General features: G+C 35.4%; 2 protein-coding genes across 3 annotated transcripts; one reads left to right on the top strand and one right to left on the bottom strand.

Moving 5' to 3' along the window:
* Nucleotides 1-26,994: 26,994 nt before the first annotated feature.
* On the bottom strand, nt 26,995-27,387 carry LOC148950846 (uncharacterized). Its single transcript, XM_089090927.1, has one exon. The coding sequence runs from the start codon at nt 27,385-27,387 to the stop codon at nt 26,995-26,997; it is 393 nt and encodes a 130-aa protein (XP_088947053.1).
* Nucleotides 27,388-45,047: 17,660 nt separating this feature from the next.
* LOC148950845 (uncharacterized) lies at nt 45,048-65,967 on the top strand. 2 transcript variants are annotated; one of them, XM_089090042.1, is made up of 4 exons: nt 45,048-45,081; nt 55,073-56,054; nt 62,705-62,949; nt 64,921-65,967. In XM_089090042.1, the coding sequence occupies exons 1-4, from the start codon at nt 45,067-45,069 to the stop codon at nt 65,776-65,778; spliced, it is 2,100 nt and encodes a 699-aa protein (XP_088946168.1). In that variant the 5' UTR covers nt 45,048-45,066; the 3' UTR covers nt 65,779-65,967. The 2 variants fall into 2 exon arrangements, with proteins under 2 accessions (XP_088946168.1, XP_088946167.1); XM_089090041.1 differs by lacking the exon at nt 45,048-45,081 and having other exon boundaries at nt 54,978-56,054.
* Nucleotides 65,968-72,089: the final 6,122 nt, after the last annotated feature.

Raw genomic sequence — 72,089 nt, 5'->3', positions numbered from 1 at the left:
AAATTATAGCTAAAAATATAATACAATTATAGACGATAAAAAAATCAAATCTTAACTAAACATATACTAAGATAGATCTTATGCATATCATATTCTCAATGTCCATAAGCTAAAAACAATATACTAGAAGCTAAAAATTAACAAAAATAGAACTGTAAATAAAAGTATTATATATACCTAAAAGATAAAACTACATACTCGTAATAAAAACTAAATTAAACTACAACTATAAATAGAACTCTAAGCTACGACTCTAAGTTAAAACACAAAACTCTTAACTAAAAATAAACTAAACTATAACTCTAACTTACACGCAAAGTTAAAACATCAAACTATTAACAAAGATTAAACTAAACTAGAACTCTATCAAAAAAACTATGTCACTACTCTAAGCTAAAAATCGAACCTCTTAACTAAGACTTAGCCAAAATAAAACTTTAATTAAAACTCTGAGGTATGACTATAAGATAAAATTCTAAATTCTTAACTTAAAGTAAACTAAACTTCAACTCTAACTAAAATTCTAAGCTAAGACTCTAAGCTAAAAACTCTAAACTCTTAACTAAAACTAAACTAAAATAGAACTCTAACAAAAACTCTAAGCAAAGACTCTAAGCTAAAACTCGAAACTCTTAACTAAAACCTAACCAAACCATTGCTTGGTGTTGGAGTATTCAAAAAAGCAGTATATTATAGTGTTTTGTGAAAAGGATGGGTGCTTCAAGTTTTATAATGGGTTTAGGACGGTCACTAAGAAAAGAACTTGTTCTGAAATGCTTTTTGAAAGGTATTGCTTGGTGTTGGAACATTCAAAAAGCTGTAAAGTTGTGGGTGTAAAGGATGGGTACTTCAATTTGTAAAATGGGTTTAGGAGGGACATTAAGAAAAGAACTTGTTCTGAAATGCTCTTGAAAAGTATTGCTTGGTGTTGGCGCATTCAAAAAGCTGTAAAGTAAAGTTGTGTGTGAAAAGGATGGGTACTTCAATTTGTAAAATGGGTTTAGGAAGGTCACTAGAAAATAACTTGTTGTGAATTGCCTTTTGAAATGTATTGCTTGTTGTTGAAACATTCAAAAAGCTGTAAAGTAAAGTTGTGGGTGTAAAGGATGGGTACTTCAAATTGTAAAATGGGTTTAGGAGGGACATTAAGAAAAGAACTTGTTCTGAAATGCTCTTGAAAAGTATTGCTTGGTGTTGGCGCATTCAAAAAGCTGTAAAGTAAAGTTCTGTGTGAAAAGGATGGGTACTTCAATTTGTAAAATGGGTTTAGGATGGACATTAAGAAAGAAACTTTCTCTGAAATGGTCTTTTGAAAAGTATTGCCTGGTGTTGGGGCATTCAAAAAGCTGTAAAGTAAAGTTGTGGGTGAAAAGGATGGGAACTTCAACTTGTAAAATGGATTTAGGAAGGACATTAAGAAAATAACTTGTTCTGAAATGTTCTTTGAAAAGTATTGCTTGGTTTTGAGGTATCCAAAAAGCTGTAAAGTAAAGTTGTGGGTGAAAAGGATGGGTACTTCAATTTGAAAAGTATTGCTTGGTGTTGGCGCATTCAAAAAGCTGTAAAGTAAACTTGTGTGTGAAAAGGATGGGTACTTCAATTTGTAAAATGGGTTTAGGACGGTCACTAAGAAAAGAACTTGTTCTGAAATGCCTTTGAAAAGTATTGCTTGTTTAAAAGGCACATTTAAAAGGCTGTAAAGTAAAGTTGTGTGTGAAAAGGATGGGTACTTCAATTTGTAAAATGGGTTTAGGAGGGATATTAAGAAAAGAACTTGTTCTGAAATGCTCTTGAAAAGTATTGCTTGGTGTTGGCGCATTCAAAAAGCTGTAAAGTAAAGTTGTGCGTGAAAAGGATGGGTACTTCAATTTGTAAAATGGGTTTAGGATTGACATTAAGAAAGAAACTTTCTCTGAAATGGTGTTTTGAAAAGTATTGCCTGGTGTTGGGGTATCCAAAAAGCTGTAAAGTAAAGTTGTGGGTGAAAAGGATGGGTACTTCAATTTGTAAAATGGGTTTAGGACGGTCACTAAGAAAAGAACTTGTTCTGAAATGCCTTTGAAAAGTATTGCTTGGTGTTGGAACATTCAAAATGCTGCAAAGTAAAGTTGTGGGTGAAAAGGATGGGTACTTCAATTTGTAAAATGGGTTTAGGAGGGAAATTAAGAAAATAACTTGTTCTGAAATGCTCTTGAAAAGTATTGCTTGGTGTTGGCGCATTCAAAAAGCTGTAAAGTAAACTTGTGTGTGAAAAGGATGGGTACTTCAATTTATAAAATGGGTTTAGGACGGACATTAAGAAAAGAACTGGTTTTGAAATGCCTTTGAAAAGTATTGCTTGGTGTTGGAGCATTCCATAAGCTGTAAAGTAAAGTTGTGGGTGAAAAGGATGGGTAATTCAATTTGTAAAATGGGTTTAGGGCTGTCACTAAGAAAAGAACTTGTTTTGAAATGCCCTTTGAAAAGTATTGCTTGGTGTTGGAACATTCAAAAAGCTGTAAAGTAAATTTGTGGGTGTAAAGGATGGGTACTTCAATTTGTAAAATGGGTTTAGGAGGGATATTAAGAAAAGAAATTGTTCTGAAATGCTCTTGAAAAGTATTTCTTCGTGTTGGCGCATCCAAAAAGCTGTAAAGTAATGTTTTGCGTGAAAAGGATGGGTACTTCAATTTGTAAAATATGTTTAGGACGGTCATTAAGAAAAGAACTTGTTCTGAAATGCCTTTGGAAAGTATTGCTTGGTGCTGGACCATTCAAAAAGCTGTAAAGTAAATTTGTGAGTGTAAAGGATGTGTATTTCAATTTGTAAAATGGGTTTAGGAGGGATATTAAGAAAAGAACTTGTTCTGAAATGCTCTTGAAAAGTATTGCTTGGTGTTGGCGCATTCAAAAAGCTGTAAAGTAAAGTTGTGCGTGAAAAGGATGGGTACTTTAATTTGTAAAATGGGTTTAGGATTGACATTAAGAAAGTAACTTGCTCTGAAATGGTCTTTTGAAAAGTATTGCTTGGTGTTGGGGCATTCAAAAAGCTGTAAAGTAAAGTTGTGGGTGAAAAGGATGGGAACTTCAACTTGTAAAATGGGTTTAGGAAGGACATTAAGCAAATAACTTGTTCGGAAATGGTCTTTGAAAAGTATTTCTTGGTGTTGAGGTATCCAAAAAGCTGTAAAGTAAAGTTGTGGGTGAAAAGGATAGGAACTTCAACTTGTAAAATGGGTTTAGGAAGGACATTAAGAAAAGAAGTTGCTCTGAAATGTCTTTTGAAAAGTATTGCTTGGGGTTGGAGCATTCAAAAGACTGTAAAGTAAAGTTGTGGGTGAGAAGGATGGGTACTTCAACTTGTAAAATGGGTTTAGGAGGGACATTCAGAAAGTAACTTGCTCTGAAAAGATATAATAATGCCTTAAAAAAGTATTAAAAAATGGTGGCTCAGGGGACCCTTTGGGGTGCCGGGGTCCCTTGGGGGCCGGGGGATTCCTTTGGGGTTGGGATGGGGGATCGGAACCCTTTGGGGTTGGGGTAGAGGACCTCACGACACTGTTCAAATACAACTTGTTTACTATAACGACCACAGAGTTTCACCCTCAAATTCTCTTCTAAAACCTTTTCTAAAATCATCTTTTAAAATGTCTCTAACTGTTTCGCCGAAATAATTCCCTAAAATGTCTAAAATGGTTTCGCCCAAATAACCCCTAAACGTAATTTCAGCGTGTTCCTTTTGTTTTTGGCATCCCTGTGCTTTCACATTTGAAATTACTAAGAAACCCTTTCGCGCGCTAATCACTTCATCGCTAAGATCAAAACATTCGCCCGGAAATAATTCTCTTGGTAGAACTCCAGACATTAATAGACATTCGCTCGGAAACAATTCTCTTTGGAAACAACAAATTAATTCCCCTTTCGTGAATCAATAATTCCCCTTAGAAACAACAAATTAATTGCCTTTCATCATAAATCAATCAATCCTGATATTATCCGTCAAACTTTCAAAAAATTCGCCCTGGAAACAATTCTACTTGTTGAACTCCTAAGATATTAATTAAAATTGCCCTGAAAACAATTCTCTTGGAAATCGTTTAGACTAAATAATCCAGAAAACAACAATCAAAGTGAGAAAATACTGTTTTTTCATTCTCACGGACAAAAACCACAAAAAATACATAAATTGCTGTTGACATCCATAAAATACATCAAATAAATTGACCAATACTCATAACCGTCAAAGAAACATCCATAAAAGTGAGAAAATTCCTGTTTTTTCAAGTGAGAAAAATTCCGTTTTTTTATTCTCAGTGAGAAAACTATCTCCCTAGGGACTCTATGCCCATATATGGTGTAGGGTCAGGACTGGCACCCCCCTTTCTACTTTTGTTTCTATTCTATGGCTACTGACTGTCGGGTGTACTTCTCACGAGTTGTATAATAAAAAGGTTTTTTATTTCTAAGCCTACTTTTTGCTTTCTTAAAAGGGGGGGGAGACTTATTTAAAAGCTAAACACGATTTAAATATTAATAGAATGAAAAATGATTCTGTTTTCTGTGGTTGTTGTTGACGGTTTCTAGAAGATGGCACTAATTTGTTTTCTTCTGTAGAAGAGAGTCCTAATTTATACTAAATTTTCTGTTTTAGAATTTTCCAGCTCTTTTATCCCCGATGAAAAGGGCAAGGACCAATCAGCTTGGAAAATCTGGCCATATGCTAAGAAAATCCTCAGCCCAGGCCATTAACTCGTCGGTGGCTTCCTCTGGGGGTTTGCGTCCTCCCACAATGAATTGTGCCATGAGCCGTTCAATCTCGGCCTAGTAAAAGTAAAAATTTAGGTATAAATGAAGCTAACACAGATGGGGGGATTATACCCCCAAAAAACTACTGAGTAAACACTTTAAAGTTTGAAAGGGTGAAAAGTCAAAAAGTATGTAACTTGGAGAAGCAAGAGTACGCACTTAAAAGAATAAAAGATCTTAGAAAGAAGAAAAACCTTTTAATATCTCTGAGAGGTAAAAAATAGCTTTTTTAACCTAAAAAGTTGAAAAAACAGCCTTATTTTAGTTATTTCTGAGGGATCTGAGTCTATTAAACTGAGGGGGTAGGGGGGTAGGGAACCTGAAACTTCAATATTCTATCGAAAAGTTAAAATATAAAAAGATTACGCACTTAAAAGAATAGAAGAATCCGTTCAAGGACTGAAATAGGCAGGAAAATGCATTTAGTAGACAGAGAATATAAAGTGATAAGAAAATAGTGAAAAACATAGGCTTATTTTACTTATTTCCGAGGGAGATGAATCTTTAAGACAAATGGGATGTAAATAAGCTGAAAAGAGAAATGTAGACACTTAAAAGAGTCAAAAATAGGAAAACTTATTTAGATATTTCTATAACTTGGTCCAGAGACATAGAAAAAATATTGAAAAGACAGAAAAACCTTTTGATGTCACTGAGAGGTAAAATATAACATTATTATGTTGAAACAAAATATACTCACCTCTTCAGATTCTGCCAACACTGGGTCTTGGGTGCTTGATGGTCTCAGCAACGCATGATGGAGGGTGGAGGGACCAGCGACGTCACGAGCTTGTGCAGATGGGGCAGCGATGTCACGGGCTTGGGGGATTGGAACAGCGGAGCTTGCCAGCACGTGAGCAGTCGTCCAATCTCTCTTCAATTTCCTTATAGTCTGCACAGGAGCTTGCGTTGGGGGTTTGCCTAGGGGCTGTCTGGAAGGGCTAGGCATCGCAAGAGGGTGAGCGAAGGGTTCCGTAGGCTGTACACCTCTTGAAGGTGTACACCTCTGTACACCCTGGGATGTCATGACAGTGTATAGATGACCCTGTGGGCTCTGCAGCTTGCTGGGTGGGAGCAGCGTCACGGCCTTGTATAGGGGTGTCATGGTCTTATACAGATTGGACTACGGGTTGCGCATGCAGCGCTGGTCTGAAAGGGGGAGCATGTTTGATAACCGATACCTTTGAAGGGGTCATATCATTGGTCCTTGCCCTTTTCGTCGGGGATGAAAGGGCTGGAAAATTCTAAAAAAGAAAATTTATTGTAAATTAGGACTCTCTTCTACAGAAGATAACAAATTAGTGCCCCCTTCTAGAAACCCTCTACAACAACCACAGAAAACAGAATCTTTTTTCATGATATTAATATTTAAATTCTGTTAAGCTTTTAAATAAGTCCCCCCCCCCTTTCAAGAAAGCGAAAAATACGCTTAGAAATGAAACATTCTTATTATACAACTTGTGAGAAGTACACCCGACAGTCAGTAGCCATAGAACAGAAAGAAATGTTCCTATTTTTACCATTTAGAAAACAAAAATGATTTAATACGTGCCAAGAGAGGAAAAGCGTTTAAAATAAAAAAAAAGCTGTATTTAAGGCTTTAAAAGCTAGCATTATTCCTCTAGGGCCAGAAAATGTATCAATTCGAAATTTAGATCATTTAAATAGCTTTAAATACTAGATTTTATGTCTATACTTAGGATGGAAATAAGTGTTTTTGTTACGCACCGTATGCCCCTGTTAGAGCCCCTCCTTATACGCAATTTCCAGGGCCTAAAATATCATATAAAAATGCCTCTATCTTTCATTAATTTGCAGAAAATAGAGCCTCTTTCAGACAACCTAGAATTATGTAAATGGATCACCTCCTGTAAGCTTCATTGACGGCATTCCTTTCCGAGTGTTATTATTTTACAATGCACTGTTTTAAGAGGGTTAAATGAATAACAGTCTTATTCAGATGTTTTTGTTAATTTAGACAAAGCATGAAAGATTTTGACACATTTGATTATGCCAAGGCTTTAAACGCGTGAATGGGAGAAAGGGACTGTAGAAAGGCACTTTTTTTAGTAAAAGAATAATTCTTTATGAAAGAATTTATTGGTAATTAATGAAGGGGGGATGGGTTTGTACACGGTAAAAAGAGGGTATTTTATGCTTTAAAATAAGCATAAACAAAGCAAGGTGGAAGATTTTCTTGGTGAGGGAGGGGGGATTATACTACAGAGAAAGGCACTTGCTTCATTGTAGGAATTATCCATTATTTCAGATACTTGTAGAGTCTTCAACTAGTTATATGAGACTGATGAGAAATTGTTTCCATCCTGTATATTTATAGAGCTCCTCGCACACCCGGGAATCTTCAATGGAAAGCTCTCTATGGCTTTTAATAGAAAAGCAAGATGGGGGAGTTTTGCTAGCTGGGAGGCATGTTTGGGCGTCATTTCACATAAGCGTCTAGAAAGGCATCGTGGGGGAGTTTTACCACCCGGGGAGACATTTTCAGACACGATTTCGTACAAACATCTAGAAAAGCAGCGTGGGGGAGTGTCACCACCTTGGGAGGCATGTTTGGACATGCCAAATCTAGCCAGGGCGGAAATCATGCCAAAGGTGGAAATCTTGCCTAGAAATAGGGCTCCGGTAGAAATCCAATGCAATGTTTCCTATGAGTGCCGTTTCGTCAGAGGGCATATCCTAGAAATTCTATGGGAAAAGGGAGGGCATGTCCTGGGAAAAGGGAGGGCATTTCCTTAAGACTAGTAAGGCCTCACTACGGATAATAATAGATATATCAAAAGAACTAACTTATTGAGCTGATTCCGAATATATAAGTCTCATTGAGTTTATTAATACCCATTAAAGGCTACGAACCTGAGAAGATTTGCCTTATTTTCGAGAAAAAATGAAACATCGCCTAAAAGTCATAGAATCTTAATGAAAATCACACAATTATATTCAGCGTATCCAAAAAAACTTAAAATAGAGGTTTCAAGATCTTAGCTGAAAAAAGTGGATTTTCTTATTCTTTGCCAAAAGAAAGATCATGGACTCTGTGTTTATTTGTTTTTTATTTTTATTTTACAGGGATGATCGTATCTACCCAGTGGTCCCTGAATATCAGGAAAAGGCTCATTCAAACGGGAATTAAAAGTTTTAGTTCCGTTTTTAAGTGACCAAAAATATTTGATGACAACTGTGCCTCCTCCCATGCCCCTTTGTTTCTCAAAATTGTCCGATATAAATTTTTAGATAGCCATTCTGCTCAGCGTAGTTGAAAGACCGAATAACTATGCCTTTAGATATTACACGACCCCCACAGTCCCTGGGGAAAGGTCTAAGTTATAAAATTTGCCCATTGTTTACGTATAGCATTTGCTATTTGGAAGTATGAATACATTTTTCGGTTGGGGGGGAGAATTTTCTGTTTGGGGTATTTTCCAAGGGAAAAATTTGCCATGGGGAGGGACGTTCCTATGGGGTGATTTTCTCAGGGGAAAGTTTACACCAGAGGAATTTCCCAGAATTCTTACACAAAATTCTTCTTACGTGTTGCTTTCTCTTTGCCGACTCAATTTTACGCTTGGAGATGTTAAAGGTGTCTTCGGTAAACTTTTACCAGGATTGAATTGTCTAGAGGATATACTCGTGGGGATGACGGATTTTTTCGTGTAGGTGGAGCCAGATTTCCAGGCACTATTTAAAAAAACAATCAGAAATTACAACCACTCCAGAAATTAGGAGGGGGTTGGCCTCTTGTCAACACCTTGTTGTTTACGCTAAAGTTTGAATTTTGTCCCAATTCTTTAAGAATGACTCCAGAAACACAAAGTTAGTATATAGTTCCTACTATTATAATATGGAAAAAATTAGGGAGCACTGTGTACATGGTAGAACTTGTTAGCCAAAACAGAAGTAGAGTTGACCACAAAGATGAAACATTGAAAGCACTGTCACTTTTGAATTCTTAAATTGTCCTTGCTGAAGAGCACGAAAGAATTGTGTCTGCCCAGGTGGTTCCCCCACTTGCTAGGGAAACCGAATTTCAACAAGAGAAGGCCAGAAGCGATCTTGACGAATATAGGAACTCCATTTTTGACGAAAAAGAACATGATATTCGCGTAACCACTGCAGAAGTGAATCCGTTAGTTTTCTGGTCTGCCTTAAGAAAAAGTAAAGATGCCAAGGGGGAAAGAAAATTACAGTGATTTTTATGATGATGTTTTGTGGCCTGTCCAGTCTTCTGCAGCAGCTGAAAGATAAATTATGCTACTTGATTTTATCAAGACCAAATTACGAAACGGTCTTCTAATACAAACGACTAGTTGTTTGATGCATGTGAAGCAACGTCGCTAGAACGCTCTGGAACGTCGCTGGAATCCTGGCTTATATATTTTGAAAGGCGCAAGAAATACTCGGATTGGTAAAAAGCTAGCAAAGGAATAGAGAATTTTGACTCTCATGCTGAACATACCTTTCTAGAGGAATACTCGTTAGAAGATTAGCCTTAAGCCCCCACCAGTTATTTTTTATTATTTACACGTTTTTATGAGTTTTTTACTCGTATTAAATGATTCTTTTTTGTTTTCATTATAATTTATGTTAATTGGCCACTTAAAAAAAAGAGGTTTACAAAGCGTCTTTTGGTCAATACCCCAAAAGATAAGAAATATAGCCTCTAGTTTCTGAGATTTCAAGATGGACATATTTTATACGAAATATGGACATATTTTGGCTACATACTTTTGGATGCTCAGGGGACATATTCGTGACCGAAAAAGTTGGTAACCCTGGTGTTGTTATAAATTAGTTTATATTGTCTTAGATTACGCTATCTTGAAAAGGATTATTGTGTAGTCGCTTAGTCAAAGGTTCGTGCAAATTTGGAAAAAAGTGTGAAAGTTGGTCAACAGGGACAGTTTGATGTGCTTTTTCGAATGAAATTGAGACACAAGTGATCCGAACACTTTTAAGAGGGGGAAACAGGGGGTAAAAGTCACCCAAAAGGGGGAAAAGCAAAATAAATCTTTTTCCCTATTTTAGCTTTATATTCGGTGTGTATACTCGGTATTAGACAGGAATTGAAGCAAAGTGATGAAAAGGGTGCTTGGATTGTCCCACCATCAAAGGGAGGGATGGAGGGGGGGGGTTAAATTCATGTAACAGGGGGGAGACGCGAAATATTTGTTTTGTCCCTTTCAAATTGGTATTCGGTTTGTTTCTTCAATCTTATATAGTCACTGATTTAATGCCATGGTGAAAGTGCAGAGGATGTCCTGGGAGGGGAGGAACAGGGGTAAATATTTCCCCCTGGGGAAATGCTGAGGAAAGGAAATTTCTTATCTTCTGTCTCTAAGTTTGTTCTTGCCATTTCGGGAGGCATTCTCAAGATCGAGTGGTATAGTATTACATCCTAAATCATGGATAGGGGAAAGAGGGAAAACTGGGGGGGGGGCATTAAAGGAAAATGCCAAACTGAGTTTCTTTTCAACTTTGGCTGCGGCAGTTATGATGACTCTACTGGGAGTAGGTGGGAAACACTAGACAAGGGAAACCGGGGATGACAGCTGTGACGCGCAAAACTACGATTGCCTCCCCCCCCTCGTTTTTCCTCCTTTAAGAATCAAATGCACTACTATAACTTTCTTTTAAAGATATAACCTTAATCACTGAAGGAAGAAATAAAAAGAGGTAAGAGTAAGAAAAAAAAAGAAAAGTTGTACGCAGTTGGTGCCCTGGTTCAGCAGCCTATTCGTTGCTGGCCTCAGAAATGTAGCAGGCCCCATTAGAGGCACACAGATCAGTGCAAAGTAATCAAGCCTTCATGCAGTTGCATGGTGACTTGTAGGCTTTCTTGCAGCCACATTTGACCAGTTCTTCACACGCCTTGGAACCCATGGGTAGCGTCGTCCGGACAGGATGCCACTCATTATTTACGAGCTTCCATCCAAATTCAGAGGGGGAAGGTGTAGTCTGAATGGGGTTGGCTTCTCTTTCCCAAATACGGTCAACCTGAAAGTGTGCACGTCTAGTGGGTTGAAAAAGGGCATTGGATTTTTATGGGATACATCCAATCGTCCGTCCCATGGCCACCAGCACTTTTCTTGCTTTGTTGAGGCCCCGGACATCGCTTGTCTGTTCTTAGCCTACAACTCCAAATCTCTCTAGAAGCCCGTACGTGCACGGTCTCGTAGCAGTTGACGCAAACCACAAATCAAAGAACGCGTCAGTTGCATCGGGATAACTACTCCAGTTATCAAAGGCTTTCTTCTTTCCAATGCCAGAAAAGGAAGATACTGTATCGCAGCCTGTAAACGCGTGGAAACCAGGCAACACTTTTGACTTTTGGGGGCCAAGCGTATGAGGAATTTCGTGAGCTGGGATGATTCTGCGCTGCAGCGTTACACCAAAGTCTACCCAGAGATCAATAAGTGGGACGTATGAGCAAGCGGCCACACCTAGCACAAGCACATCTATATCTACGGTTCGTATCATAACTTGTTGGTGACCAGACAGATAGCAGTGACGAACGTGGAGGATAATTCATGTATCTGCCTCTTCATGATCGCAAGGGACCAAATCATCTCGAGCAGCTGACACCGAAGGCACAAAATCTGAATCCTTTCTGCTGTAAACTTCTTTTCCAAACAAATTACCAAGCGGTCTGCTAACAGGAAGAACAGTTGCTCTTTGTTTTCTTCGGTACAGAGGAAAGCAGCCCAGTTCCGAGGGATAGTAGTCGATTCTTTTAGGCTGACTCGCTGTCCGAAACCTCTCCTTTCTCCTTTCTTCAAGCTGCTTTTGATGTAACTCTCCCATACAACATTGATGCGACTGACCGTCTCTAGCTGGCTATGAATGTAGGGTAAAAAACAGTGTCCGCTTAATCTTTGAAAAATTTGCAGGAGCCGGGTGCAAGCATATGAACCGAGGCTGATCCATCGAATAGTTTTGCACTGACTCGAAGAATAGTAGTTGGTATGTCCAGCAATGCTTCTAAACAAGTTTTAAGGTCAGATTTTGCAGTTTTTCTAAGGGATCCACTGTTGGACAATGCAGTAGGAGTGGGCTGGTTTTCGTGCTTAAAACACTCGTCCATGTCGCCGTCACGAGACTGGCAGGCAATGTACAATCTACCAAACAAATAACAATCGTTTTTCAGACTAGAAATCTCTTGTTTCGCCTTTGGCGGTGTCTTGTCTATCACACTTGTGAATAGTGGCAGATTATTTTTCTTAATAACATCTGTGACTGGCGTGGAGCATGTTGTCAGTCGCTCTTCGGTAAACTTCTTATATTGGTCGAGTCCTATTTTTTGTGCGTTCCAGGCACCGTGTACTACGTTACCGGGCATGATCTTCTTTGTTTCAACGGTAAGAAGGTCGTTTTCTGATTCAGCAAATGGAGTACCCCTTCTTTCAATGACTTGAAGAAAGTCCTGAACATGGCACATGAATTTCATCTGTAATTTTGGTGTGTCCTCAGGATGCTTCAAGTTTTCTTCAGAAGAAGGGTTTGTGAAACTTTCTTCATACTCCTCAACGGCCCTTTGAATGTGATCCATCGAAGCATGGCATCTGGGTTTTCAGTGAGTCGAATCAAACCGGCTGTTCCTTTCATTTTCTTGTTGATCTGTTCATGCGCTTGATCCATTGCCACGGAAGAAAAAGTATGTTTTATCTTTCGAACTGTGAAGTTTCCTTTCATAAACTCACAAAATACAGCTGGGTTCTGGATACTGAGGGCAATCATGTCTCGAACGTGCACCGACAGCCATCTGACGTTGTTCGTGTGGTCCAGAGTGAGCATCCACGTCAGAATCTTTCGCAGAGCATCGACATAAGGCATAAAATTTGACTGGCGGATGGATCGTACGAACATCAACAAAATCAGTTCAATATCAAGTACATTTGACCAGTATTTAAACTGAGCGCTGAATTATTTTCTTGAGTCATACCATTCATCAAAATGTAGCACCTCATTGTCGCTCTCTTCATTCTCAGCAGCATACTCATCATATGCTTGGCGCCTAAGGATATGAAGGACTGAAGCAGTTACTTAGTGAGCGTAACAGGACCTAGTAACATGCGACCCTTTAAGAATGGCATCTGCCCTTCCTGTCGTTTTGAAATCAGCTTGGACGTGAAGCTTGTCCCGTTGAGATCCTTTCATCCAGTCTCCTAGCACTTTCAGGATATCCATTTCTATGTGCAGGCCGCCGAAAGCGACGGTAGATGAATCTTCCGGATGTATTTCTGGAAAGTTCCACTGTATCAGTTTGGCCAGCGCATAGAAGTGGCTGATGAGCTGTCAAAACTGTAGTCTGACCTGGGTTCAGATACGCGACAAATGTCTTAGCCAAATTCATAGTGTGAAGTATCATCGCTACTGAATGCGCTTGATCCTAAAAATAGGTAACAGTGCAATCGTGCTTTTTGGCTTGTCCGCCGTCGGTTGCCAAAGCCCTTCGTGTCCATTTTTACCCCTTTAACCCCCCCCCCCCGTAAGTTACCATGGCACTCCAAGAACTTTCCATTACTTTCTTCTTCTTCTCTTTCTAATACCCGAGAATAAAAACCGAATGTCGAGTTAAAAATGGCAAAAACAAACATTTCCCATATTCCCCTGCTGGTTAAAGTTCACCCCAGCCCCCACCCCTAGGGTGTTGGAACAATCCAAGCCCTTTTTCCATGACTTCCCTTCAGTTTCTCGCCAAATATCAAGCTGAAATAGGCAAAATGATTTTTTTTTCACATTTTCCCCTTTGGATGACTTTTACCCCCTGTTGGTAGTCGGATGATTGTGTCCCAGTCTCATTCAAAAGATCACATCAAACTGCATATGTGGACCAAGTTTCATACTTTTTTCAAAATTTGCACAAACCATCATATTTCGTGGATTAATCGACTAGAATATTATGCTTGGACACTTTTGCATCCTAATTACGCTTCATCTGGCAGCACTTCGAATAAATTCATGGGAATAACACCCTAATGTGTGCTGATTGATAAGGATCACGGTTTCGATCTTCAATCAATTCAACAGTTCAAAAATCATATTACTGCTATATTCTCAGTTGATTATAATTCATTAAAACATTAACTCAATATATGTCTTTTTTGTCCAATTAAGTTGTACAAATGGTTAATACAAATTATTTTCTATATTTCCCATTAATAATAATTTGATAACTGCAGGTAATTTTGCTCTATTTTGAATAATTTTTCTTGATTATTAATTTTCAAATACAGCTCAAAACCCCTAAATCAAGAGTGAATTTTTCAATTTATTGCTTTAAATCTTAGGCATTTGAAATGTTTCCAAATGGCTCTTTTTTGATAAGCCGATCAAATAGGAGAACAGCTGATGATTAAACATTTCTTTATTAGGTAAAACATAAGAAGATGTCAGAGTAATTTGAAACGTCTCAAAATTAACTGAAACTATTTATATGCTATTTTCAGCTAGTATGAAACATCCAAAAGTATAATGTGATAGCCCCAGATGACTTATTTATTTACGAATTTGACTTGAAAACGCAGCCATATTTTTTTTCATTGTTGAAAACTGGCAAGTTGAGATTTTTTTTTGTTCCTGAATAAACGATCTAGATGGGTCAAGAGGTTGAAAAAAATTCGTTTAAGTATTGAATTTGGCAAAAGCCATGTCCTTAATAAAACCCACGGCTTAAATATGGATTCTGGCTAAAAAAAAAAGTAGCAATGAAGAAAACGCAGCTTTTTTTCTGCAGGATTCTCTGTTTGGCGAAACAATTAATTATTCCCAGCATGAGGTAACCAAGCCAAAATTCTGAAGATGTGCGTTTTAAATTACTATATGGACTACATACTCCACTACATACTCAGAATGAAAATATTGAAAGAATGATCGATCTATTATCAAAAAGTTTCATTGTTGTTGCGGCAAAACTAGAAAACTTGAAGAGGAACTTTCGAGGTAGTAGTGGTGGTAGTTGTAGTAGTATTGGTAGCATGCATATATTGCCATTTTGATCATCTCCCGATCATTTCCTGAACTGTCCAAATTAATATACTCAGTTATTCCTGTGTTACTGTAGTAAAGTAACTTTAGCTGGGTTGTATTCTGACCCTTGGAGGTTAGGTTGGACAATTGTTCTGATATTACAACCTTTTGACAATCTGTATACACATACCGTGTTTTGATTTAGTTCAACACTCCCCTCAACTTTCTCTTTACGACTCACCTGAACGTCCTTCGTCTTCTTTGAAAGTAAATTTTAAACATGCATACCTTTTTCAATAACATATAGTATATGTAAACAATGAACAAATTGCCTGAAATACAACCTTTTGTCTAGAGGTCTATGGGGAGGTTGACATTCCCAAAGAAATATTTACTGGACCTTTCAACAAAGTTGAACAAAATAGCTTTCTTAAAATTTCGATTGGGTCTGTTTTTATGAATGACAGGCTTGGGGGGAGGGGGCTGCTTGCCCTCCATTCACTTTTGACTCTTAATAAGGGAACAAAAAATTCTGACTTCCGATCAAATGAGGTCCATCCGATACAAAGTTTACACGACCACCCGTTTCATCAGAGCCTAAATCATTTTGATTCTTAAAAAGGGCACTAAAACATCTGATTTCGAAGCCAATGAGCCTTCTCTGGATTTTACATGACCACCCTTTTATATGCCCCCGGGGCATAGCATACAACCCTTACGCTGAGGGCTGTGGGGGGGGTGTCATCCTCAAAGACACAATTTCCAGACCTTTCAACAAGGGTGAACAAATTGGCTATCTCAAAGTTTTCATTAATTGTATTTTGGAAATTGATGGGCTGGGGGAACTTCTTGCGCTCCAATCACTTTTGACTATTAAACAGGGCACTAGCCCTTTCAATTTCCAATCGGATGAGACTTTTTCCAAGTTTTTACAACAACAAAGGGTCATATCAAAACTTCTATCAGCTGCATTTCGGGCAAATACGAGGTGGGGGGGGGAGTTTCCGCTTTCTAATCACTCTGGATCTTAAAAAGGACACTAGAACTTCTTATTACCAATCCAATGAGCCCCCTCCAAAGTTTATATGACCACCCTTTCTATAAAAACCTCATATGCCCCCAGGGTATAACTTATAACCATTAACCTTGGGGCTTTGGAGGGGGGGGGGTGTGTCATCCTCACAGACATAATGGTCAGACTTTTTAACTACGCTGAAAAAATGGTTATATCAAAATGTTGATCGAATATGTTTGGGGAAATGGTGGGCATGGGAGAGGGGTTGGTTGTCCTCCAATCACTTTCAACTATTGAAAAGAGCACTAGCCCTTTCAACTTCTATGGAGTGTGCCCTTTTCAAATTTTCTTCGATACGAAGTGCCCTGGTCAAAAAAAAAAAAAAAAAAAAAAAAAAAAAAAAAAAATTCATTGTGCCCACATCGCTCTTTACTTAGGCAGCGCTGTTGCACTGCCTATGATAGGGAATTATATGTAAGGGAGAGACGAGGGAAGGAAGGAGGTAGAAATTAATGTATAGTCCCCAGGGGTGTAACCACGACTTTTGTTGGGGAGGGGTATTTTCTTGCGTGGGGGGGGGGGAACAAAAATCTTTAAAAACGTAATAAAATTTAATATTGATATTTTATCCCACTTGATTTCTGGGAATATTTCTGGTCTTTTCTATAACTATAGATGGAAGTAAAGAGGAAAATTAAACCTCAAAATGAGCAGAATTTATTCCGTATAGGAGAGAGACTATCACTTCCTCATCCCCACTTCCAGCTCATGGTCGCAGAAACTTTGGAGGGTGCTCATTACATGTAGAAATTGAGAGTTCGATTCCTTTTTTTGTAAGTCAAAAGTGAATGGAGACCAACTAGTCAAGGGAGGGGATGTATTTTCTGTGGAGGATATTTTCTGAGGGGCTAAACAATGGCTCCCGTATTTTAAATCACAGACGAAGCAATATGACTCCAAAAATGTTCCAAGGGTGGTAGTCACTAAGAACATAAATAAAAATTACAATATTAACTGCTGTTAGGCTTATAAAACAAGTCAAATTAAATACCATTAGCCACATTAATTGTAGTCTGTTCTTTGAAATGTTCTAGGAGCTTGCCCCCTCCCCCTCCAGCGGAAAATGCCCCCAAGAAGTAGTGCAGCTATAAAAGTTACAAGAAAACAGTCCCCCCGCCATACAAGCACACAATACTCCCTTTCGGTGTTAATCTAAGATATCGGGCAGATAGAAATCACCATGCCTTAAAAATTCATATCTTTGGTTGTTTTTTTCTTATGTTGTAATCAGAATCAGCCTACCATGAAAATTCGTGCTGTTCACGAAACCATGGTTTTGGTGTTAAATATTATGTTTCTGTTAAATGTCATGGCTGTTTTCATGGTATGGTGATTCATTTCCTGGTATGAAGTTACAAAATTTTGTCTGTTAAACAATATTTTTAGGCGTGGTTGTTTTATGTTTAACCGTGAATACGGGTATAAAAACTCTGACGATGAGTTATGTTCTCAGTTCAAAATTAGCATTTGAAATACAACCATGCATTCTAACAAAAGGAATATTGATGGGAGCTACACGCAAGAAGTAAGTTATTATTTTATATTCTTAATGGTTAAAAAAATTAATTCTAATATAATTTGTCTGGTGGTTTATATAGTGCCCAAAATAGTTAGCGAATTGTTAAATATTTTTGAACCTGGATCTCCAGAGGTCGGTAAAGAGCAATATCAAAACAAAAAATTATGTAAACACTGCATTTAAATGGCTTGCAAGCTTAATACATGAGGTAAATCATACCTATTTTTATTCTGATCCAGAATTTCCCACCCCCACTATCCCAAAGCCCTCCACCTCCCCCCTCCAACCCCCACTCCCCCTCCATTCAAACCCCCCCACCCTCCAACCCCCCCCCCACCCCAACCTTTTTTTATGACAGTTTTTTTAACTTTTTTTACATTTCTTAGAATGTCATGAAATATACTTAAAACATAAGAAATTCACATTCAATATTTTCCAACTTCAAAATGAGAATGATATAGATAAGTGTGTCGTGACTTTTACTATTAGAAAAATGATGTTTGTAGTGACCAATTTTTTTTTACATCTCTTAGAATGACATGAAACATACTTAAAACATAAAAAAATCACATTTAATATTTTCTAAATTCAAAATGAGAATGATATAGAAATGTTAGTCGTGACTTTCACTATTAGAAAAATATTGTTTGCAGTAGCTTTTTTTTTTAACTAATTTTTTTTTGGACCAAAATTATTCAACTTTTTTTTATAGTTTAAAGTCTTAGCTTAGAGTTTTAGTTAGAGTTATAGTTTAGTTTAGTTATAGTTTAGTTTAGAGTTGTATTTTAGTTAATAGTTTTAGTTTAGAGTTTAGAGTTTCAGTTTAGAATCTTAGCTTAGAGTTTTAGTTATAGTTATAGTTTAGTCTAGTTTTAGTTCAGAATTTAGTTTTAGTTTAGAGTCATAGCTTAGAGTTTTAGTTAGAGTTATAGTTTAGTTTAGTTTTAGTTCAGAATTTAGTTTTAGTTTAGAGTCTTAGCTTAGAGTTTTAGTTGGAGTTATAGTTTAGTTTAGTTTTAGTTTGGAGCTTTAGTTTAGATCTCTTGTTTAGTTTTAGTAAAGAGTGTTAGGTTAGAGTTTATAGTTTTAGTTTAGAGTTATAGTTTATTTTAATTTTTTTTAAGAGTTATAGATTAGGGTTTTAGCCTAGAGTCTTAGCTTAGAGTTTTTATTTACGCATATAGTTTAGTTTATTTTCAGTTATTATTTTTAGTTTAGAGTTATAGTTTAGTTTAGTTTTAGTTAAGAGTTTTAGCTTAGAATTGTAGCCTCGAGTCTTAGCTTAGAGGTTTTAGTTTCACCTATAGTTTAGTCTAGTTTCAGTTAAGAGTTTTAGTTTAGAGTTATAGTTTATTTTTGTTTTAGTTAAGAGTTTTAGCTTGGAGTTTTAGCCTAGAGTCTTAGCTTAGAGTTTTAGTTACACTTATAGTTTAGTTTAGTTTCAGTTAACAGTTTTAGTTTAGAGTAATAGTTTGTTTTAGTTTTAGTTAAGAGTTTTAGCTTAGAGTTTTACCCTAGAGTCTTGGCTTAGAGTTTTTAGTTACACTTATAGTTTAATTTAGTTTCAGTTAAGAGCTTTAGTTTAGAGTTAAAGTTTAGTTTAGTTTTACTTAAGAGTTTTACTTTAGAGTTTTAGTTAGAGTTTCAGTTAGAGTTATAATCTAGTTTAGTTTTAGTCAATAGTTTTAATTTAGAATTATAGTTTACCTTTAGTTAAGAGTTTTAGTTTAGAGTTAAGAGCTTTAGCTTAGAGTCTTATCTTAGAGTTTTAGTTAGAGTTTATAGTTTAGTTTAGTTAAGAGTTGTAGTTTAGTTTTATTTAAGAGTTTTAGTTTAGAGTTTTAGTTTAGAGTCTTAGCTTAGAGTTTCAGTTACAGTTATAATCTAATTTAGTTTTAGTCAATAGTTTTAGTTTAGACTTATAGTTTAGTTTTAGTTAAGAGTTTTAGTTTAGAGTTTAGAGCATTAGCATAGAGTCATAGCTTAGAGTTTTAGTTTGAGTAACAGTTTAGTTTAGTTTCAGTTAAGAGTATTAGTTTAGAGTTGTAGTTTAGTTTTAGTTAAGAGTTTTAGTTTAGAGTTTTACTTTAGAGACTTAGTTTAGAGTTTTAGTTAGAGTTATAGTTTAGTTTAGTTTTAGTTTAGTTTAGAGTTTTTGTTTAGTTTTAGATAATAGTTTTAGTTTATAGTTTATAGATTTATTTTAGAATCTTGGATTAGAGTTTTAGTTATAGTTATAGTTTAGTTTAGTTATAGTTTAGTTTAGTTTCAGTTAAGAGTTTTAGCATAGAGTCTTAGCTTAGAGTTTTTAGTTACACTTATAGTTTAGTTTAGTTTCAGTTAGGAGTTTTAGTTTCAAGTTATAGTTTAGTTTAGTTTTAGTTAAGAGTTTTAGCTTAGAGTTTTTAGTTACACTTATAGTTTACTTTAGTTTCAGTTAAGAGTTTTAGTTTAGAGTTATAGTTTAGTTTAGTTTTAGTTAAGAGTTTTAGCCTGGAGTCTTAGCTTAGAGTTTTAGCCTAGAGTTTTTAGTTACACTTATAGTTTAGTTTAGTTTCAGTTAAGAGTTTTAGTTTAGAGTTATAGTTTAGTTTAGTTTTAGTTAAGAGTTTTAGTTCAGAGTTATCGTTTGGTTTAGTTTTAGTTACGAGTTTTAGCTTAGAGTTTTACCCTAGAGTCTTAGCTTAGAGTTTCTAGTTACACTTATAGTTTAGTTTAGTTTCATTTAAGAGTTTTAGTTTCGAGTTAGAGTTTAGTTTAGTTTTATTAAAGAATTTTTTTTTTAGAGTTTTAGTTTAGAGTTTTAGTTAGAGTTTCAGTTAGAGTTATAATCTAGTTTAGTTTTAGTCAATAGTTTTAGTTTAGACTTATAGTTTAGTTTTAGTTTCAGTTAAGAGTATTAGTTTAGAGTTATAGTTTGGTTTAGTTTTAGTTAGTTTTAGTATTAGCTTAGAGTCGTAGCTTAGAGTTTTAGTTAGAGTTATAGTTTAGTTTAGTTTCAGTTAAGAGTTTTAGTTTAGAGTTTTAGTTTAGTTTTAGTTGAGATTTTTTGTTTAGAGTTTTACTTTAGAGTCTTAGCTTAGAGTTTTAGTTAGAGTTATAGTTTAGTTTAGTTTTAGTTTAGTTTAGAGTTGTAGTTTAGTTTTAGTTAAGAGTTTTAGTTTAGAGTTTAGAGTTTTAGTTTAGAGTCATAGCTTAGAGTTTTAGTTGGAGTTATAGTTTAGTTTAGATATAGTTTAGTTTAGAGTTGTAGTTTAGTTAAGAGTTTTAGTTTAGAGTTTAGAGTTTCAGTGAGTCTTAGCTTGGAGTTTTAGTTTAGAGTCTTAGCTTGGAGTTTTAGTTTAGTTTAGTTTTAGTTAAGATTTTTAGTTTAGAGTTTAGGGTTTTAGTTTAGAGTCTTAGCTTAGAGTTTTAGTTATAGTTTAGTTTCAGTTAAGAGATTTAGTTCAAAGTCTTAGCTTAGAATTTTAGTTAGAGTTATAGTTTAGTTTAGTTTTAGTTAGTAGCTTTAGTTTAGATCTCTAGTTTAGTTTTACTTAAGTGTTTTTGTTTACAGTTTTTAGTTTTAGTTTAGAGTTTTAATTTAGGGTTTTAGTTAGAGTTATAGTTTAGTTTAGTTTCAGTTAAGAGTTTTAGTTTATATTTTGGAGTTTTAGTGTCGAGTCTTAGCTTAGACTTTAAGTTAGAGTTATAGTATAGTTTAGGTTTAATTCAGAGTTTTAGTTTAGAGTCTTAGCATAGAGTTTTAGTTAGAGTTATAGTTTAGTTTAGTTTTATTTAAGAATTTTAGTTTAGAGTTGTTGTTTTAGTTTTATATAAGAGTTTTATCTTCGAGTTTAGAGTTTTAGTTATAGTTATAGTTTAGTTTAGTTTTAGTTTAGAGTCTAGAGTTTTAATTTAGAGTGTTAGCTTAGAGTTTTAGTTAGAATTATAGTTTAGTTTAGTTTTAGTTAAGAGTTTTAGTTTAGACTTGTAGTTTAGTTTTAGTTAAAAAGTTTTAGTTTAAAGTTGTAGTTTAGTCTTAGTTCAGAGTTTTAGTTCAGAGGTTAGAGTTTTAGCTTAGAGTCTTAGCTTAGAGATTTAGTTACACTTATAGTTTAGTTTACTTTCAGTTAAGACTTTAGTTTAGAGCTGTAGTTTAGTTTTAGTTAACATTTTTAGTTTAGAGTTTAGAGTTTTAGTATATGGTTTTAGCTTAGAGTTTTAGTTAGAGTTATAGTTTAGTTTAGTTTTAGTTAGAGTTGTAGTTTAGTTAAAAGTTCTAGATTAGAGTTTTAGTTAGAGCTATAGTTTAGTTTTAATTAAGAGTTTTAGTTTAGAGTTTAGAGTATTAGCTTAGAGTCTTAGCTTAGAGTTTTAGTTAGAGTTATAGTTTTGTTTAGTTTTAGTTAACAGTTTTAGTTTAGAGTTGTTGTTTAGTGTTAGATAAGAGTTTTAGTTTAGAATTTAGAGTTTTAGTTAGGAGTCTTAGATAAGAGTTTTATTTAGACATATAGTTTTGTTTAGGTTAAGATTTTTAGTTCAGGGTTTTAGCTTAGAGTTTTAGTTTAGAGTTTTAGCTTAGAGTTTTAGTTAGAGTTTTAGTTTAGACTTATAGTTTAGTTAAGAGTTTTAGTTTAGAGTTTTAGTTTAGAGTTATAGTTTGGTTTAGTTTTAGTTACGAGTTTTAGCTTAGAGTTTTACCATAGAGTCTTGGCTTAGAGTTTTTAGTTACACTTATAGTTTAGGTTTGTTTCAGTTAAGAGTTTTAGTTTAGAGTTAGAGTTTAGTTTAGTTTTACTTAAGAATTTTAGTTTAGAGTTTTAGTTAGAGTTTCAGTTAGAGTTATAATCTAGTTTAGTTTTATTCAATAGTTTTAGTTTAGAATTATAGTTTAGTTTTAGTTAAGAGTTTTAGTTTAGAGTTTAGAGCCTTAGCTTAGAGTCTTATCTTAGAGTTTTAGTTAGAGTTTATAGTTTAGTTTAGTTAAGAGTTGTAGTTTAGTTTTAGTTAAGAGTTTTAGTTTAGAATTTTAGTTTAGAGTCTAAGCTTAGAGTTTCAGTTAGAGTTACAATCTAGTTTAGTTTTAGTCAATAGTTTTAGTTTAGACTTATAGTTTAGTTTTAGTTAAGAGTTATAGTTTAGCGTTTAGAGTATTAGCTTAGAGTCATAGCTTAGAGTTTTAGTTAGAGTTATAGTTTAGTTTAGTTTCAGTTAAGAATTTTGGTTTAGAGTTGTAGTTTAGTTGTAGTTGAGAGTTTTTGTTTAGAGTTTTACTTTAGAGTCTTAGCTTAGAGTTTTAGTTAGAGTTATAGTTTAGATTCTAGATTTCTAGTTTAGAGTGTTAGCTTAAAGTTTTAGTTAGAGTTATAGTTTAGTTTTCGTTAAGAGTTTCAATTTAGACTTGTACTTTAGTTTTTGTTAAGAGTTTTAGTTTAGAATTGTAGTTTAGTTTTAATTCAGAGTTTTAGTTTATAGTCTTAGCTTAGAGTTTTAGTTAGAGTTATAGTTTTAGTTTAGTTTCAGTTAATAATTTTAGTTTATAGTTGTTGTTTAGTTTTAGATAAGAGTTTTAGTTTAGAGTTTGAAGTGTTAGTTAGAGTTATAGTTTAGTTTAGTTTTAGTTTAGAGTGTAGAGTTTTAGTTTAGAGTGTTAGCTTAGAGTTTTAATTTAGACTTGTTGTTTAGTTTAGTTAAGAGTTTTTGTTTAGAGTTGTAGTTTAGTTTTAGTTAAGAGTTTTAGTTTAGCATTTTAGATTAGAGTTTAGAGTCTTAGCTTAGAGTTTAGAGTTTTACTTTAGCGTCTTAACTTAGAGTGGGTTTTATTCATTTTTAAGGTTAATTTAGGCTAGGTTGCGCACGCATGCGTAACTCTGAACTAAAACTAAACTACAACTCTAAACTAAAACTCTTCACTAAAACTAAACTAAACTATAACTCAAACTAAAACTCTAAGCAAAGACTCTAAAGTAAGACTCAAAACTAAAATTCTTAACTAAAACTAAACTACAACTCTAAACTAAAACTCTTAACTAAAACAAAACCAAACTATAACTCTAACTAAAACCCTAAGCTAAGACTGTAAACTAAAAAACTAAAGTCTAAACTAAAACTCTTAACTAAAACTAAACTATAAGTCTAAACTAAAACTAAACTAGATTATAACTCTAACTGAAACTCTAGGCTAAAACTCTAAACTAAAACTCTTAACTAAAACTAAACTACAACTCTTAAATAAACTAAACTATAAACTCTAACTAAAACTCTAAGATAAGACTCTGAGCTAAAGCTCTAAACTCTAAACTAAAACTCTTAACAAAACTAAACTATAATTCTCAACTAAAACTTTTGACTAAAACTAAACTAGATTATAACTCTAACTGAAACTCTAACTTAAACTCTAAACTAAAACTCTAAACTAAAACTCTTAAGTAAAACTAAACTAAACTCTAACTCTAAACTAAAACTCTTAACTGAAACTAAACTAAACTATAAGTGTAACTAAAAACTCTAAGCCAAGAATATAGGGTAAAATTCTAAGCTAAAACTCTTAACTAAAACTAAACCAAACTATAACTCTAAACTAAAACTCTTAAATGAAACTAAACTAAACTATAAGCGTAACTAAAACCTCTAAGCTAAGACTCGTGGCTAAAACTCCAAGCTAAAACTCTTAACTAAAACTAAACTAAACTATAACTCTAAACTAAAACTCTTAACTGAAACTAAACTAAACTATAAGTGTAAACTAAAAACTCTAAGCAAAGACTCTAGGCTAAAACTCCAAGCTAAAACTCTTGACTAAAACTAAAACTATAACTCTAAACTAAAATTCTTAACTGAAACTAAACTAAACTATAAGTGTAACTAAAAACTCTAAGCCAAGACTCTAAGCTAAAACTCTTAACTAAAACTAAAATAAACAATAACTATACTAAGCTATAACTCTAACTAAAACTCTAAGCTAAGACTCTAAACTAAAACTCTAAACTCTAAACTAAAACTCTTAAATAAAAATAAACTACAACTCTAAACTAAAATAAAACTAAACTAAACTATAACTTTAACTAAATCTCTAATATAAGACTCTAAACTAAAACTTTAAACTAAAACTCTTAACTAAAACTAAACTACAACTCTAAACTAAAACTCTTAACTAAAAATAAACTCTCTATGACTCTAAGCTAATACTCTAAACTCTAAACTAAAACAAAACTATAAGTCTAAACTAAAACTATTGACTAAAACTAAATTAGATTATAACTCTAACTGAAACTCTAAGCTAAGACTATAAAATAAAAGTCTTAACTAAAACGAAACTAGGACTCTAAACTCAAACTCCTAACTAAAACTAAACTAGAATACAACTCTAACTAAAACTCTAAGCTAAGACTCTAAACTAAAACTCTAAACTCTACACTAAAACTCTTAACTAAAAATATACTACAACTCTAAACTAAACTAAAAATAAACTAAACTATAACTTTAACTAAATCTCTAAGCTAAGACTCTAAAGTAAAACTCTAAACTAAAACTCTTAACTAAAACTAAACTACAACTCTAAACTAAAACTCTTAACTAAAAATAAACTCTCTATGACTCTAAGCTAATACTCTAAACTCTAAACTAAAACAAAACTATAAGTCTAAACTAAAACTATTGACTAAAACTAAATTAGATTATAACTCTAACTGATACTCTAAGCTAAGACTCTAAACTAAAACTCTTAACTAAAACTAAAGCAAACTATAACTCTAAACTAAAACTCGTAACTGAAACGAAACTATAAGTGTAACTAAAACCTCTAAGCTAAGACTCTAGGCTAAAACTCCAAGCTAAAACTCTTAACTAAAACTAAACTAAACTATAAATCTAAACTAAAACTCTTAACTGAAACTAAACTATAAGTGTAACTAAAATCTCTAAGCTAAGACTCGAGGCTACAACTCTAAGCTAAAACTCTTAACTAAAACTAAACTATAACTCTAAACTAAAACTAATGACTGAAACTAAACTAAACTATATGCGTAACTAAAAACTCTAAGCTAAGACTCTAGGCTAAAACTCTAAGCTAAAACTCTTAACTAAAACTAAAATAAACTATAACTCTAACTAAAACTCTAACCTAACACTCTTAACTAAATCTAAACTAGAGATCTAAACTAAAGCTCCTAACTAAAACTAAACTAAACCATAACTCTAACTAAAAATCTAAGCTATGACTCTAGACTAAATCTAAATTCTGAACTAAAACTAAACTAAACTATAACTATAACTAAAACTCCAAGCTAAGACTCTAAACTAAAACTCAAAACTCTAAACTAAAACTCTTAACCAAAACTAAATTATGACTCTAACTAAAACTCCAAGCTATGACTCTAAACTAAAACTCTAAGCTAAGACTCTAAACTGAAACTCTAAATTCTAAACTAAAACTCTTAACTAAACTACAACTCTAAACTAAACTATAACTTAACTAAACTATAACTCTAACTAAAACTCTAAGCTAAGACTCTAAACTATAAAAAAAAGTTGAAAAAAAATTTCATGTTAAAAAAAATAAAAAAAAAGTTGAATAATTTTGAAGTCCAAAAAAAAATTAGTGAAAAAAAAGTGCTACTACAAACGATATTTTTCTAATAGTAAAAGTCACGACTAACATTTCTATATCATTCTCATTTTGAATTTAGAACATATTAAATGTGATTTTCTTATGTTTTAAGTATGTTACATGTCATTCTAATATATATAAAAAAAAATTTGAAAAAAAATATAAAAAAAAAATGGTCGCTACAAACATTATTTTTCTAATAGTAAAAGTCGCGACACACATATTTATATCATTCCCATTTTGAAGTTGGAAAATATTAAATGTGATTTCTTTATGTTTTAAGTATGTTTCATGTCATTCTAAGAGATGTAAAAAAAAGTTAAAAAAAATTGAAGTTGGAAAATATTGAATGTGAATTTCTTATGTTTTAAGTATATTTCATGACATTCTAAGAGATGTAAAAAAAGTAAAAAAAAAACTGTCAGAAAAAAAAGGTGGAAGGGGAGGGAGGGAGGTGGGTGAGGGTTGGGTTTGGGGGGGGATGGAGGGCTTTGGCATAGTGGGGGTGGGGAACTTTGGATCAGAATAAAAAATAGGTATGATTTACCTCATCTAATAAGCTTGTAAGCCACTTAAATGCAGTGTTTACATACTTTTTTGTTACTTTAAATAGATATTCCTAGTGTATTGATTGATTTACAAGTGGAAAATATATAATCTTTTTCGGGTAATATGGATTTTGGTGTCCCCAAAAACTATAGTGTTGGAGTAAATATATCAAATCTAATTATCTTTATTACTAAGATATAAATAAATAAAGACTATTTGCTTATTATTGATTCTAATTTATGGAGAAACTTGCCAGAAAAAATTGTAGTAATTGTTTTCATACATTTCTGGAACCTCAATTTCTTGTCGACTATTTTTTTTCCTCTTCAGTATATTATGTTTCAAATAAAGTATTTATGATGGATTTTTTTTTACTTATATACAACTACAGCTTCTAAAGCATATATTCTTTATTTTCATTTATTTTCTTGGAGCTTAATGTCTTGTGACTTTATTTCTTTGTAGCCAATTTTTTTTTTTTTTCACTTTGACTTATCGCTCTTGCTCAACAGGGTCGCCAGCGTAGAGGGAACTGGCTGACAGCGTTTTCAGTCTTCTCCAAGAAGCCCTGTCCAGGGCTAAGGATGGGGCCTCATTAGAGTCGATGTTGCGGTTGAAGAGGCGTTGATTTATAACATCAGCCCATCTGGTGCGCGGCCTCCCTCGAGGACGTTTCCAGGCAATCAAGGGATTGAAGTCTGAAATGATCCTTGCAGGGGTAGTTGGCAGAAGGCGGAGTAAGTGGCCGTACAATCTTAGAGAATGAGCTTCTACATGGGAGGAGAGGTTCACCAACTTGATGGTCCTCAGGATCTCAGTATTGCGGGTCTTGTCATACCATTTGAAGCCTTCAACTCGACGCAAGGTGTATAGTTTGGATGGCATCAACCTTTCTTAGCTGTTTCTGGGTTATCGACCATGTCTCAGAAGAGTACAGCATGATGCTTGAGACTGTGGAGTTGTAGATACGGGCTTTAGTAAGGCGACTAATTTGCGGTTTGTGGAAGACGGCTCTCAGGAGCCGTCTGAATACAGAGTTTGCCTTGGCTGATCTGGCTGAGATTTCAGCGTCAAGTGTGCCATTTGATTATATAATTGATCCGAGGAAGGGAAGCTGCCTTACCACATAGAGAGCAGGGCTTTTTATAGCAACAATTATGGGTTAAGTCAATATGGTCTTTTCTATACGTTTGATCTCCGTTTTCCTCCAGTGCATTTTCAACCTAACTGCGAAAGAAGTGGACGAGAATATCGCGAGTACAGGCTTAAGTTGGTCGATATTTTCAGTGAGGACGGCTACATTGTCGGCAAAGTCAACATCAGACAAAGTCCTCCTGGCATAACTTATGCCGAAAGGGTGGACACAGTGTGTCTTGTTCAAAATGTGGTCGATGACGCAGTTAAACAGCTCAGGTGCAGCAGCGCATCCGTGCCGTACACCATTTTTTATTGGGAAGGAAGAAGAAAGCTTCCCGTTAACAAGGATGGCGCTTTCTGTGCTGCGGTAGAGTTCTTTAAAGAGGCTGACTATCTTTGTTGGTAGGCCCGCAGCCTTCAGAATTAGCCAAAAGGACTGCCTGTCAACAGTGTCAAAGGCAGAACGAAAGTCAATGAAAGCTATGTAAGCTTTCTTGTTGAAATCCAGCGTCTTCTCAACGATCTGTCTGACAGTATGAATCTGTTCAGTTGTCAATCTTCCTGGCATGAATCCGGCTTGTTGGGGGTGGTGCAAAGCATGTAAGAAACTTATTGCACGTTTCAACAGGAGTATTGCAAACAGCTTTCCAGGAACAGAGAGTAGGGTGATACCACGGTAGCTGCTGCAATCCGTCTTGCTGCCCTTGCGCTTAAACACTGGCACGATGATTCCTTTCGTCCAGTCTGACGGTATAACTTAAGTGAACCAGATTACGCTGAACACTATCTGCAGCCAAAGTATTATTGCAGGGCCGCCCGTAGTAAGTAGCTCTGAAGCGATGCCACAGGTACCAGCTGCTTTATTGTTTTTTAGCCTCCTCGCTGCCGATTTAATCTCCTCAGGAGAAAATTCGGTGAGGTCGGGGGCAGGGGTAGCTTCTGTAGCTGCCGGCAATAAGCACTTGGTCAATGCGGTCGGGTCGATCTGAGTTTAGCAGCTTACTAAAGTGTTTCTCCCAGAGACCAACACATTGAGAATGACCGTATAGTTTCTCCATTAACTGCTTTCAGGCTTGTGGACGTCATGGCATGTTGGCCAGTCAGCTCGCGGAGGATCTTGAAAGTTGCGCCTATGTCTTTCTTTTGGGCAGCTTGCTCGAGCTTAGTGGCTTTACCCGCAATGAAGTCTTTCTTGTCCCTGTGGAGCAAGGAGTTGCGTAGTTTGTTGAGCTGTCTGTAGAGGATCATATCTCCTCGTAATCTCGCTCACCGTCTCTGCTCAATTATTTAAAACGTCTGGTTGCAAATCCACTTTTTTTTCTTTCACGGCTTTGAGCCCACAGCTTCGGTAGCTGCTCTGAGAACCTTGTCTTTAAAAGTTGTCCATGCTGACTCGCTATCTGAACACAGCTGGAGAGCCTCGAAGCGGTTAGAGACTTCAACCATATACCGCTTCCGAACCGAGGGATTTTACTTCAGTCAAGAGGTGTCTATCTTCTTGGTGGATGAGGAGTTGTTCTTATTGGCCCTCAGCCGGAGTTTTATCCTTGCAGAGACGAGACGATGGTCGGCATTGCCGAGCTCGGCAGATGAAAGCCAGCCTCGTCGAACAATGATGTAGTCAAACATCTTTTTGGTCCTGCCATCATTGCTGTACCATATGTACTTTGCAATGTCTTTTCTCACAAACCAGGTATTTGTGACTGCTAGAGTGTGGGTGATGCAGCAACTGAACAGCCGCTCACCATTATCATTCCGAGCGTCAACTTTCACAGGTCCAACAGCAGCTTCGTACAGACCAGAGCTGTTAGCCACACCAGCGTTAAAATCTCTAGGACTAGGAGGTTATTATGTGGAGGTACGGAGGAAAGCTCGGAAGACAGTACCGCATAGAAGTCGGCCTTATCTTCATCTTGGGCCTCGTTTGTCGGTACATAGAAGGTAAGAACAGGTATCTTCCCGTGCTTGCCTTCGGTTCTTGCTCTCAGTAGACGGGATAAGATAGGCATAAATGACAATTAGGCTTTCCGAGCGAAATTGTTGAGAACAAGGCCAACTCCCTCTCTTCTTTGGGGTCCGCCAGACCAAAGCAGTGTCCGTCCTTCTCCAATATCTTGTTCGCCGCTTCCCGTAAGGTGAGTTTCTGTTATTCCTGCGATCGGCACTTTGTATCTTCTTACTTCATTTTCTAAAAGAAGCTTACAACCAGGCTGGTTCAGTGTAAGGACATTCCAAGTGGCAACATTAATGCCACTTTAGTCAACAATGCTCACAAGAGTATGTCCTTGGGCAGGCATGGGTCCAATTGGGATAGTAGGTTGTGCATCAGAGGCTGTATATTTAGGTCCCTTTGTAGCAAGTAATCTCCGGAGAAGGGTTGCTAGCCCCCCTGTCCCTAGGTGCATTTAGTTCTCTGGTAGCTAGCCGGATATCCAGAGGATCGTGAAGTCAGCTCTGCATGCGTAATGAATGCATGGGAACAGTCTTCGGACGAGCACCATTACCTCCAACCATTACCTCCAATTTTTTTGCCACTTCGAATTTTTGTTTTTTCAAGATTGAGCTTCGCAGCGATTTTATTATATCTAAAAATTTACTGCTGTACTTTCTAATACTTGGTTTAAAAAAATGACTTCTTACAGCTGCTCAAATTTTTGAAGAGTTTTAAATTTAAAAAGGTTTATACACCAACACTGATTTTCTCAATAAATCTTTTGATCTGGGGGAGTGGGTAACAAAAAATGTCCCTTACTATGAAAAAATGACCCTTGCTTCCATAGAGAATTAAATTTCGCTAGTTTATTCCATTATTAATAATGGAATGCACTTCGAGGCAAACGCCTCACCCACCCCCACCCACTGTACGTCCCTGGGGTGTACTAAATATATTTGTATTGGAAAACTCTGTTGTTGGCCGTTTGAAATTCCTGTTAGTCAGTCCAGAAAAAAGTAGTCCTAAAAATATTTATTGGCTCTTGTTTTCTTCACAGAATAGAAATTAACGTTTTGAAGAAGGCGTAGACTTACCAAAGCATCCTGACGAAGGCGTTTGTGACATAGCAGCTAAAGAAGGCGGTCCCGATTCAGAAAGCACAATTCGAAAAAATGAGAAAGTTGAGGGAAGTAATATGCACGATTGTTAGTTTTCGTTTTTCCCCTTTTTCTTTGTTTTTTCTTCCTTCCTTCCTTTTTATAAACAGTTCTTTTCTTTCACTTTTCTAATTTGATTGTTTCTTTTTTTGTTGACTTTTTCATATTACAAAAGTTAGTATTTTGCTCTTAAATGAAATATTGGGCCTAGTATGCGTGTACATGGGAGTTTTTTTTCCAGAGGGAAATGGTATGAATGGTTTAATGATGACTGGTTCTTGTTTGCTTCACAGAATAGAAATGAAAAGATAAAGCAGTTATTTCATCTTTACTTTTCACTTCACATTATTTTTTTCCCCGTCGAATTTAAATCATAAAATAGAACATCACAAATAGAAAATAAAAATAAAGTAAATAGAAATAAATAGCAAATCGAAAATCGAAAAATCATAGCACCTGCATCTGGCTTTTACCAGTTCCCCCTCCAGCTATTACGGGAACGTTTTGAAGTGGTGTCCAAATTTGCACTCTGAAGCATATGCCATATCCTTCATCCGTAGAGCTTTCGAAGCTCATAGCTGGCAGACTTAAGCTGATGAAATACACTCGCCATACTGCTACTCATAAAGTAGAGCACATCGTAGCAGTTCCGTGAGTGCACTATGGTGGAACTGCACCTACCATATTGGACCCCCCCCCCAGGGAGTACCTAAAATAAAGCTTGCTTAAAATATTTTGGAATTATCTTATCTATGTATGTGGACCAACCTTCTAACAGAGGGCCTTAAGGTGCTTTAATAGAAGACACAAAAAATCTTTAAAGAAGAAAAAATGTAAATGGTATATGATCAGATGATGGTCTCGTGAAATCTGAAAGCACTGACAATATTCACGAAACAAAGGCCAGTCTTGAAAGCAGCTGGGTAAAAAACTTGTTTGTGGGACAGTTAGACAGCAAACACTATTCGACTGTCAGAAATTGAGTACTTGCCAGCGTTGCCAACGCGGTGCAATTGTACCGTTTTTGGTACAATTTAGAGGTCCTGGTAAAATGCGGTAAATCTGAATTTTTTTGGTAAAAACCAAATTTTAACGTCGTTCACATCTCGTCAATAACGTTATTGGTGATGTTGGTTTCAAAGATCTGTGCGAAATTATCAAGAAGCAGACATTCTCGATAAAAGTTGATGAAAGCACAGACATGAGTAACAAAAAGAGGCTCGTTATAGTTGTTCGCCATCTTGATCTGAATGGTGTTGATCGAGAAGACAATTTTCCTGTAAGAAACTCCTTCTTTAGACTTATGGAAGTTTAGCAATGTACAGCTGAGAATATTTACCGGGCAATAACTAAACTACTTTTTTAAGAAATTTGAGCTCCAAAGGCAAACCTAAAAGGATTTGCTGCAGACAATGTGTTGGTTATGATGGGGCAACAAGGTGGTGTTTAGGCGAAACTGTCAGAAGACTGCTCCAGTGTATTTGTACTTGGTTGTTCATGCCATTCCATTCACATACGTGCTAGTACTGCCGGCAAACAATTGCCAAAAGAAATTGAAGGTTTTGTCAGGATGTAGACAGCTATATTTAACGTAGCCCAAAATGGGCCAGTGAGACTTTGGAATTGCAAAAGTAAATGGAATTGAAAGAACATCGAATTTTGAGACATATAATAACTCGATGGTTGTCTAGACAAGCCGTTGTAGCTCGATATTTGGAAGAGTGGGATTTCTTTACTGTATTTTTCCGTGCAGGAAGTCTGAAAGAGGCCAACAAGCCGTGAAAGGCCACTGCCATACTAAAAGATCTGCTGTCAGCGGTTTTCAAGGCTTACTTTGCCTTCCTGGTGTATATTGTGCGGTATATCGAAGACAAAAACAAGGAATTTCAGGCAGAGGACACCCAGATTCATCTTGTCAATAATCGTTTTTCTGAAGTGTACAAGGCAATACCATCCCACTTTTTGTTGCCTAGTTATACCAAAGAAAGTGATTCCCGCCTCATAAACACACATGACACCAGCTACTACATCGATGTCAAGGACGTGGAATGTAGGAGCCGAGTGGAAGTGATTTTTGCTCAAAAAAGATATCTCTATCTACTGCAGTTGAGTTTAAAAAAGAGCGTAGGAAATTTTTTATCGCGCTCTGTGATGAGATGAGGAAGTGTTTTTTCAACTCCAGGTATTCATCGGTAAGAAACTTCGATATGCTTCATCCACGCTATACTTTGGGAGTAGAGTAAGATCAGCCAAACCTGGCACCACTTCTGGCTCAGTTTCCAAACTTACTGAGTGACAATGACCTGGAATATACCGCCTAAGAGTGGAAGAGATTACCCGTTTGCTCTGAGCTTGGTAATTTGATTTAATCAAATTCAGCCGTGTTTTGGACTCAGGTTTACAGGCGAAAAGATGTTAATGGATAAAAGCGTTTTCCTCTGCTTGGGGGTTTAACTTTAAGCCTACTTGTTCTCCCACACGCTTCCGCTGCTGCTGAGCAAACTTTTTCTGCTGTCAATCTGAACTAAACCAGCATTAGAATCATCTTGGTTTCACCACCACGAACGGGCTTCTCAGTGCAAAACGGATCGTCTCAAAGAATTGAAGACCACCCTTGAAAACGGTTCTGCATCCAAAGGAGAAAAACTGTGGAAGGGGATGTGGAAAATTTGGGCTACAAGAAGAAACAGCAGAAAAAATTACCAACTAGCACAAATGTTCCTTCTTTTTTTTCAATGTTAAAGTTTTATTACCTTTGTATGGTTTAACCTGATTTCATGTGCAATATAGTCGAAATACATCTTTTAAATTAATTTAGTTGTGAATAGGAGAGTCGACCAAGAACTTATGCAGGATGGCCAGTGAATTATGTGGTCAACCCGTAACTCAACGGTGGGTAGCCTAGTCCGCGGACCCATGGGAATCTGTGGTGTTAGCCACTTTCATGGCGTGATGGCTGATATGTTTTGTTTGTTGAACAAAATGGTTATGTCAAAATTTTGAATGGATGTGATTGGGGAAAAGGTGGGCGTGGAAGAAGTGTCAGTTGCCTTAGAATCACTTTCGACTATTAAAAAAGGAACTAGCCATTTAAATTTCCAATCGAATGAGCCCTTTCTGAAGTTTCTGCGACAGCACTGTCTATACAAAACCTAACATGCCCCTAGGGCATAACTTACAACCCTTGCCCTGAGGGCTGAGGGGGGGGGGGGTTGTCTTGCTCAAAGACCTAATTTCCAGAACTTAAAACTATTAAACTATTAGACTATTAAAAAGGGTACTAGAACTCTCGATTTCCATTTGAATGAGCCACCTTTGAAGTTTTCACAACAACCCCCTCCATATGAAGTGCCTCTGGGAAAAAAATAATAATAATAATGAAACATTGGAGCCGTATGGCCTTTACTATAGGCAACGCTATAGCGTTGCCTCTGAAAGGTTTTGTGGCAAATTTCATAATATATTGCACCCATATCACTCTTTACTCTTTACCTAAACTAACAAGAGAATATTTTGGCCCTCTTAAAATACGCAGAGTTGTTTAGGTTGATTTTCTATTCTAACTATAACATGAAGTTTAAATTTAGCTACAGAAATCCATTCCAGGGCCTCTAATTTGTTTCCAGTGATGAAATAATGCGGAAGCGTCTACATAATAATTCAAACAACAACAAGAAGAACTATAACAATGTTTTTGGTGAGTTTCGAAGATTGTAGGGACTTGCATAAAATTCTTTCCTTTTGTAAGAAATCCATTTTGACGTTCAAACTGCTCCCAATAAAGCACAATAATTACGCTTGTTTATTTATTTTCTAACCCGTCACTGCTAAAACACAACAAGACGGAGTACGCCATAATACAAATGAAAACAAGAAAGCCTGAAAAGTTCAACTAATGATTATAAACCGTTGAACCCTACGGTTATAAACAATGACAGTTTTGGTTAAACCAGAATCTCAACCAGTCAATTGTTTTACGCAAAAACACTTTTCATTACAACCTGGTTTGTCATTGTTTCTCGCAAAAACAGCGGTTGAGACTCTGGTCTCAACCACTCAATGGTCTCAAACGGTCTTTTTGGTTGACGGAAAAAAAGGCCTTTAGTATGTCACTACTCTGTCAAATTCTTTTTTCTCTAATAAACTGTCTAATATCCTTTCTCCTGTCTTCTGTTCCCGCACATTCAAATAATATATGTTCTACCGTTTCCAAATTGCCACAAAATGCAAATCTCGGATCTTCATTATAAAAACGGGCTCTATATTTCTGAATTCCTGCATGACCTGACCTTAGTCTAAATATCACCCTGGCTTCAGATCTACTTAACAGTTCATACATTTTCTTTTCAAATCGTGTTTCTTTCTTTTGTATAACTAACATATTTGTTTAGAACCCACGGCTGTCCTCAAATGTCTTTATTCTCAATTTCTTTATCACTTCTCCAATTTGATTAACCATCCAGGGCGTGATACTTGCAAATGTTTGCCCGTCTTCTATGGATGTTTGTTTTGCTGCAGTGTCAGCCATTTCATTTCCACTAATGTTCACATGTCCCGGTACCCAATTACCCAATTACAAAAACAGCCCTTACTTTATTATCCACTTTGGATGCATCTGGGAAAATATCCACTGTGTCAAGATTTTACATTTTCTTTGTCATCTTGAATGATTGATCATAATCTAGATTATCCCACTTTTCAAATTCAGTATTGCACTAGTATGGTATGGACTCCCACTGAGTTGGACACTCTCAACATTGATGTCAACTGACAATCCATTTGAAACTCTTCCATTATCTTCTTTGCCCTTACAATACCGTTACTAGCTTTTTGATCCCTTAATATGTCCCCTGAGTATCCGAAAATTTGTCAATTTTAGCTAAAATAAGTCCATATTTCGTCTAAAATATGCCCATAATATGTCCATCTTGAAATCTCTGAAACTAAAGGTTATTTTTCTTATCACTTGGGATATTGACCAAAAGACACTTTGGAAATCTCTTTCAAAGCGACCAGTTAACATCAAATATAATGGAAACGAAACATTTAATACGAGCACAAAACTCATAAAAACGTGTAAACACTAAAAACTAACGTGCCGAAACTTAAGCATCTAACGAGAATTCCTCTTGAAAGGTATAGTCGGAATGAGAGTCAGCATTCTCTCTTCCTTTGCTAGCTTTTTACCAATCGGATTATTTCTTGCGCATTTGAAAATGTATAATTCCAGGATTCCAGTGACTTTCCAGAACGGCAAATTAGTTGCTTCATATCCATTAAACAAATAGTCGTTTGCATTAAAAGCCCATTTCTTAATTCGGTCTGGATATTACCAAGTAGCATAAATTGTCTTTCAGCAGCTGCCGAGGAGTGGGCAGGTCACATAAAATCATAGACAGCGCAATAGCGCTGCCTAAGTAAAGAACAATGTTGGCACAATGTATGATTTTTTTTTTCCTTTAGACCAGGGCACTTCGTATCGAAGGAGTTGTATCGAAGGAGTTGTAAAAACTTCGAAAACGGCTCACTCGATTGGAAATTGAAAGGGCTAGTGCCCTTTTTAATAGTCAAAATTGATTGGAGGCAACTAACACCCCTCCAACGTCCACAATTTCACCAAACACATTCAATCAAAATTTTGAGATTACCATTTTGCTCAACGTAGTTGGTAAGTTCAGAAATTATGTCTATGAGGATGACAACCCCTCCCCCCCAGAGCCCTTGGGGCAAGGGTTGTAAGTTATACCCTAGGGGGATTTAAGGTTTATATAGAAAAGGTAATCGTAGAAACTTCAAAAAGGACTCATTTGATTGGAAATTTAAAGGGCTAGTTCTCTTTTTAATAGTCGAAAGTGATTGGAGGGCAACTAACCCCCCTTTTACGCCCGCCATTTCCCCAAACGTATCCAATGAAAATTTTGAGAAAGTCATTTTTGTTCAACGTAGTTGAAAGTTCTGGAAATTAGGTCTTTGAGGATGCCAACACCCCCCCCCCCACCAGCCCTCAGGGCACGGGTTGTAAGTTTTGCCCTAGGGGCATATAAGGTTTTTTATAGAAAGCGTAGTCGTAGAAACTTAAAAAGGGCTCATTCGATTGGAAATTGAAAGGGCTAGTGCCCATTTTAATAGTCGAAAATGATTAGAGGGCAACTAACTCCCCATCTCCCACCATTTCCCCGAACACATCCAATCAAAATTTTCAGATGCGATTTTGTTCAACTTAGTTGAAAGGTCCGGAAATTATGTCTTTGACGATGACAAACCCCCCAAAGCCTCCAGGGCAAAGGTTTTAAGTTATACCTTGGGGACACATAAGGTTTATATAGAAAGTGTTGTCGTAAAAAACTTCAAAAGGGGCTCATTGGAATGGAAATTGAGAGTGCTATTGCCCTTTTTAATAGTTTAAAGTACTCGGAGGGAGAATTCCCCCCACGCCCATCATTTCCCCAAACAGCTCCAATCAACATTTCGAAATAACTATTTTGTTGAAAGTACTTGAAAGGTCTGTAAATTACTTCTTTGAGGATAACGACACCCCTCCCCCATAGTCCACAGGACAAGGGTTGTAAGTTATGCCCTTGGGGCATATAAGGTTTTTATAGAATGTATTGTCGTAGAAGCTTCAAAAAAGACTCATTCGATTGGATATTGAGAGGATTAGTGCCTTCTTTATTAGTCGAAAGTGATCAGAGTGAAAATGAGCCCCCCTTCTACGCCCATTATTTCCCAGACACTCCCAATCAAAATTTTGAGATAGCCATTTTGTTGAAAGTATTTAAAAGGTCTGAAAATTATGTCTTTGAGGATAACAAATCCCCCCAGCCCACAGGGAAAAGGCTGTAAATTATGCCCTGGGGGAATATAAGGTTTTTATAGGAAGCTTGGTCAAATAAACTTTGGAGGGGTCTCATTGGATTGGTAATCAGTCGCTCTAGTGCTCTTTTTGAGAGTCAAAGGGCTTGGAGGGCAGCTACAAACCCCCACGCCCCCCTCCCCCCACACACAGGTTATATTGCCCTGAATATATCTAATAGTAATTTTTAGATAGCCATTCTATTCAAAATAGTCTAAATATCATATAACAAGGCTTTTAGGGTTGAAACAAACCCCACAGATTAGGGACGAGGGTTGTAAGTTGTGTCCAGGGGGTATTTAAGGTTTTTTTGGAAAGGATGGTTATTTAACTTTAGAAGAGGCTTATTCGGTTGAAAATCGGAAGTTCTAGTTCCTGTTTAAGCGTCAAAAGTGATGGAGGGCATTTAACCCCCTCCCCTACAACCCCTCCTTTCACTAAACGCATCTGGTTGAAATTATGAGATAGCGATTTTTTGCAAATTAGTCCAAAGAGCATGCAATAATGTTTTTTGGGATGACACAACCTCCCAACGCCCTGGGGATAGGGTTGTAGGTTATTTTATGAGGGTATATATGGTTTTTATAGAATGGGCGGTCGTATAAACATCAGATGGAGCTTATTTTATTTGAAATTGAAAGTTATAGTGCCTTTTTTAAGAGTCCAAGTGATTTGAGAGCAAACAGTCCCCCCCTCCATGCTCATAATTTGCCTTAACACCTCCAATCAAAATTTAGAAATTACAACTTTATTCATAGTAGTTGAAGGTTTTGGAAATTTTGTCAGTGAGAGAGACCCCCCCCCCTACCGCCTTTTACAGCCTTAATTTACAACCTTTTCTCAGGGAAAAGGTTGTAAATTATGCCCTTAGGGCATTTGAAGTTCTTATAAAAAGGGTGGCTATTTATGCTTTGATGAGAGGAATTTGTGTTAATAATCATAAGTTATATTGCCCTTTTAGGAAATGAAAGGGATCAAGGTGTGGCTACCCCCCCCCCCCACACACATACACACAAATACGTCGTGTTTTACCTAGAAATATTCAATAGACATTTCGAGAAGGTCCTTTTATTCAAAATAGTTCAAATGGCATATAACAAGGCTTTTGAGGTTGATACAAACCACCAGAGTCTGAGGGCGAAGGTCGTAAGTTATGCCCTGGAGAATTTAAGGTTCTTATGAAAGGAATGGTTATATTAGCTTTAGAGGTGGCTCATTTGGTTGAAATTGCAAGTTCTAGTTTCCTTTTAAGAGTCAAAAGTGATGGAGGTCAAGTAGTACCCCCCTCCCCACCCAACTAATCGTCTTTTCACCAAATGCATTTGATTGGAATTGTGCGATTGTAATTTTGTTTAAAATAGTCCAAAGAACATATAAAAATGCTTCCAGGTTTGGCACAATCCCACAGAGCCCTGGGACAAGGGCTTTAAGTTATTCCCTAGGGCATATAAGGTTTTTATGAAATGGGTGTTCGTATTAAATTCAAATGGGTCTCATTTGATTTTAAATTGGAAGTTATAGTGCCCTTTTTGAGGGTCAAAGTGATTTGAGACCCCCCCCCCCCATGCCCATCATATCCCATAACAAATGTCCAAACAAAGTTTTGAAACATTAATTTTTTCAACATTGCTCAAAGGTTCAGTAATTATGCGTAGCAATAGTTGTAGTAGCATCAGCAAAAATACAATTCTCACAGGATGATCGGTTGCCCAATGTATACAAGCATAATGGACATGTATAAAACATTTTTCGATGTTGTTATGTCTCACTTCCAAAAACAATCTGACTTGGGATCAATAAAAATGTCTCCTAGGGGCGTCACAAAATGCCCGTGTAAGTAGTGGATAAGAGCAAAACTGCAATATCATTTTGTTTTGTGTCAATTAATATATCTATAAATTGAGTAAAAGCTCGGGGTCCACAACGGCAAAGTTTCATACAATAGTCCAAAGATGGGAAATCGGTTCCCATTATATTGTTAAGCATTTCTCGAGAAAATATTTTCCGTTGAAAAGATAATTCCAGAAAGTCATCATCTAAAACCAACAATTTTTCCAATTCTACTAGATTACATAAGATGTTCTAGTTCTCAAATTTATCCATTTTAACACTCTTACTACCAAATACATACTAAACGTTTTCTATAAATCCTTCTCTTCAATATGTTTCCCAACACATTCGATCCATCTTGTGGTATATGTATGTACGCTATTTTAACTTTAACCACACATAACAATTGTTGTTTCGACTTTAATTTGGTTAATGTTACAGCTTAACCTACACACATATTGTCCCATTCTAGGATTAGCCGGCAGTTCCTTGTAATTTCCACCGCCATCATTAGGCGCTCTAGGTTCCGTTTCATCAACACTTTCAATATTCAATAATGTATAAGCATCCATTTAAATGCTGATTGCCCCCTTCCAGAAAGAAACTGACTCTCGATCAATAAAAAAAGGCTTCTACCACCTGGGCAGGCAAGTTTAGACACGATGCCGTATAAAATGATTGTCTAGACACCTATAGGGGGGAAAACATCTGGGAATTTTGCCTAGAAACAGGTCATGCGCTTGGAATCTTTCCAGCCGACCACTAGAAACAGGGATGTCGTGACGTCAGAGGGCTGTCAGAGAAAAACACAAGGGTGTGTCACGTAACGTAACAGGGCTTTCGTGGAAACACAAAAGGGTGTGTCGCGTGACGTAATAGTGCTCCGCTAGAAATACACTGAGGTGTGTCGTGTGACGTAACAGGGCTCCGTCAGAGGACATGCGTTTAAAATACCATGTTAATTTCCCTATTGCTACCGTGACGTCAGAGGGCATGCCGTAGAAATTTAATGATAATTTTCCTGTGTTAATTTCCCTTTCTGACTCACAGAAAGCCGTGAGGGGATACTACTGAAGTGCTCTGAAAAGCTAAAAAAAAGGTATGAAATAAGGAAGAGCAATAATCACATTGAATTGCAAAGGAGACGGCGAAATCTGCTCTTAGAAGAAAAAGCAGAATTATAATGGAATGAAGGAGCGTTTTCGTTTAGTATGTGTGAGTCTGTGATTGATAAACAGGAAGGAGGAATTAATATCTAGTATCCATGAGACGTGCAAAATTACACAAGACGACAAATGACTCTGAATAGCTAAAGAAACAGGTATGGAACAAGAAACAGAAACAAATCACATTGATTTGCAGACAAAAATTTGACTTAAAACTAAAGGTTAATATGATAATTGGGCTAATACGTAATTTAGATTTTTTGATAATTATGCTTGAATAAGTATAATATTATTTTAGCACCTGTAAAAGACAAGCTTGAAGGATGAATTGAATTAATGGCAGAATTTCTTAATTCATCTGAAATTGCTCATTTCCCACCCTGTGGCTAAAAACTAAAAAATAAAACCTTTGCCAATGCGTAGTTTAGATATTTCACAGGGTAAAGGTCTAGGAATATTCCTGTCTGTTGCTTAATTATATAAAAACAAAATTAAAGAAAAAACATGGAGCTGGGGAAAAGCTGGGAAGTATGCTTTTTTTAGGGTTGACAACTCCATGCTTTCTCAAGACCAGAACATAATTTTCGCTTTACTGAAAACAAAACATATTTAAAATATTTTTACTATTTTTACTTTAATAAATAAAAATTATCAAAACTTAAAGGAACAAATATCAGTATATGCATACTAAAATGACAATCCACGGTCATTTGTTTTTTTCAGTTAAGTTCAAATTATGTTCTGGTTTTGATAAGGCATGGGAGTTGCAAGCCCTGCTCATGTTTATTTTTATCTTTTTTAAGTTTGAGTCGGTTATTTATTGTGGTTTATGTTCGTTTTGAGTTTCATTTATTAATTGATAATGATTTGTGGTAGTGTTACCCTTGGAAAGTTATTTAGTTTTATTTTTGCTCATTTTTGGATTAGTGAAGTTCTTTACTTTTCTTTGAAAAACTTAATTTTTGGAAAAAGTTTCTTAAGTTAATTTCTGTTCGTTTATTTTAAACATAGTCTTATTCATGAGAAAAGTAATATCTCATAGGTTTTGTGTTTTTTTTTTGTAAAAAAATCTATGGTTGCCTTGCTATTTGTATATTGGAGAATCTCTTTTAATAATTTTTAATCCTGACACAAATAATCCTGTTTAATTTAAATTTATACCTCCTCAAGTTGAGTTGAAAATAAAACTTAATATCATTCCGAAAAAATTGTATCTATGCTCTTTTACAACCTGGATACACTTAGCCTCTTTTGATTTATTTAAATTGTAATTCCAGATGTAGTAATAGTATAATTAATAAAAAGGTTTCTTTAAGATTAAAGGTACAATATTGACCTCCTAATTTCAGTTTTTTTAAGCATACATTGTTCGATTCCTTAATTCATTCATCCATGCTTCTTCATATGGCAAGGCGAGGCGCAAACCCATCAGTTGTCCGTGTTCTCAGGGATTTATATAGGAGTCTAAGAGTGCGTTTAAAACTCCCTTCCCGTTTTCCCCTGCATTCGGCTCTTCATCAATCCCAATATAATTGCATTAATTCTCGTGTGAGGACAAAGTCTTCGAGTCCCTTGAATATGATTGGGATTCCTCAGTACCCCATCCTCGTTAAGAAAGGGGCTAGACAGGGAGCTATCACTTCCCTAACCCTGTTCAATAATAGTGTCCTGGATGCTCAGGCAAAGTGTCTTCCTTCATGAATTCTTGGAAGAATCGATATGTCTCTTATTTTTTATGCTGATGACATCTTGAATCTCAGCCGTACGACCCATCGCATTGAGAAGAATTTCAAAATCCTCAAAGATGAATATTCAAAAATCGGGCTGTCTTTTAATCCTGAAAAATCCGAAGTTGTCCTTTTCAATTGGCGAAATCCCTCTACTTCTCTTCTAAATCTGGACGGTTCTCTTGTTAAACCAACAGACCATATTGCATACCTGGGCATTCCAATTGGCACATCTATCGGCCGCACACGTCGTTTGCTGATTTCTGACGTTGAGCGTAAAATTAGCATTTCTTACGCTGGAATCGTAAAAAGCAAACTACGTTTTAACCGTTACCTTCTAGCATCCATTTAAAACGCCACAGTCCTTCCACATCTGCTTTACATTGCTCCTTTCTGGAAATTCTTTACAGTTACAGATAAAAAGCACCTACGATCAATCTTCTTCAGATTTGCTAAATATCATTTATATTTGCCCCCTTGGACAAGAAACCGTAAAATTATTAATTTTTATAAGTGAGCTGACCCTAACACATGGTCACCAATTTGTTCACAATAGTTTGTTTGTATTAATGTAATGCATGTAATGATTTTTTTTTTTTTGATATATTTGGATTTTGATGTGTGTTTGTGTTCGTGTTTTTTTTTCCTATATTTTTGTTACTTTAATGTTATTTACTTTACTTTTTGTTTACTACGTCTATGTACCTTTTTTTTACTGGAATAAATGAATAATAATAATTATTAGGCAAGGTTAAGTAAAGGTACAGTTGCATAAATATAAATAGAACTGGAGTTTAGGTGTTCTCTAATCTTGTAACCACCAAGTGAGATGGAGATAAGTATTGCCGCAAGGAAATTGAAAAATGTAAATTTGCCAGGTAAAGACCGAATAACAGCAGAGATAATTAAGGTATCAATCCCAAAGCAAATCTCATGCTGGGTCAAGTTCTTTACCAAAATCTGGGAAAATAGAGAAGTACCAGCTGAACGGAAGAGAAGCTCACTGGTGAGACTTTTCAAAAGGGGTGATGCTACTGTTCCTGGAAACTGGCGAGGAATCAGCAGACTATCAGTGGCTGCGAAAAGCGCATAGCCATGTAATTCTGGAGAGGATACAGACAGAACTAGATAAACACCTGAGAGATGAACAATATAGGTTCCGTGTACGACATTCCTGTGTGGATCTTATTTTCACTTTACGCATGCTCACAGAGGAAAGTCAAGAGTGGTGGTCTAAAATATATATGGTTTTCGTCGACTTTGAAAAGGCTTTTGATTCGGTCGACCACGAAACTTAGCGGCAAATACTGAACTATTACGTCTTTCCGGATAGAATAATTAAGATAATTATGTCATTGTACGAGGAGAGTGAATGCTGGATAAGACGCCAGAAGGCCAAACAAGATACTTTAGAATCTTATCTGGAGTTAAACAGGGATGTGTGCTGTCACCACTGCTCTTTATAATAGCTATTGACTATATACCTCGCAATACAACAACAGATGGCATTGAATTATCATCCGGTGTAACCGTCAGCGATTTAGATTTCGCAGACAGCATCACGTTAGTTTAGGGTTGCAAGCAACGTTTGCAGTACTTCATTCACAGGGTCAGTGTGAAAGTCAGCCAGCTTGGTCTTAGAATAAATGCAGGAAAGACAAAAACCATGGCAACATCTAATTCCCCCCTGTATATTACATGTGCTGGTGAGGAGATTGAATAAGTTATTGAGTTTCAGTATTTGGGCAGCATCATCGAGAATACTGGATCTATCACAAAAGAACACATAACTAGAATAGGTCTAGCTAACGCAGCCTTCATTCAACTAAGAAGAATCTGGAAATCCAAGAACTATTCAAATGGCCTGAAGCTGCGCTTACTCAACAGTAACGTTTTACCAGTCCTCCTGTATGCCGCTGAGACTTGGCACTTAAATATTCAACAAGAGAAGAAGATTTTTGCTTTTGAGAACAATTGCCTCCAGAGGACTCTGATTATGCATTGGTCGGAAAGGGTTTCAAACAATACCATTTGGAGAATCGCCAATCAACAATTAATAACCGACACCATCAGATCCCGTAGATGGAGGTATCTCGGACACGTTTTAAGAATAGAAAACCATAGAATCCAGAAATCTAGATTTGAGTGGCAGCCAGTTGGAAGCCGGAAGCGAGGAGGACCTCGGAACACATTGAGATGAACTAACAACAATGACCTATGCCGCCTGAATGCCTCTCTCCAACCAAATTGGGAAGATGTCTACGCAGCGGCTCATCTTGGACCCGATTGGCAAACATTTGCTGATGCCCTAGGTGCCCCTGGCAATGCAGGAGGATCTAAGGTCTACTCTTGTAACCAACCTATCAATTCACCTTTTTCTCTGTAGATTCCCAGATTAACCAAAAAATATGACAAAATCCATTTAAAACCCGAGCCAGTGCCCAAATCTAGCATGAACCGTTTGTGAGGGTCGAAAGCAGGAGCTGCCTACTTTGTTGTTCGAAAAAAGTGAAGATCATCAAAAAGTCTGTTTCAAGGGCTTTTTTTAAGCAAAAAGAATCTTGTTGTATCTTACCACAGACAAAAAGCTAATGAAGTGAAAGTATATTACACGTATTTTGTCTGAATATTTTTCTTATTAAATCCGAATATCTATGGTTTTGCGTTTTCTTATAGTATGAAATAAAATAGTTGGCAACTTTGCCAAATCCCTTTTCAAAAAATGCAAAACAATTGGAGGCCTGTGCCAGGAGGCAAGACAATGCCTAAAGACAGGGTAGGAATTGTTTTCTTAACATGTCTCCTTATCAGGTGTCACAATTCTAAATTTTTACCAATTTCTGTAACTAGGTTACTTCTAAATGTTCTAAAATAGCCTGCTATTATCAATCTAAAAAGTAAATCACAGCATTTGCAGAGAGAGAACTTATCTTCACTTCTTTTCTTGTATTTCTATCACATTTTTCAATATTTGTGTCTATTCTCGGTATTTGTTTAGCCTTGTGTTGCATGATAAGGAGACATTTTAAGAAAACAATTCTTACTTTACAATATGTAGGCTATAATGATCCTAGTTCTTATATTATCCAACAGGAGAACCTTTATCATCAAGTCTTTCCTCTAAAAATTCTTTTTTTTTCAGCTTAAAATAAAAAGATTCCTAAAACTACCATGTTGAGATTCAATGCTTAAGTTTTTTGAAATTGCCGCCAAATAAGTTGTTTTATAGATAGTGTTTCCCAAGTGTGACATAGCACCTGTTTAAGGAAAAGGCAGTGGTATATTGAAATTATAGAAATTGTGAATTCTGTTTGAAATCATGGCATTAACAAAATAAAAAAACTCATTAAAAAATAATAGGCCTAATATTGTTGTAAATATACATATACATACAGAGTAGACTATATACCCCCACCCCTCTGATGTAGAAATATATACCCTGATTTGGATATATTTAGGGGTTAGGGTACAGTTCATTTGGTTATATTTAGGTTCAGAATACAGATTTTGTTTTATATTTGCACATTAGAGGGGTGGGGGCATATACTCTGTATGTATTTGTATATTTATAGCAATATTTTGATTTTTGCCACTGCTATTAATATTTTGTATTTACACCACTGCTTAGGCTATTAAAAAATAGTAGGCCTATTAAAAAGACAGGCATGAATGCTCTCTATAAAACAACTTATTTGGGAGCAATTACAAAAGACTTAAGCATTGAATCAAAAACATGGTGATTTTAGGAAACTTTTTCTCTTAAGCTGGTAAAAGAAGGAATTTTAGAGGAAAGACTTGATGATAAAGGTTCTCCTGTTGGATAATATAAGAACTAGGATCATTATACATATTTTAAAGTAAGAATTGTTTTCTTAACATGTCTCCTTATCATGCAACACAATGCTAAACAAATATCCTATTCTCTAAGCCAGGGGTCAGGTTTGCCACCCTGACCTGGAAGAATATACTAAATTGGAGAGGAAAAATTTACTAGATTGCATCTGTTTTTACTAAATGCTGAAAAAAAATTTTTGCGCATGCAGCTACACTGCATGTGCACCACCAAGCATTGATTTTTACTATAGAAAGATAATCAACACAATTTTCACAATCTTTTTTCCTTTTTTTTCTCTTTTCCTCTTTTCTTTTGTTTTCATAGTAGGATTGAAAATTCTGGAAACCTACAAGTTCAAAAATCCTTTTTTTGATATGTATATATATATATATATATATATATATATATATATATATATATATATATATATATATATATAATGTTACATTTCTACTTACTTTTAATTTCTCCAGTAGGCTCCTTTTTCCTCAATAAAAATTTTCAAACAGAGGAGATTCACCTAATCACATTGGGTTGTTGGCTTTTGTTTTGATTCCAATAGATTCCCAATCATCACAAATCCAAGTGCATTATAGCTTCATTTTTAGTTGGTTGGTAAGATTTGATACACAGAAAGTTGATTTTGTCGACCTTTAGATGCCAGAATTGAAGTGTTTGTTTATGAAAATAGGTGACTGCTTGTCTGTCTCTGAGACAGACAAGCAAAATTGTAAATTATAAAAAAGACAAGCAAAAATTGTAAATTGTCATATGTTTACAATATTTTTTTTTTCCTGAATTCATGTAAAATAAAAAAAGTTTTGTTTACTATAAATCATGACTTTTTACTAGTTTTTACTAGATTTCAGGAAATTTACTAGATCCTCTAAATTTATTAGATTTTTTTTTTACTAGATCTAGTAAAATCCTACTGACAGTGGCAACCCTGTCAGGTGTTCTGAAACTGATTTAGACACTATGTTAAATATCTACCAAATCATATTATTTACTTACGCATAAAGTGAATATACTATTTAATGCCTTTTTTTATGCTGATTAAGAATATAGGCCTAATAATCATTTCTATCGTAAATTAGTTTCAGCCCCCCCCCCTATACTTTCTTATTACGGAATTATTTTTCAAAATTCGGGGGGGGGGGGTAAAGTTTAAACTTACCACCCATTTACATCAGAAATAAAATTTGCCCCCCCTAATGCAGAAATATATACCCTGAATTGGCATATATATGGGGAGGGGGGGCTGAAATTCATTCCCAATAGAAATGATTATTATATTTGTAACCAGCATAAAAAAAGGCATGAAGTGGTATATTCACTTTATGTGTAAGTCAATAATATGATTTGGTAGATATTTACCGACACTATGCCCCTTTTTACCCACAGAAAATTTTAGGTACTCATTCTCAGTCACCGGTTCTAAGTAAACTGTAGCTAAGGTATAAATAAAATTGCCAGTCCTAGAGTTAAAGGGTTGTTTTATTTTTTTGTTTGCCGGCCGCATACCCCCTAAAAATTTGGCATACCCAAAAGGGTATGCATACCACAATTCTCTAATGAGAACCACTCCTTTAAGTCTTGAAAATTGTGGTAAAATTATACCTCAGCTACTTTTGGCTATCTTGGAAAGGGGTTATGTTAGGAAAATGAAACTTTCAGGGATGGGTCTATGGGCTGAAGTATGTCCTGGGAAGGTATTTTGAAGTACCTACCTCCACTCTGGGATACCACCAGATGGCTAATTTGACAGTTTATATATATATACAAATCTTTAAATTAGCCAACCAGTATTTTAAGCCTAGGAGTCCAGCTGGACAAAAGGAAAAAAAAAGAAAACAATTCTTACTCCATAATATGTAGAATAGTCCTAGTTAACACATTTTGCAGGGGGAGAGCCTTTATCTTTACTTCTTTGCTTGTTTTTCCAGTTTTTATAACAAATCCATGAATTTCCTAGAGCCTATATATTCACAGAATATATACCCCCACCCCCCTAATGTGTTATTATATACCCAGAATTGCATCCTCAATCTAGATATAATATCCATTTGCATCACAAATGAACTTTACTCCCACATTAGCCATGTGGTGGATGTCCCCTCCACTCCTCCCTCTAGAGGGTCCTGAAATTTGCCTACATGATTGGTCTATCCCTATTGAAATTTTAACAAAACAATATTTTACCTTAATTTTCAGGTATTGGTTTCTTTTTCTCTGGCTTTAGTTCTGAAAATGCAATGCCTATTATTAGAGTTGAATTTTAAGCCATATCAATGTTTGTTTTTTTTTAATTTAGTAAATGTATTTGTAGGTTATATCTTTAAAACCTTATAAGTTGAGATTGAGCAAGGTTGTGAAGCTGAAAACAATTTTGTTGTACTTCATTTAAGCAGAAGATCTATTTTGCAAGGTTTCACTTTTATAAAACACAGATTTTTAAAGGTCATCAAAGGTCAGGACCCTCTAGAGAGAGAAGAAGTAGAGGTAGGTACTTCAAAATACCTTCCTGGGACATAATTTAGCCTATAGACCCATCCCTGAAAGTTCCATTTTCCTAACCTAACCCCTTTCCAAGATAGCCAAAAATAGCTAAAGTAGAATTTTACCCAAATTGTTTATAAGCAAACACCCAAGTGCTATCTAACTAATCTAACCTAACTTAGCCTAATTCATCAGTATTTGCCTATTATAATTTTTTTGCAATAAATTATTTGGCGGCACTGATGGTGTTTAACTTTCATATATAGATTATTTGAAAACAGATAAATGCAGCCAAATCCATGTTTATTTTTCACAATTTTGTTAAAAAAAAGTGTACAACAGTGAAAGAAGTGAAGATAAAGGTTCCCCCCTTGTCATGCAAGATATGTTAACTAGGATTATTCTGCATATTAGGAAGTAAGAATTGTATTCTTAGCATGTTTCCTTATGTGCTGGACAAACACTAGACTTATACCATTATTTCTGGGAGAAATTAAATTTTGAGCCCTTTAAGGGGCTAAAAGAGCTAAAAACAGCCCTTAGTATTCAAAGTTTAAAAATAGGGTAAAGGTACCAATGATTCAACAGTGTAGTTTTGGAATCCCTGTCAAAATTTTCCTTCAACATGGAATAATTCTGCTTAGCCATGACTTGGAGTGCCATCTCTTGAAGCTGTTTTTGTATTTCAACAATAGGAAATGTTGACACAATATCCAGTACACCTAGATAAGAAAAGATTATTTAATTCAGTCAGTTTCCTGTTTTTGACAAGAAATGAGCTCCCAACAATTTTTCAGGTATGCAATGTTCAAACTGCTGTTACTTGGTTATTTGTTGCAAAAAAAGTTGGGATTAGCACCAATGCATCAAGATCTGATTTTATCTGAATTCTAGTCAAATTAGCCTTTTCTTGATAAATTTTAATTAAAATTGCAACAAATATTACATTGTTGAAACTAGGTTCCAAGTGTTGAAAATTCTTGTTTAATGTAGTGGAATTCCAGGCACACTAAAAATGTTCCTTTAGTCAAGTTCAAATGTAGATAATGGCTTCTATAAGTTGATTTATTTCTTTTGCAAATATCTTGTAGTAACCTTGTTAAATTTTTTTACAGACAACAACAGGCCCTGTCAAAATATAGGTGACTCTGTTGAAACTTCACTGAACATGTAAAATATATGAGAAATATTTGGTATTGAAATTCCAGGGTCCACTGATGAAAATATAGCTGTTGAATTTATGGGTGCTTGCTACTGCCAAAAATTACAGAGGTTCACATGGAAGTCATTTTTTTCCTTTCCTTAGCACTTATCAATGAAACTAAAAAAAAATTCTCAAATTTGGGTCAAAAGTTGAACTGGAGCTTGACAAATACTATGCTGTTTTCCTTAGCAACAAAAAAAGCAAGGTGCTGTATTTTGTCAGTAGGATTCTGGACTTTGCTGACAAAGGACAGTCCAAACTAAAATTTTTCAAGTGGATTAGAATCACAGATCACACTTTGAAATGACAAAATGTTGATGACATTTACACTGTCAACAATTAAAAAACCTTTGCTGGGCCATTAAAACTGACAGGAAGTGGGCTATTGCCGATAGCATTTGGAGATGCTATTCCTGTGGCACATATGCAACACTTAGAAAAAAGAAGATTTATGTGATCTGGGTCACAATATCACACTTTTTATTATTAACCAATTTTGTTATACTACAGACTTGAAACAATTTTGTTAGTTTTATTACTTCTGCTTTTTGAATAGTGTTTTATACTTTTATACATTAAATGAAGTTGAAGAAAAACAAAAAACAAGAATATACATGTCAATACACCAGGTTCCTAAGGCTAGGAATAAGTGAAGATGAAAAGCTGACATTGGGTGATGAAAAGATTGATCAAGTGGGCAGCTTCACTTACCTTGGTAGTATTATTAGTAAAGATGGTGGGAGCAGTGAAGATATTAAAAGTAGAAGAGCCAAGACTCAGGGTTTTTTTTCAGAGTTAAAAAAAGTTTGGAAGAATAGGAAGATTAGTCTGCAAACCAAGATTAGAATATTAAAAGCTACAGTGATGACAGTAGTCAAATATGGCTCTGAAGCATGGGCGCTTTGAAAAGCGGATGAAGATTTGCTAGATATATTCCAGAGAATTTGCTTTAGGATTATTCTGGGTACCTGGATGACTGATTGTATTTTAAACAATAGGCTGTACAAAGATGTGGCTCAGTACCACTCTCTAGGGCTATAATGAAAGAAAGGTTGAGATGGCTTGGGCATGTTGTGCAGATGAAGGATGACAGATTGCCAAAGATTGTTCTTTTTAACCAACTGTCTAGGGCTAAACAGAAAGCAGGTTGTCCTCGTCTGGAGTGGGAGGACGTCATAAAGAAAGATTTAAAGGAAATGGGAACTTTGTGGGAGGGTGTAAAAAGAGAGGCTTCGAATAGATTGGGATGGAGGAGGAGCGTGCGTAGCTGTGTTGGCCTCAGGTGCTTGGTGCTGCAGTGAGTTATTAGTAGTAGTAGTAGTAGTAGATACACCAGGTTCCACCCACAGGTATTGCCCAAGTATTTTGACACCTGTTGAATTGGGTTCTGACTTGCATCAAAAACAGGTAACTTTTTTGTTGTGTTGAATTTGTAGGTGAAAATGCTCTAATTTCGGAAAATTGGAGTTTTGTACTTTTTTTAAGATAAAACTTCAAACTTCTCATCAAACAATTGAATTCCTAGATGTTTTTCCTGCATACTGAAACCCTTTTCAAACCAAAAGTCTTCAAATTAGGGCTTCTGGAGTAGAAAAACTGTTTTTTTTTTTTTTTTTTTTTTTTTTTTTTTTTTTTTCATTTCTTTTTTAACTGTACCCTATGTCCTGAAATAAACTTGCAACTCCTGACTGGTAATAGAAAATTGCCATTTGATGATGACTAAGGAATAGTAATTATTATTTCCATTAGTCTTAATATTACAATGATGGTATTAAAACAAATTGCATAAGTTTAAAAAAGGGGGTTAGTTTTAATAAATTAAAAACTAATTTATTCCACTGAAAGTAAGGAGTAACATAAAAACTGAAAATGAAAAGAAATCATATTGTATATGAGGGGGCTACCCCCTCCTCAGCCCTCACTCTTTGCACTAAACTTCAAATTTTTGTCACAACTCTAAATGAAAGACTGCTCAAGCACAAGGGCTGTTGAATTTGAATGAGAAACATTTATAAACATCTTTAAGAATTTAGTGTAAAGATTGAAGGTTGAGGAAGAAGAGCCCCCCTCATATTCAGAATAATTTCCATTTGTTTTAAATTTGCTCTATATTTTTAGTCGAAAAAACTTGATTTTCTTTTATTTACTTGTGTCACCAGGTACTCTATTTTGCCTCTTGTTTGACATATTTATTTCTTTTTTTAAGCGCCTGGCCATGGTGGCTGGAAGAAAAAATAAATACATCCCAAACTATGATGAAAAACTTTTTGTTTTCAATAGCCTTGCTTCTAACAAAAGCAAGAATGAAAAAATGATGGGGGAATTTCTCTGATGCCCTTGTACTCAGACAGAAAGGTAGAAGTTATCCAAGGGTATGATAACAAAATGATTTTGCTATCTTCAAACTGCAAAGGCATGGAAGATTAGATAGAGGTTGAATGATATGACAAGCGCCTGAGGTTGTATGTGGAGGTCAGATATTGCTGAGTAGTCACAGACTATAAGACGCACATGGGTGGTATCAACCTTATGAACTGTATGGTTAGCTATTGTAGTTTTGAGACGCATACTAAAAAGTTGACCATGGGTCTGTCTAATTATTATTCTGTGGTCAAGAGAGAGGTCAAGATTATAACAAGTGAGAACTACTGGGTGAAACAAAAAATTTGGTTTAGAGCATGAAAAACTCACCAACCCCTCTACAATCAAGAGTAGCACTGCACTCTAGGACTTGATAAATGTGGTTTGGCAGAGATGGCCAGGATGTTGTAAAAAGTCAAGATTAGTTTTGTTCAGAGTACAAAGTTTTGTTTGAAAAGCGAAATTTTTTCTTTACAAATCTTTTTGATAGATGATTTTATTCCCTATATATTCAACTTGATAGGGACCCAATGTTTACACACATGGAATTCCTCTGTGGGTAAGTAGGGGGCCAGGGTTTTAAAAGCAGACTAGCATTAAAAATGTTGTTATCTAAATCAATACAAGAAAATTAACAAAATTGGAAAAGTATTTCTGCATTGAAGCACTGCCAAAGAACATAAAAATTGTATATGACAGTATGGACATAAAAAGAGTTACTGTGCAGCTCCTTGTGCTTCAAGAATACAAACGATCCTTACTTTTTCTAATTAATAAACAATACTAGATTTTCAAAATAAATTTTGCCTTAAAAACACTCAGCAAATACTGAATATGTTACTTGACTTGTGTAACTTCCACAAAAAGGCCTAAATTTTAATTTTTTAATAGGGAGAAGATAAAATTTATGAAGAAAGCTGTTTGCATAAAAAAAAAAAATGCTGCATAACTTTGTGTTTCTGGTAAAATTCACTTTGACTACCATGGACCTCTGGTGAGTATCAATAGGGTGCTACACCACTAATGCCATCCACGGGAGGGTAGAACCTTGTAACTGCTTGTTGCCAGAGTCCCCATCCCCACAAAAAAGCTTTTAGATTATAAGGCATTGATAACAATATCTACCAATGACCAAGAACAACCCTAATTTTTTACTCAAGGGGGGGAGGGGGCAGGGATTTCGCTACGGGGGATTCTCCCCCCCCTTCCAACTTCAGAGGTGTTGGTGCTGCATGTCAACACCTTGGAATTTGGCTTATATTTTTAGTTTAATTTAGCGTACATGCTTGCATGTGTCAGCACATTTTTTATATCCTCTCCAAATTGAAAACCCAAGCTGTACCTCTGATGGGGGGTTGTCAAGAATTGCAGAAATGAGACTTGGGGTGGTAGTTTTCTCAATTTTTTTCTTAAAGAAATGTTTTGTTTTTTTTACATTAAAGCAGTATAAATGTAGATTTTCTTAATAACTTTATCCAAGGAGAAGAAATTTCTAAAGGTTATGGGTCTGAAATTTCTTATCAAACAATTGGTGGTAACAACCTGTAACTAAAGAGCAACTGGGCTCAAAACTAACTAAAACCCTTAATAACTCTTGATAACAATAGATACATCAAAAGAATCATTTTTCTATGTTTATTTAAAAATAAAGATTGCTTAAGTTTAACATTAACCACGAAAATCTAGAAAGCCTGAGGAAATTTGTCTCATTTTTGAACTTGGGAGAAACATGATCAAAGATTCAAGTGATCTTAATGTAAATAACAACACCAGTTTCAGCATATGAGAGAATAGTACTGTAGAGGTTTCAGTCTCCTATCTTTTGTACTTTATGCCAGATGAAAGATTATGGATGCATGTTTATGTCTTGTTGTTGTTTTTTTCCCAAGGGTGATTGTATGGAACCAATCTACGATTTCGGGAAAGGGCTCATTGAAACGGAAATCATAAGTTCTAGTGTCATTTTTAAGTGACCAAAAAGATAGGAGGGCAACTAGTCCCTCCCATGCCCCTGTTTTTCTTAAGTCATCCAGTGAAAACATCTGCTCTTTACATTCTCTTAAGTTTGACTGTTTGTCACAAATACTTTATTTACGTACTTTTCCCGTGTTTCCCTCCCTTTTCCATAAAAGGCATGGGTTAAGGAAATGCCAGCTCCCTCATATACAGAAGGATTTTTGTTCGTTTTGAGTTTTAATGTTGGCTGAATTTGACACTGACATCCAAAATTACTAAATTACTCTTGTTATCAAGAGTAATTTAGGGTTTTGGTTACTATTGGACCAAGTTGCTCTTTACTTAGAGTTTGTTACCACCAACTGTTTATTTAGAAAATCTACACTTGTGGTGTTGTGTAAAATAAAAAAAAAACCTCTTTATTTTTGAAATTTTAGAAAACCACAGACACATAAGCCAAATTAAACTAAAAACATAAACTAAATTCCAAAGTGTTGCAAGCAACACTGACACTTTGAAACTTTTTCGGTGGGAACCGTCCTTAACTGTGCCCCTGCCCCCTCCCCTCAGGCAAATTATTTAGAGTAACTCTTTGCCATTGGTATATATCATCAATGCATTATAATTCTAAAATTTTATTTATTTTGCTTAAATGGGATTTGAGTCCCTGGCTATAACTAATAACAAGGTTCTACCCTCCTGTGGATGTTATTAGTGGTGCAGGACCCTATTGCTGTTCACCATAGGCCCCATACTTATCCAAGGGATTCTTGCCCTTGGTTTTTTTGAAAGCACTTGCATGGTATTGTAGCAATAGATGCAGCTTTCTAAAGTTTTTTTTGCTACTTGTAATTCAGTTGGTAATTGTATTTGTCAATGTTACGGTTATTTCAATGCTCTTTTCTTTTACAGGTGTATTCAGCAAAAAAATTAGTCATACACAAACCAGTAAGCCTTGAAGACATATGTTTTGCATCGGCCTATAAAAGTATTATTTGTGACCTAGAATTGGCATATCAGTTTATAGCAATAAAGGACAAAAAAAAATACAAACACTTAATCCTCTTATCTTCCTTTGGTAAAGCGGTGACTCCAGATAATATGGTTAAAACTTTAAAAGAGAGACTGGATCAGCTTTGTGGGACTGTTGCAAATACATTTAAGCAAAAATTCATCAACAAAGCCTTATCTGATAGATCGTTTGCTCATCTGAAAGAGGATGTGCTGCTTGACGTATGTATAGATGATTCCTGTGATGAGATTGAGCTTCAACTCCCATTGCAAGTTAACTGGCAAGTGCAGCGAAACTTTGTTAGAATCCTCAATCGTTTGCAATATGCTCAAAAGATAATTTTTAAAGTGGGCAGTGGGCATATAGGCCTAGGTTCTTTAAATAAAAACATTTATGAATTTTGTAACTGCTTTTCGTGTTCATCAGTAGATGATTGTTTAAATATGATTAGTAGGTTTGCTTACCTACGAGTAATAAAATTTACTGGTGTGGGTAGGATCCCATCTAAAGACTGCCAAAATCTCTTTGAGAGTTTTGGAGAAACTTGCAATTTCCTTGAGGTTTTTCATATGAATGACGTGACGATTCCAAGTGGTGCACTAATACATTTAATGCACAAAGAACCTTCAGTGATAATGGAATCATTTTCTATTGTATTGTTTATTCATGCCACTCCTGATGTACCTGAGAAACTTGCCTTCAGAAATTGTGAGAAATATTTGCATCCTTGCTTCAAATCTTTAAGTGACTTAGAAGTGCAGTGTCTGGCAAAACCTGAGGGTCCTTTCATTGACAGGGCTTTGTTGATTGCCTTTTTTGTCATTAATCTACCTAATCTGGAATACATCAATATTGGAGGAAAATGTTTAGGAATAGCAAATGGTAAGGTTTCTCTCTCTGTCTGTCTGCCTCTCCCTCTCTCTCCCCCCCCCCTCTCTCTCTCTCTCTCTCCCTCTCTCTCTCTCTCTCTCTCTCTCTCTCTCTCTCTCTCTCTCTCTCTCTCTCTCTCTCTCTCTCTCTCTCTCTCTCTTTCATTCCAGAGGAAAATATTTTTGACTCCCAGAAATGGGGCAATAAATTTTGTATTTTAAATTAGCCTATTATTTCAAAAATGCTAATAATATTGTAAATGAAAATAATTGATTCATAAGAACCATTAAAAAAAAAAAAAAAAAAAAAAAAGCAAAGAGCTGTTCTAAATTTTTAAACTAGTTGAAATTAAATTGTATAATAACTGAAGCTTTGATCAAACAGAAATTACTATTAATAAATGAATGATATATAAAACATATAGGAACTAAAATGAATAATCGCATTAAATATAGAAATAAAAGATGGTACTTTAGATGAACAAATAAAATCTAAAATTAAAATGAATTAAAAGGAACGATTATGTCAGCCTTAAAACGAACAGAGATCACCATAGATGAGAGTAAGGTTACCGCCACCCTATACTCTCTGAAGACAAAAATGCCTTTGACTCTTTATTGAAAACGAAATCTATTTTATACCATTTTTCTTATTATAAAATTTTAAACAGTCAATCTAGTTCCATTATTCTGATACACAGTAAATCTTTATCAGTATTTACTTCTTTACACGTTCCTTTTAAATTTGTGTAACACACCTGGCCAGATTGCGGCTAGCAAGCTGCAAATTGGCATTTTCTTTCTCTGAAAGAATTAATGCAACTTTGAAAAGTAATAAAAAAAAATTGATGAAGATTGATTGAAATGGAATTTATCTTCATTAAATGAAATTAATCATTATAAAGGAGAATCAATTAAATGATTAATCATTTTATGCTATCTAAATCTAACTGTACTGTCATACTGTATTTAGATTTAAAAAAATGAAAGTTATTCTAAATAAGAATTGGAAAAAAATGGAATCAGTGGAACAAAAATTCAACACAAATTAACACATTCTGCAAATGAGTTATGGTAACTGGTGCCTCAAACAAAATGCCCCAATTTAAGAAAAGCTCCTTGCAGATTTGGCCAACTGATTGTTGTGAGTCACTTTTTTCTATAATGAAGTATATAAAATCAAGGACTGTTGACAGCTTGCAAATGAACATTTAGTGGCTTTAATTTGCACCATGATAACAAAATATGAACCCCATTTCTGAAAATTCAAAACCAAGTTACAAATAAACATGCCATCTACAAGCAAATAATGGCCTCTATGATGCAAAACTTAATATATGTGTGTATTTTTTTGAAATCATACTGAAGAAAATACAAATTTCAAAACAATTGAGATTTTTGACATTTGTTTTTCTGTTGGCTTTTGTGATGAAAGATTATTGGAATGCGGTTCCACCTGTAGTGGAGCTTAACCATCTGGGTTACATAAAATCAAATGATAGATAATTTATTGATTGGGCTGGGTAGCTGTTTTATATTTGTGATATTATTTTAGTATTAATAAAGTGATTGTTTGTTTAATTTGTCAATTCGAAATATCACAGCAACAAATTAAACAGATTGGTTAAATATTGTTCATTTTTAAAATTACCATACAAGGTCAATATATATGTCGCACCAAACTTGCAAATATTCTTGAGTGTTTTATTCCACCAAGGTAGGTAGAATAAATATTACATAGTGTTCTCATTTACATAGTGTCACATTTTTTTTTATTACCCAAGGTCCGTAAACGCTTTTATTTATATCATATTATATAATATGTTGTATCATATTATATTTACAATAATGAAATATAGAACCCATATATCCATTTTCAAAAATGGATATAACCTGACAGAAAAAGAATTTAACTATCACAGTACGTTGAATAAAGTCTTGCCTGGGCCTTAATGAAAAATCGACTCGAGTTTAGGACGGTTAGTGTATAACCCATTTAAAGATTCAACAAGTGCACTAAGACTTAAAACAGAAATAGAATAGCAACAAGGCAACACAACAAAGAAACAAGTGGTGCATGTTTAGAATCTGGGTACACATGAAAGAAAGACTGCATCGAAATCTCAAAGCTGCTATCAATAAACAGGTTTGTGAGATGTTGCTCACTCCGTAACAAAGATTTAAACTTTAGTTGTTTGGGGTTTAGGGGGACTAAAAGGTAGCTAGGTTAGGTTACGTATTTAATATCTGCTATGCTTTACCCCCCCCCCCCTAATGTCCAAATACTACTACTACTAACTACTAACAACTCATCGCAGCACCAAGCTGCCTGAGGCCAACACAGCTACGCACGCTCCTCCTCCACCCCAATCTATTCAAAGCCTCCCTTTTTGCACCCACCCATGAAGTTCCCATTTCCTTTAAATCTTTCTTTATGACGTCCTCCCACCCCAGATGGGGAAGACCTGCTTTCTGTTTAGCCCTAGATGGTTGGCCGAAAAGAACAATCATTGGCAATCTGTCATCATTCATCCACACAATATGCCCTAACCACCCCAACCATTTTTTCATTGTAGCACTAGAGAGCGCTATTGAACCACATTTTTCATATAGCCTATTGTCTGAAATACGTTCAGTCAGCCGGGTACCCAGAACAATCCTAAAGTAATTTCGCTGGAAAGCATCTAACAAATCTTCATCAGCTGTTCGGAGGGTCCATGCTTCAGAGTCATATTTGACCACTGTCATCACTGTAGCTTCTAAGATTCTAATCTTGGTTTGCAGACTTATCTTCCTATTCTTCCAGACTTTTTTTAACTGTGAAAAAAGACCCTGCGCCTTGGCTATTCTATTTTTAACATCTTCACTGCTACCACCATCTTTACTAATAATACTACCAAGGTAAGTGACGATGCCCACCTGATCAATCTTTTCATTACCCAACGTCACCTTTTCATCTTCACTTATTACTAGCATTAGTGACTTAGTCTTCTTAACATTAATTTTCAAAACAATACTAGCACCCTGAACTAGCAAAACCTATTAAACTTCATTCATTTTTCTAACACTTTCATCTAGGATGATTAAATCATCAGCAAAATATAAGTCGATGAGACTTTTTCCTCCCCATTTGATTCCGTGGTCTCCCATTGCCTTTCCTGTGCTCCTTAAAACAAAGTCAATCAAAATAATCCATATAAAGGGGGATAGAACACAACCCTGCTTAACTCCTGATTTAAAACAAAACTAGCTGCTAAACTCATTTCCTACCTTAACCGCAGTAGGGTTATTCTCGTACATAGCACTAATCACTTTAATGTATTTGTCTGGTATACCATACAAGGATAAAACCTTTACTTAAGCTCTTCCATCGACAGAATCGAACGCTTGCTCATAATCTATAAAACTGAGGACCAAAGGTGTTTGAAAACTTAGGCACTTCTCAATTATTAACCTAAGAGTGAAAATTTGGTCAACACATCCTCTACCTTTTCTAAAACCGCACTGCTCTTATCTCAAAACTTTGTCTACGGCATCTCTCAGTCTAAAAAGTATCATATTACTAAGCAATTTGCTACCTACAGAGACCATAATAATGACTCAATAATTACCACACACACTTTTATCACCTTTCTTATAAAGTGGCTTAATTAAGGTTTTCCTAAAATCGTTAGGTACTTCCCCTTTTTCAAAAATCATATTCATAATTAACTTATTTCTAACCTCAGAGCCACCATATTTAAGAAACTCATTTACTACCCTATCAGCACCTGGAGCCTTATTATTCTTTAATCCTTTTAGTACTGTTGCTAATTCCTCCTCACAAAACAAATCTTCCTTCACATCCAAGGTATCACAAACTTTTTCATTTTCCTCTATATTTTTTACTGCAACTCTATCTCGGTTTAGCAAGTTCTCAAAATGTTCGGCCCATCTCGCTATAGCTTTTTCCTAATCGCTAATTGCCACCCCATTCCTATCTTTAACTGGGACAAGTCCGGATTGACAACTACCTCTCAATTTGTTAACGTGCCAGTACAATATTTTACTATTATGCCGTCTAGCTGCATCTTCTAAATCCTCGGCAATTTTATCCATGGCCTCCACTTCACACCTCCTTATTATAATGTCCATATATAGCCCAAATTCGTTATATTTTCATCCTATTCTGTTTTATTTCATTAGCACTAAGGAAACTTCACTTCTCGCGTATGTACCTAGATGCTAGACAAGTACCAAGCAAACTTAACTGGATAGAATTTGTAATCTAAATCAGTACTTTGGTGTTGGAAAAAAATTCCATTTACAGTATTCACCTACTAGCCTATTTCTTCAATCGGCTTGGAAATAAGGTGATTTGACTTTGCTAAGCTAAACTTAGAATGGCTAATAAACAATATGTCATCCGCATACATATAAGGTTAAATAGTTAGGCTCATAATACACTGGGGAGTGATTTGAGAAAGCATGGAATTAAGTCACACCTTGAAAAAGTATGGTGACAGGAAACTACCTTGCCTTATACCAGACCACTAAATATAATTGTCAGGCTCTCCAGAACACCAGATATGTTTATTATGTATTTTTCTTTTACTTTTTTACATGTGTAAAGATTACTTAATTGAAACTAATTGTATTATAATTTTTTAGTTAAATTTATAATTATAGTGTTGTGTGTATTTCTTTCAAGTTGGTTGTAAGAGGAAGGTGTCATGGCTTTTCCTTAAATTTTCGTTTTTAATACTGAGTTTTCCGTTCAGGGTTGCCAGATTTGAGATTCATGGTGATAAATGGCACAAAGTGACACTTTTTCTTTTTTATTGTATTACTTACTGGCCCCTGTTTTAAGGGCCATGGAGACCAGGGGGTATGTTTATTTTCGTATTTTTTGTTGTTGTACGTATATTGTTAATTAACAAACTTGGGAGATATATGTTTGCTTTCATGTCATACTTTCTCCTCTTCCCAGTGGTGCATAGCTAAAAAGAAAATAAACTAAATTTGGGGTATGGAAACGCTGCTTTATTCTCCTTGTTGAACTATTTTCCCCTATTAAGCTACTAACCCTGTAAACCCGCCTCCCTGGATACGGCACAGAAGATATCCTTCTAAGTTTAGGTCAGAGGTTCAGGCACTACTTTCACGTCAGTTCTTTTTATTCTATTTTTACTCTTAGAGAAAAAGAAAGAGGAGAGTTCACTGTAGTAAGCTGAAATTGTCGGTTAATATCGGGCCATACACACCATATTCCTACACCATGAATGGTCAATTCATACCTTAAAGGCACACCATATATTTTCTGAGTCCCGCATCTGTCTTTGAAATAACATGTTGGATAGGAATGAGTAAATCGAGACAAGAAGGTTAGCTAGGTTTTTCAGCACTCGTAGGCGATGTCAGCCTATGATATGTCTAAAATCTCGATTCTCGGAAGTAGTCCCTCAGCTTCTTTAGACTTTTCAGGATACTGACTGATTTAAACATGGTGTTGTTGGATTACCCACAGGAGGAGATATCCATGAGTACTTTCAGAAAAGCTTTGTAGACCCTGCACCTCCCTTGGAATGCTTTCCTGAGTGATGTTACTCCCTGAAAATCTATCTGTTGATTCCTTCAAAAGGAACTTTAACAGACATAACTCCAGGGAAGAAACCGAGGCAAAAGGTTGATTAGGGGAATGTCAGGCCTGGTGCTTTGGGCTAGCAGCCTATGCCATAAATTTTACTTCAAAAAAGGTACCAAGGACAGTGACTATGGGATTCGATTGTGTCAATTGGTTAAGTGGAAGCTTTTACAACCTTATTTATCTTAATAAATTTTGAGATAATCCGGAACTCAGTTTTAATGAAACATATCTTAATCTATAGCTATGAAGATTTTGGAAGTAGTGGGCACCTTATCATTCGCAGCACGATAGCGCTGCCTAAGTATAGGCGGCGAAAGCAACATATATCAGTGCATATATGTATCAGTTTTTACTTATTATTTGGGCATAGTTAACTTATTAACAGAGCTGTTTACTGCATTAAAATTATGTTTATTTTAAAAAAGAAAAGCATGGAAATTAAAAAAGAAAGCAACATATATCAGTGCATGTATGTATCAGTTTTTACTTATTATTTTGGCATAGTTAACTTATTAACACAGCTGTTTACTGCATTAAAATTATGTTTATTTAAAAAAAGAAAAGCATGGAAATTAAAAAAGAAAGCAACGTATATCAGTGCATGTATGTATCAGTTTTTGCTTATTATTTTGGCATAGTTAACTTATTAACACAGCTGTTTACTGCATTAAAATTATGTTTATTTTAAAAAAGAAAAGCATGGAAATTAAAAAAGAAAGCAACATATATCAGTGCATGTATGTATCAGTTTTTGCTTATTATTTTGGCATAGTTAACTTATTAACAGAGCTGTTTACTGCATTAAAATTATGTTTATTTAAAAAAAGAAAAGCATGGAAATTAAAAAAGAAAGCAACATATATCAGTGCATATATGTATCAGTTTTTACTTATTATTTTGGCATAGTTAACTTATTAACAGAGCTGTTTACTACATTAAAATTATGTTTATTCTAAAAAAGAAAAGCATGGAAATAGTGAAGGCAAATTCTGTGTAGATAACTATTCTTTTAATATTGGCTTACTTTTTCATTTTAGATAACTTCTGTTCGATACAACCCTTGGTTTATTCCCTGCCACCCCAGTCGTCTTTCCCTTTGAAAAGGCTGGTTATTCAAAATCGTTGTGATTTATCACAAATAGAAATTAGTTTCTTGAAACGGCACTTTTTACATCTTGAAGAAGTTCATGCAGAATTCAGGAACACATTTTGGAACACGCCGAAATGCACAGGAACTCCAATTATGGCAAAAACTGACAAAGTAGATCAGATTGTCCCTCAAGTAAGGTTCAAAGTTGTTATACAGTTATCTAAAAAGTTATAAAGTTTAAAATGTTTCATTAAAAAGGCTAGTTAAAAGTTGAGCTACAATTTTAAGATGTTATAAAGTTTAAAAAACTATAAAACAAATCGAACAATCCTTTACTGTTTGTTTCCTTGTAATAGAAAAGAAGTTTTGTAGATGTTATAATGTGATAAACCTCTTAAAGACAATTTTGCCTAATTAAATTACAAAAATAACTGTTTTCTTTAAATTAATTGACAAAAAATGATATTTGTATATGAAACTCAAGTGCTACGTTTTGCTACAATACAGTGCTACCATTGTTTTCATGCTACAAAACAAAGGTACATGAAATTAAAACTTCTGTAGAAAATTGAATCTCTTTGCGCACTGCTGGGCTAGGAAATTTCCAATATAACCGGCCACGCCAGGAATTGAAGCCGTGTCCCTCGAACGACGGATTCCTAACCCAGCATGCCAGCCACTTGGTCTTAAGGTGTGTGACAAACATTCTAATTTAGCTGCTACAGTTTGCATTCTGTATGTTAGGAAACATTGCAATTTCGTGTTGGTTGCCGAATCTTTGATTGTCCAATGAACATAATGTTCTCAAATAGGCGAAAATTTGGTCTTCTCTGTTTCAGATCAGAGTTGTAAACTTCAGCAAAGGTTTGCTTAAAATAAGGTACTTTACAAGTTACTGACAAAAAATAAATTATTGAAAATATATTAATGTACTTTTACATTTTATTATAGATGGATTATGTTATGTTAATGTTATAGCATATTTATAATGCTATACAACATTTATATAAATATTAATAAAAAGATAACGATATATATTAAAATATAAAAATTATTATTTTAAAAGAGCAAGCACTGAAAGTTTTGAAAATTAACTATTTTCGTATAAACGTAATTGCCCTATTATTTTTAATTGTCCCAACAGAAATGTTCTCAGTGAAGCCCTAAAACCTCTGAAGAATTGTGAGTTGTTGTTGGTTTTCTATTGTCTTTAGCACCATCTTTTGTTATCTCCTCCAAAGACAAACACTAAATTTAAAACTTAATTGCGTCTTATTTTCAAAAGAAACATAATTGGTGGGTTTGACAAATATCACTAAATTTACTGGTAATCAAGAAAACTCGATCTTGGAACTCAAGTAGATGTTTGGTCTTAAATAAGTGTAACAACACTAGACCCTAATTATTACCTACCGGGCAAGGAATTTCTACTATCGTTCAAAATTGGGAAAAATGACTTATGGCATACGAGTTCCATTGTTGGCCTAAGGCAGTATGTTCTGATATCTAAAAAAATAAGCTGAACTTTTTTTGTCGAAGCACCTCTGGATAGATCTGTGTTGAATAGAAAGACTACTCTAATGTGGTTTTACTTGGCGGCTTGGCAAGCTTGGTGAAACCTACTAGGTGAGGTACCTTATGATTAATATCTACAGTCTTATTTATTCAAGTGTAATCTATCTAATGAATTAGAATTTATTATTGCAGTCAAAACTTTTGAAACGTAAAAAAGAAAAAGCATAGCCTAAGATTTGAAAATTACTGATAAAATTTATGAGAAAAATGTTAGTGAAAGAAATGATGGATTTCTTGCACTGTTATTCAGCATCTATCTTAGTTGTAACAAAATAGGAAAGTAAAGATAGAAAATCGTGAAAAATGTATCTTATCAAATTAAAACCAGAAGAAAACCAACATTTTAAAATGAAGACTTGAATTGTTTTTTGTTTTTTTTTCAGTGTTTATTTTTACATTCTTATATTGTGGTTTATGCTAATTTTCCCTCTCAATTTTTGTTTTTTTCTTTATTTTTCGTGACTGGCTGATATAAGTTTTATAAAAAAAAAATTCTGAAAAGAATATTTGTCTTGAGCTATAGTGTAATTAGACTTCTACCTCTTTACTTTCTACAAAATAAAACGTTTATTTTATTGCCTATTTCAGGTGAAAAGTCTCAAAATTTCATTGGATACATATATCCGGCATCAAAGTGGCGCGTATGATTACATTGACTACTTCGCCAATATTTTCCAGAATATTGAAGAACTTGTGATTGATTTTATACCAACGGATTTTAAAATTATTGACAAATTTGATAAATTACAAAGCTTAACTATAAAAGTATCTGGAAATATAAGTGATGAAAGAAAAAATGTTCAGTGGCAAAAAGGATTTTTGCCATTGAAGAGCTATTGCCTGACTTCATTTATTTGCCCAAATGTCTGCCTTGGTCCAGATGTTGCTCGAGGAATAGTGAAAAACTCGCCATTCTTACAAACAATTGAGCTGTTATGCATACACGGCATAGGATTAGAAGAACTAGGTTTATTAAAACATATACGTGATTTTGAAATCGGTGTCTTTGATACTATTTACTCAGTGGACGACTATTATTCATTCGTTGGAAGATACAATCGACTTACTAAAGTGTCCTTTCCCTCTCTTTTAATGGATTTTAAGAGTGAAGCTGTGCCCAGACTTTTGAAACTGTATGATTTCTGTTCTAAAAATGATATTAAGTTGAAGTTCATTGTCTCTTTTTGTAACAAATTCTGGAGCAATGAAAGAGTAGTGTACCAGCGTTGTACTCCTGAGCTTTATACTTCAGAGGATGACTCTAATTCTTTAATTTATACTTCAGAGGATGATTCTAATGAATCATTTTCGTTTTTGTTTGATTCGTGGGATAATAATTTTCGTTCTTATTTTGATTCATCTTCGGACGGCAATGATTCTAATGAAGATGATAATTCAGTTTCAGACGTCATGGATTCATCTTCAACCTTGCATGATTTGGACTGAGTCTGATAACACTGAGGTCATAACTCTTGATCAAACTGGTTCTGACTCTGATTCAGTCTGATGGGAGTCTTGTGTTTCTGTTTTCAATTGCTTCGTTCATCCGTAACCACGTTTCTTGTTAGAATAATATTTTTATAGCTGATTTTTGCAAAAAGTATTTTTGTGTTTTGAAATAATATATTTGTTCCTTGATTATTTCCTTAGTGGTGCTATTTCAGTTAAAACGATGTGAAACAGTGTTGGATGGGATATACTATCAAGCTAAGTAAAATGAGACTAATGTAAGTGCTTAAGGGTAGCCAATGGTAGAACTGGTATAATAATAATAAATAATAATTTATTTATTACCCACTATAAAAAAGAAGCGGAGTACATAAAAAAAAAACAAAAAAAAAAAAAAAAGCAAAATCGCACATTAAAAATTATTTAATAATACGACGTAAATTATGGTGCGCCGTAAGACCTGCATACAACGACAGCTTTCCCGCAAGCACAGTCACTTTCCCGTAAATCAGAGAGGCCGAATCGCGATATTAGATGCCGGTTCCGGAACTACGGAGGGAGGCACAAAAGGTACTGAGAAAATTTAAAATAATAAGTCCGGAGAGAAGTAAGATCTTTCGGCTTCAGAATTGGAAGAAAACCAGATAAAAAAAGAATAGAATGATCGCAAAATGAAGAATACAATTTCCCAAGCGCTTTTCTATTGTAACTCCGACTATTTGCAACCATTTTTGAATATCCACTCTGAATTTTTTTTTTTTTGCATTAGAAACTGTCAGAGCCTGAAGTGTTTTGATATTATTATTAATGTGAAGACCAAGCCACTGAAAAGAAGAGACACAGGGAATATAGAAAAAAGCACAATTAAGAGGGAGACTGGCACTCAAATTAAATGAAATATATTCGCACTTATCAACGTTCAACATAAACCCAATCCGTCAGAAATGGTTTGAGATCCAGCTGACAGAATGTGAGAGTGCAGCCCTAGAACGACTGACAAGGAGAACATGGTCCGCATAAGCAAGATACGAGACATCAACTCCATCAGAAATGAAAGTCGAAGGCAAGGATGGTAGAATAGGAGCAATACATAACTTAAAAATAGTTGGAGAAAGTACACCATCCTGACGGACCCCACGCCGAAGAAACACCCTTGAATCAGAAACTAATCCATTACATTTCAACCGAATAAAAGAGTTCGAATACCAGTACCGTAACAAAACAACCATAGAAAGGTTAATATTATTTGAAAAAAGGGAACAAGGTGCATGTGAGTGGAGTATTCAATCGAAAGCTTTCAAAAGATCAAGAGAACAGATATGAAGAGGAGATGTATCATTAGTAGATTGCAACATGAAGGAAGATAGAACGCGATGGACGTGCTGACATCCCAGCTTTTGAAAGCCAAACTGGTTTTCACCAAAATTAACATTTTCTAAAATGAAGGGAGAAGAATATATTCAAAAATTTTGCTAAGATTACACGAAACAGTAATTGGTCGGTAAGAACTACACTCTGACGAAGTTTTTCCACGCTTCAAAACCGAGGTGACTGTACCACTGAGAAAGCGGTCGGGAACCATAGAAGTAGATAAACACATCTGAAACAGTAGCTGAAGGTGAGCTATCAAAGTTGGGCAAACTACTTTTAGATGATAAGAAGAAATTCCGTCTTGATCAACAGAGCTAGATTGCATGTTCTTAATAGCTTGACTAATATCAACAGTAGAAACTGGTAATACATTACTCTGAGAAATATGATTAGGCAAACACGACTCAAGAAGGCTACTAAAAAACTTTTCAACTTCCCGGTTCATCTTGCCGAAAATATCATTATAATAGGACACCCAAGCATGAACTGCTATAGGACTTTCAGAAAAATCACTACTAAGCTTATCGGAATTCATAACATGAGCCCACTCCTTTCTCGACGCAGGAAAATCAAAACCAGATACCCTAGACTGCCGTAAACGTTTTTTATAAGCACGCTTGGTACTTTGCTTCAGATCGAAGACAACTCCTCGATTTTGCCGACCGCAAGACACTCATATTCGTAGCCAAAACTTAGCTTTATTCTTTACAACTTTTAATTCTGGGTCCAAAACCCATTTTGGCTTTCTAGTTTTAACTTTAATCTTTTCTAGAGGAACAGCAGTCGCCTCTGCTTGTCTTAAGCACCAAATTATCTTATCATAATATTCATTTAGAGACTGCTTATCATTTGAGAAACGGTCAGTAACTTGAAACAAATGGTAAGGAACTTTTATAGAACCCAATAACGCGGACAACGTTGCAATATAAAGTGCAAAATTAGCTCTATTCCAGTTATTCCTGTAAAACCACTTGGATCTTTGTGTAAATGGTCTAGTAGAACGGGAAGCGACTACTGAAGCAGAGAACGAAATCGGGAGGTGGTCAATATCACGATAGTCTTCATGAACAAGAACAGTTAATACATTAACATTTGGCGAGGAAACTACATGGTCAATATTAGACAAACTTCCAGATTGGTGAATATATGAATAATCAACACTTTTCTCAACTATTTTATAAGCAGAAAAAGTATCGAGGACTATATCAGTTCGAAATGACTGACTTGTAACATCTGTGTTGAAGTCACCAATCACTATGAAATCATAACCAGTCGATACAACAGACGCAAGAATACCCTTAAAATTAGCCGAGGCTTTCATATTCGCGTTTAAAGCGGAAATAGTTTTTTTTTTACACGGGAGATAAACATTTATCGTACAGTATTACCAAACCGAACCGCAAGGATGAATTTATCTCTGTGAAAACACACTGGAGAGAGAAAACTCGGGTTATTCTTAACAATGCACGCGAGGCCTCCAGAAGGTCTACCAAAAGTGACCTCAGCATTAGTTGTAAAAACGGAATGATTACGACTTCTTTTTAACACGTTAATGCTAGTAGAAGTCAGGAGGTGTTCTTGAAGGCATACTGTGTCAAAATGGTCACACAATTCATCCATCAAATGCTCCTTTAAACGAGTACCATTTATATTAAGCGAAACAATCGAAACAGGCACAATCATTTCTTCTTGGCAATGATATCTCTCAGCCCTTTGCATCTAAGACTAAAGGAGGCATGATTTTCACCACAATTGGCACATCTTGCATCAAGCTGGCAGGGATAATCCTTGGTGGAAATATGAGGGTCCGCACAGCGTGCACACTTCGCAACCAAACTTGCACAATCAGCTACTTTATGGTCTGGCGAACGGGATTTGAGACAGCACCGAGGTGCCGACAGATATTCTTTCACAGATAAATATTCATATCCAAGTTTAACACCATTTTGCATAGCCTTGGCTTTTGACATGGAGTCACAAAACTCAAGCTTAACCGTGCCAGTGTCACCGAGCCGTATAGCTTCCACCACACCTGGATATCCTTGAAAGAATGAGAGGTCTAATTCCTTCGATATTCCTCTGACTATCCCGAAAAACCGTTTAGTGACCACCTTGGATGGAGATTCTGCTAAAATTACTGAAATAGAGTCTTTGAATTCTTCAACAGTAGATTTTTTAACATTGATTAGCCATTTGTCACCTCGCAAACTCAGCTTGGTAACTGCATCATGACAGCTCACTTTATCTAGCACTTCTTTGCGTTTTATCGGGTCATTTAGTGTTTGCGGCACTTTAGAGACAACAACAGTGGTGTGAGAGTCAGTTGGCGGCGTTGCACGGGCAGGCAGTGGTGGAAAGTGATTATCATACGAATCGAACTTACTTGAAACAGTCTTTAGGAAGTGTTCCATTCTATTCATTTTCGCGTTCAAACTCGAATAAACCAAAGCAGGAATGATAGGTACATTATTTGGAGAACTAATTACAACATCGGTAGGTCTATGTCTTCATTGTCACATTTCTCGAATATAAACATATCCTTCAGATGGCTTTCCAAAGCCTTCGGCCCCTGTCTTCTCGGAAGCTCAGTCCCAGGTACAGCCGCATCGTAGAGGAGTTTTTTAGCTTCGATTACACTCGGCAAGTCCAGAAAAAAATCCTTTCCAAATGTCAGTGTTTCGTTTTCATTCACTCCATTATCACGGTTAAACTGCAAAAAATTTAAAATCGGCGAAAAAATAAGTCCATTATTTATTTTTCACTGTACGTATCATAAGAACCAGATACCAATAAACGAAGGAAGCGTAGTTTCCTGCTACCAGATCCCCGCAGTTTAAGGGAGCAACACTCCCGGCAGATACAGCAGCCCTTTCAACAAGAACCTCCCTTCTTCCGCTCACTAATTAACAAAATCGAATTAAAATCAGATTGTCAAACCAAATTAAAAACATAGTAAGATAGTAGATGACCTTATATGAGTGAGTAAATATATCCAAATGGTAAAATAGTCTGTCAATATAAATTTATTATTTCACTTATTTCGAAACTGACAGTCACTGCAATCCACTGTAATTTATTCCAAATTTAATCCGGCTTAAATGTCAATACATGTTCTCAGGTCAAATGCGAAAAGCATACAAAAGTATAGAATAGAACAGAATTTAAAAACTTCTTTCACAGTATGGTTGCCAAATTTGAATTTTACGTTAAAAATTGCTCTATTATATATATAATTGTATAGAACCGAGAGCCCGGCGGCTTTGCCACCGGACCCTGGCACTTGACAGGCTTCTATATATGAATTCTCATTGTCGCTTGTCTTATAAACGTAGACAATTTGAGCCATTAATTGATGTCATGACGTCCAAATGGACCTTAACTTAGAGGTATTGCCTTTGTAAAATTACGTTTTTTTTATTGTACCTTTAACTTTTGCCTCAGCTTGTCTTTTGTAATTCTGAAAGACATATCGCCGAACCTTTGTTTGTTTTAGTTGTTCAGGTGGTGGGATAAAAACTTCTTCTTTTGCCTCGGCTTGTCTTTTGTCATTATGAAAGACATATCGCGAAACCTTTGTTTCTTTTAATTGTTCAGGTGGTGGGACAAAAATTTCTTTTTCTTCCGAAGATTTATCTAGTCCAGGTTTTTGATTTTCAAAGGTATGGTAGGCATTGGTGACCACCTTTGTTTCTTTTAATTGTTCCGGTGGTGGGACAAAAACTTCTTCTTTTGGGTCTGCTTGTCTTTTATCATTATGAAAGACATATCCCCAAACCTTTGTTTCTTTTAATTGTTCCGGTGGTGGGACAAAAACTTCTTTTTCTTCCAACAATCTATCTAGTCCAGGTTTTTGATTTTCAAAGGTATGGGAGGCATTGATGACCTTATCCATGTCAAAACCCAAAACCCGATCATCATCATTATTATCTTCAATTTGTTTTTGTTCGTTTTACCTCGGCTTGTCTCGTCATTATGAAATACATATCGCCGAACCTTTGTTTTTTTTTTTCAACAAAATTATGGTAGGCATTGATGACCTTATCCCTGTCAAAATCCCAAGCCCAATCATCATCACTATCATTTTCAATTTTGAAACGTTTTGATTTTCGCTGCTAAGGTTGATTCTCATTGACCCGTTCTCATGCTCGGTGTAGCATGTCTTCTAACCACTTGTGTCTTTGCTCTTCATTTTCATTTTTGACAAGCCGCCGCTGTTCTTCTAACCGCGTTTGTATTTGCTCTTCATTTTTGACTCGCTCACTCGCTCGGTATTGTCTGTCTTTTAACTACGTGTGTCTTTAATCTTAATTTCCATTTTTACATGCTCTAATTGTCGTTTTCGCATATCTTCTAATCACCTGTCTATTCGATCTTCATTTTCATTTTTGACACGTTTTTGGATTTTGATTACTTCAAACAGTTTAGCAATGACCTTTGCTTTAGCTGCCCGCAAAGTTGTTGTTGCAATTGATGGTGCAAATTTTCGTTTTTTAGGTCTTCCAACAGACATTATATTATATAAATGACTAATGTGTCGGAAACTCAACAATTTCATTTATGCTATACATGAAATCACATAAGAAAATGCTTATATGATGTCATAAGAAATGTTTATATGATGTACTAACATAGCACTTGACGTCATTTGCAAAACTATAATTAAGGCTCTTGACGAATTTTCTCAGACTTCTGAACTGTCTAGATCGTTTTTTTTTTACGTTTGAATATCCCAAGATACCAATTTCCCCGGAAAAATATGGAGCCGTTTTCGAGAATAAATACATAAATATACAATTATTGCTCGTTTATATATATATATATATATATATATATATATATATATATATATATATATATATATATATATATATATATATATATATATATATATATATATATATATATATTATATGTATATTATATTGTATATATATATA

The sequence above is a fragment of the Artemia sp. Qi Xiang Cuo genome, chromosome 6, assembly GCF_049724085.1.
Source record: "Artemia sp. Qi Xiang Cuo chromosome 6, ASM4972408v1, whole genome shotgun sequence".
NCBI lineage: Eukaryota > Metazoa > Arthropoda > Branchiopoda > Anostraca > Artemiidae > Artemia > Artemia sp. Qi Xiang Cuo.
Note: the sequence above shows the minus strand (reverse complement) of the source record. Positions and strands in the feature narration are given on the sequence as shown.

Coding starts and splice junctions, on each gene's coding strand:
- LOC148950846 (XM_089090927.1), bottom strand. CDS start 27,387: ATGCCATCCAAACTATACACCTTGCGTCGAGTTGAAGGCTTCAAATGG.
- LOC148950845 (XM_089090041.1), top strand. CDS start 55,037: ATGTTACGGTTATTTCAATGCTCTTTTCTTTTACAGGTGTATTCAGCA. Junction 56,055..62,704: donor ATGTTTAGGAATAGCAAATG/GTAAGGTTTCTC, acceptor TTTTCATTTTAG/ATAACTTCTGTTCGATACAA. Junction 62,950..64,920: donor TAGATCAGATTGTCCCTCAA/GTAAGGTTCAAA, acceptor TGCCTATTTCAG/GTGAAAAGTCTCAAAATTTC.